Source organism: Rutidosis leptorrhynchoides, chromosome 10 (genome assembly GCF_046630445.1).
Source record: "Rutidosis leptorrhynchoides isolate AG116_Rl617_1_P2 chromosome 10, CSIRO_AGI_Rlap_v1, whole genome shotgun sequence".
Taxonomy (NCBI): Eukaryota; Viridiplantae; Streptophyta; class Magnoliopsida; order Asterales; family Asteraceae; genus Rutidosis; species Rutidosis leptorrhynchoides.
Window position 1 is genome coordinate 331713462 of NC_092342.1, and position 72089 is coordinate 331785550.

The 72089-nt window shown below is 34.4% G+C and overlaps 2 protein-coding genes and 1 non-coding gene across 4 annotated transcripts; all 3 read left to right on the forward strand.

Moving 5' to 3' along the window:
* Window positions 1-2512: 2512 nt before the first annotated feature.
* Window positions 2513-2619, forward strand: LOC139874031 (small nucleolar RNA R71). Its single transcript, XR_011767735.1, has one exon. It is a non-coding gene; the product is annotated as a small nucleolar RNA R71 (small nucleolar RNA).
* Window positions 2620-29413: 26794 nt separating this feature from the next.
* On the forward strand, window positions 29414-33222 carry LOC139872390 (putative glucose-6-phosphate 1-epimerase). The gene is made up of 9 exons (XM_071860253.1): window positions 29414-29656; window positions 30563-30637; window positions 30923-30979; window positions 31058-31218; window positions 31306-31446; window positions 31547-31649; window positions 31733-31832; window positions 31944-32177; window positions 32923-33222. The coding sequence occupies exons 1-8, from the start codon at window positions 29561-29563 to the stop codon at window positions 32120-32122; spliced, it is 912 nt and encodes a 303-aa protein (XP_071716354.1). The 5' UTR covers window positions 29414-29560; the 3' UTR covers window positions 32123-32177; window positions 32923-33222.
* Window positions 33223-33228: 6 nt separating this feature from the next.
* Window positions 33229-40531, forward strand: LOC139872389 (peroxidase 45-like). 2 transcript variants are annotated; one of them, XM_071860252.1, is made up of 5 exons: window positions 33229-33289; window positions 38686-38843; window positions 38944-39141; window positions 39650-39815; window positions 39971-40531. In XM_071860252.1, exons 1-5 carry the CDS (start codon window positions 33229-33231, stop codon window positions 40366-40368), a joined length of 981 nt encoding a protein of 326 aa, XP_071716353.1. In that variant the 3' UTR covers window positions 40369-40531. The 2 variants fall into 2 exon arrangements, with proteins under 2 accessions (XP_071716353.1, XP_071716352.1); XM_071860251.1 differs by lacking the exon at window positions 33229-33289 and having other exon boundaries at window positions 38640-38843.
* Window positions 40532-72089: the final 31558 nt, after the last annotated feature.

Below are 72089 nucleotides of genomic sequence, written 5' to 3' on the forward strand. Positions count from 1 at the left end.
AGCAGGAGCATTGCATAAGCCAAAGGGCATACGTCGATAAGAGAAAGTACCATAAGGGCATGTAAAGGTAGTTTACTCTTGGTCCTCGGGTGCTATAGGGATTTGGAAATATCCCGAGAAACCGTCAAGAAAACAATAAAAGTTCTTTCCTGCTAACCTTTCCAACATTTGATCAATGTAAGGAAGGAGAAAATGGTCTTTTCGGATAGCATCATTTAATTTTCTATAATCAATACATACCCTCCAACCCATAATAGTCCTAGTGGAAATTAATTGGTCGTTTTCGTTGGTGATAACGGTCATGCCACCCTTTTTGGGTACACGTTGGACCGGACTCGCCCAAGGACTATCCGAAATTAGGTAGATAAGACCCGCATCAAGGAGTTTGACAATCTCCTTTTTAACAACTTCTTGCATATTAGGGTTCAGTCGCCTTTGTCTTTGTACACATGTCTTATAGTTATCTTCCATTAATATCTTATGTGTACAATAAGAGGGACTTATACCCTTGATGTCATGAATTTTCCATGCTAGAGCCGGTTTATGGGCTTTTAACATGGAAACAAGTTTAGACTTCTCACTTACAGAGAGTTCGGATGAAATGATAACAGGGAGAGTAGAATTCTCTTGAAGGTAAGCATATTCCAAGTGACTTGGAAGTGGCTTGAGTTCCAAAACGGGAGGTTCTTCAATCGATGTTTTACATCGGTACTCATTTTCTAAATCTAACTTTCTGTATTCTTCATCATTTGGCTCATAACCGTTAGCCATCAAGGTGGTCAACATCTCCACTTCTTTCACCATGTTCTTTTCATCACCTTCTGTAAAAATGCATTCTCCCGAACCTTGCAATTCTATAAATTCCTGCAACAACTCTGAATATGTGTCTACGGTTTGCAAACAATAACATTTATCATCAGTAGACTCGGGGTATTGAAAGGCATGGTCAACGGAAAAGGTAACCTTAATATCCTCAATGCTAAGGGTCAATTTCTGCCCATGAACATCTATCATAGTTCTAGCGGTATTGAGGAAAGGTCGACCCAATATAAGAGGCACACGTGTGTCCTCTTCCATGTCCAAAATTAAAAAATCGGCCGGAAATACTAGGGTACCCACTTTTACTAACATATTCTCTAAAATTGCACGAGGGAATTTAACAGAGCAGTCTGCTAGTTGAATTGCCATTCAGGTTGGTTTTAGTACCCCGGGGTCTAGCTTAACATATAATGAATAAGGCATTAAATTTATGCTAGCCCCTAAATCCGCTAATGCTTTAATGCATTCCAAATCTCCTAGGAGACATGGTATGGTAAAACTCCCAGGATCTGCTAACTTCTTTGGTATTTTGTTCATCAAAATTGCGGAACAATTAGCATTCATGGTGACGGATGAAAGTTCCTCCATTTTCTTCCGATTAGTAAGTAAGTCTTTTAAGAACTTAGCATACTTCGGCATACCTGAAATCACATCAATGAAAGGCATATTTATGTTAATTTGTTTAAACATATCTAGAAATTTTGATCTTTCGGCTTCGAGCCTTTCTTGTTGTTGTTTCCTTGGGTATGGGAGCGGTGGTTGATATGGCTTCACTACGGGTTTCTCACGTTCTTCCTTCTCAACCACTTATTCCGGCTCCTTAACCGGTTCATCATTTTTGTTCAACGGAACACTGAAATCAGAATCTTCAGGCATTCTTGGAGCTTCGTATGCTAGACCACTCCATGTGGTGATAACATTGACGTGCTCATTTCGGGGGTTTTTATTAGTATCGCCCCGTAAACTTCCTGGTTTTCTTTCACTAAGTAAACTAGCTAAACCATTCATTTGCTTCTCCAAATTCTGAATTGAGGCTTGTTGGTTTCTAAACTGATGTTCGTTTTTCTCGTTCGTTTGGTTTCTGTTTGCAACAAGCTGAGTTTGTGATGCAATCAACTTTTCCAACATACTCTCCAAATTTGACTTTTTCTCTTCCTGTTGGGGTTTTTGATAAAAACCCGGAGTTTGTTGTTGGAACCCACTACTTGACCCTTGTTGGTAATTGAAATTTTGACCTTGAGGGTTGTAGGGGTTGTTGAAGTTTCGGTTAAATTGGGCTCTTCCTTGAAATTGATTATTATTTCTTTGGCTTATGAAAGCCACTTCTTCTTTTTGAGCCATTGTTAAACCGGCATCACAATCTTTTCCTAAATGGAGACCACCACAGTATTCACAACCTACCTTCATACTATGAATTTCCTTGGTGATTTTGTCCATGTTTTGAGCAACACCGTCTTTTTTCACACTTAGGGAACTAAGGTCATCATAAGTACCGGCGCTTTGGACTTGAGCATTACAAGTAATTGGTCGTTCTTGATGCCACTCATGAGAATAATTCGCTTGCTTCTCGATTATCTCATAAGCCTCTTGCTCGGTTTTGTCCATGAGTGAACCTCCGGCCGCTTGATCAATGGAAATTCGGGTTGCAACATCACAACCCTTGTTAAAGATTTGGACTTTTTGGAAGGTATCCAAACCATGGTTTGGACAACCTCTTAGCATTTTGGAAAATCAATTCCATGCTTCATACAAGGTTTCCATCAGCTTTTGACAAAATTGTGTAATTTCTTGTTGGAGTCTCGCAGACTTAGAAGCTGGAAAATATTTCTTAAGAAATTTTTCCAACATACCATCCCAAGTTTCTATCGTAGCCTCGGGCAATGAATCTAACCAACTCTGTGCTTCCCCATAGAGTGTCCATGGAAAAAATCTTAAAAATATGGCTTGATCAGTGTCCGGTTGAAGTTTGAATAGAAGACATATCTCTTGAAAAAGACGAATATGTTCGTTTGCATCTTCATTCGGACCACCACCAAATTGACATCTGTTGTTAATCATTTGGAGAATAGGTCCTTTTATTTCAAATTTTGCTTCTCCTGTGGGCGGAATAATTGCACTTCCTTGTCCGGTTCGGGTTGCCTTTATCTTGGCCGCCATTGATTGTCTTGGTACCACTTGTCTTGCCTCTACTTCCATTTCAAAATTTGGAGGATGAACTGGTTCAAATTCAGAATATCTTGGCTTAGTTATACTTGATTCTGAATCAAAAGTTTCTTGCTTTGATGAAGATTCAAAAAGTTCAAGTACTTCTTTTGGGATTCTACCAAGCTTTCTATCAGGTTCTGTAAGCGGTGTAAGTAATGGAGAATCTGAACTTCGGGTATGTGGCATATGCAGCCTAAAATCTGTCAATCACACAACTAACAAAACTATTAAACACACCGATTCTATAAGTTTAAAAATCAAAGACTATTAATAATTTAAAAAGAATTAAGAAACTACTTAATCACAAATTAGTTAATAATTCTATTTTGACACAAAACTGTCCCCGGCAGCGGCGCCAAAAACTTGATGTGCAAAACGTGGTATATGAATTATCGTATGAAATAGTATGGAAAAATACCGATTAAAGAGTGTTACACACTAACGAGCAGTGTACCCGATCATGTAGTAGAATAGTAAATGGTAAAATCTGTGTATCGTTCCAAAGACAATATTTAAATCAAATTAGGATTATAGACTAAATTGTGATTAACTAAGAAAATTACAAGTACAAGATATATTTTGGTTTGCCCTTTTACGATGGGCGAATCAAATGATGAATAAGATTAAAAAGACAATATTTTTGGTATTTTAAGTTTATGAAAATAAAAGATAGTTTTGATATCAAATTAAGGAAATATGCTCATCTAGACTTTTTACCCTTAATGTTGAATGTTATTTAGGATTAATATCGGATTGATTGGTTATGCACGAGAACTAATTAATTGGTTCACCAAGAGTAGTCTTGCGCAAACACTCAAACGGGATTACACGACGCAAGTGATGTTCTTGTCATCTAAGACCTCCTATTTGTAATCAACTAATTCAACTAGTTTGAAGACTTGAAGAATGATCAAGTCAATGGTGTGTTGTACATGATCCACTCCTATATCAACTAAAGGTTTAATTTAGTTCATTCCCTTGGTTCGGTTAAATGCTCAATTCACCCAACCCAAATAATTAACTAAGTGTTATAATAAGATCCCTATAAACGTCACTAGACAAGGCAAATCACTAACACATGTTATTTAATGGAACTAGGTAGTTGAAAGTGTGTATAACATATTCTAAGGAATTGGTCATTCTCCTTGACAATTACACATACTAATTAAGCTATTCCAAAGTATCTACAAGAGTCGTTCTTACATTCTTATGTAAATTAACCATTTGAACTCAACTTATCCCTTTTGGTAAAAGACGGATAAACACATGTCACTAGGTGTAAATCAATACATTAACTTAACAAGATGATGTTTCTTAATCAAATGATCATATCAAATAGTTGAATCGAAAGGATTAAACTTAACAAGAATGGTTCTTGTATTCAAACATCAAACTATCGTTCATAATAACAATCAATCAATAGTAAACATTCAACATTTCGGTTATTTATTTAGATGAACATAAAATGGACTAGCCAAAAATCATGCTTGAAAACTTAAACAAAATAGTAACAAAGATAGAATTCATTGTAAATACAAGATTGACCTTTTAGGAATAATATTGGATGAAGCTCTTGAATGATCCTTGATTCTTCAATGATTTGAGTGCTTAGATGCACTTTTTATAAGCCCAAGAACTGCTTTGAATCGTATGTTTTCGTCTCAGAACAGAAAGGAAACTGGTGCCTTTTGAAATGAAGCTGGAAATGGAATTAAATAAGCTGAACAGTTGGTGAAAAGCACTGTGCGCGGCTCGCACAGTAAGGGTGCGCTGAGCGCACTCTTCACCTACTCCACTTTTTCTTTACATCTCGACATCGCACGTTCAAATCTGCTTTTCTGGTAAAAGTGCGCGGAGGGGTGCGCTGAGCACACTACTGTGCGCTGCGCGCACATAGCTTGGCGCACTTTGGTTTTGGCCAAGAAATCTTCTGATCAAATTTATGCATTGTGTGCTGAGCGCACCCTTAGTGGTGCGCTGAGCGCACCCTTCTGTCTTTGGATTTCTGGTCTTGGTTTCGATCTCTGAGCTGTATCATACATAATCTTCCATATTTCTTCAAGTTTACAATGATTCTAGACTATATTACAATAATATGAAATACAAATGGAATTACTAGGTTTACATACGAAATAAACAACAATAGGACGTGATATTACGACTAAAGATATGACTAATTTGAGTAATATCGGTACTTTAATTCAAGATAAAATGGCAATGAATGAGATGAATGGCATGAATATCAATGGTCGATTCATGTTTATTGGGTTTGCTAAAAAATACCTTATCCCAAAGGGTTTGTAAACCCGATCCCTAAAAATTCCCACCTGTCAGCAGATCTGAATATTCCCAAACCAACGTTGCCTGTTATCAACCTTTCTGTCAATCAAGAAACCACTGATTGGCTTAATTTGAAAGCTTTAATCGTTGACACGGTTCCAATTAAAGCCTTAAAACTTTTTGGATGGTTAAAGAGCAGGTCCATAGCCATTGTATTAGTTTCAAATTAGGGCTCTTACGGGTACATGGTATGTTGTGCCGATAATGACAGTTTTAAGAGAATGACTAGAGGTCCCCTTCCAAACGATTCGGAATTTATTGAGGTGATTCCCATGTTCAATTATAAAAATAATTTTATCTAGAATTGTTAAATTGACTATTAAGGGGATTCCTTTTAACTGTTGTTCTTCCAATTGTGCTATTGAAACGGCGAGTGTTTTTGGAAGAATTATTCACATTGATTCGATGTCCCATAATCTTCAACGAGCAGATACTCTGCATGCTCTGGTAGAATCAAATGACCCGGAACCTATTAACCAATTAGTTCAAGCTAAGATTGATAATGTTGATTTTAGTAAATTATGGGTTGATGAAGTCTTTGAAGATGAAGAAAACGATGAAGGTAAAATTCATAATTTCAGCTGCCAAGATGTTCCTCTGGAACCGGTTTCAAAGCCGTTAGTGGTTGATAGCCGGTTGGAGGAAGGAGAGATAGACGTTACCGGTGTAAATTTGAATTTCCTCACTCCTCAAAAGTCAAGTGTACCTCATTTGGTAGACATGCCAAAGGTAATCCATAATTCAATGGACAAGGTATCAAAGTTAGTTAAAAACCATATGGCAAATGTAAAGGAGAAGTCAAAAGCTTCAGAAGTGATTAAAGCCACCTTGTTCAAATCCAATTATGTCCTTTTTGTTCCTGATGTAGTGGATGTTGATAAGTCACTTTCTTCACCCTCTCTTCCCTTGAAACATGTCCCTTTTAATTTAGACCTAAATGACTACCCTGTCCTTTCTAGTATTTCTCCCAATAAGACCTTTCAAGCCAATATACCTGCTTCTACCCCTCACTTCACTAATGAAACTTCTTTTGTTTCATTATTGAAATCGTCAAGTCCTATAAAAAAACATCCAAGATAAAAAGTGCATCGACCAAGGTTGTAAAGATTCATGTGAGAAGATCAAAGCTAGATGTATTTCTGTTACACCTTGCACGGTTCCTGTTATCCTCAATAATGACAGCAAAATCAAAAATAAAGGTAAAATTACAAGCGCCGATTGGGTTGATCGCATACCAAACCTCGCCGATTTTTTTGATACTTCAAGCGAAATTAATCATGTCGTTGGAGATGATAAAGTTTTAAAGGATCAATTTCAATTTGGAGGCAAAAAGCTCACTTTTAAGGAGGAGATGGCCAACTTTGGGGTAATGATGCAAAACATGACCGATTACGACACTCTAATCAACAAACCTAAACCTTGAGGCTCGGTTCTGTCTTCTGGTCACTTCTATTTTTCGTTTTGCATCTTCAATGTACCTTGTACATACGGTTCGTCCCTTTTTCTGAAAGTAGTGTTAAGGTTTTAATTCAATTCAAGTGGAGAATGCTTCTTAATTTTATTCAATTGGATATTCCTTGAATTGGATGTGACTGGTTATTCGATATTACCTTTTCTTATCTTCAAATCTTTGTTCGTTCTGCCTCTCTGCCTGGGTTTGATTTCCTTCTGTTTTCTTTCTTTCCAATCGATGTTTGTTCGTCTCTGTTATGGCAGTGGCTCTTCTTCTTTGTTCATTTCATTCGTTAATGTTGTGTTACTCGATTCAACGTGCTTCCAATGGTGTTCGCTTTCTCTCAATCCGTCATCTGTTCTCTTCTTTTTCTTGGGTTTTTCGATGGTCTTTTGGGGATGTATCCTTTTTCACGTCTCCTTTCATTTGGTTTAATTGGGCTTTAGTGTTGGGCTCCTGAGCCCTGTTTTATTCTGGTTTTCCTTGTCTTTTTTTCGTCTGTCTTTTGGGCTTTTAAGCTTGGTTAGTGGGCCGGGCCCCTTTATGGGAGTTTGGTTGGTCTTGGCTCAAGTGGGCTTCTATTCTCATTTCAATCGGTTTTAGCGTTTCTTCTTGCGTTTCAATTAGATAATTTCCCGATGTATTTTCAGTTTTATGGGCTTTCATGCCTCTTACAATGTAACATGTTGTATATTCTTCATCGTTTCGATGAAGGTTTTTTTTATTAATATATTGCTTTTTCGCATTAAAAACAAAAAAAAAGTAGTGTACACGCTCTCACCAAATATTCAATAAGATGGTTAAAGTAGTACTCTGTCTATATAGTATATTTTCTAACAACTTTTTATATATCATATACTCCCCCCTCTCAAATTCATAATCTACTAATGTTTCAAATTAATAGTTCACTCTCATAAATTGTAAAAAAATAAAAAGTTTAAGTTCTATAATGTCATATGATTAAAGGATAAAAAAAAGGTAAGTGTAAAACTGAAAGATAAACAGAAAGTACATTATTTTTATGATATTTGCTTAAACTATGTATTTTTTGTCTGTGAACTATTAACATAGAACGGAAAGAGTATTAAGTTTAAAATTAAACTTTGAATTGAATTAAATATAAAACATATATTATGATGATTTTGTGAAAGAATTGAAATAGTTACTGCTATTTACAAAAGTAATCACATATTTTTAAACAAAGTATTTCACTTTTTCATTTCATTATTTCTTAAACGTCCAATTAACCAACATTTTAATCGACCAACATCACCGGCCGTTAACCGAACGACACAATCTCTCGACCTTCTCTATTACTTTATTTTTTAAATGTAAAATTAACCGACCATTAACCTTATTTTTTAACTTTAAATTAACCTACAATTAACTGACAAAACAACTCCACAACGAAGTTATTGTTTTTACAACTTTTTTTTTCAACTTCTTTTTTCATTCCTATATTTTTTTTTAAACGTTTTATTAAAGCACTGATTACCTTTTTTTAAACGTTCAATTAATCAACCATTAATTGAACAAAATCATCCCGAGGCAAAGCGCGAATTTTCTATCCTCGTTTATAACCAACTCCATGTATTCTGATGCACCAACATGATGATCACGATACTCAACACCTATACCATTTTTTGTAGGCTTAAACCAATTATCCTTTTTGTTTCGCTCTACGTCTGAACAAACGCCATCTGGAAAGACGACCTGACCACACCTGCCACCACCACATGAACCTCCGACCACCACCACCATATTCCACCTCCACCTCCGTGACCACCAACCACTGAAAAACAACCTCCATCAAAATGTGGCTAACTCTGTCGTCAAACTCAGGCAACCACCACCACCGTCAATCTGTGACCTTTTCGAACCACCACAAACAACGTCCGTCTACCAACGATAAACGTGAACGTCAAACTCCCAGTGCCACCAACGTCATTTTCCGGCCACCACCAACAACTCTCATCAACCATCATCCACTATCCACTCTATCTGAAATAAAGATCCTTCCACCATCACCATCAAACTCTTTCGACTACCATCTTCAACCTTCGCCAGTCGGAACGACCTCCGTCCAACACCACTATCATCAACATCCTGCCATCACTAGGACTCCTTCCATTACCACCACTAATCTCCTGAATCAAGCATCAACACCCACCAACAACACAGATTTGAGTAAAAATGTACAACAAAAGAAGGATGGGTGGTGTACGGTGGTTGGTTGGAAAAGAATAAGGTAGCGGCGTTGTGCGAAAGAGAACACTATCCGAGAGGCTTCGAAAAGACTGCGGCAATGGGCAGCGGCGTCGGAATGCCCAATAGTGGCTAAAAGAAGGAACAATTAGGATGTGTTATTTAAATTTAGGGTTATAGTAGTAGGAAAAATGAAAGATGAAAATGAGATTAAAGAGATGAGATGTAGTGACCCGAACTTTTCCATATTTTTATATATTAAATAAAATTGATATTTACATGATTAAGTATTTTCAAAATGTTAATCAATCAAACTTGTTAAGACTTGATTAATTGAAATAGATTTCATATAGACAATTGATCACCCAAATTGACCGGCGATTCACGAACATTACAAATTCGTAAAAACTACATGATGTTATATATATAGACATATATATGGTTAACATGAGATTATGATAAGTAAACATATCATTAAGTGTATTAACAATGAACTACATACGTAAAAACAAGACTACTAACTTAAGGGTTCGAAACGAGACATATATGTAACGATTATCGTTGTAACGACATTAAATGTATATATATCATATTAAGATATATTAATACATCATATTATCATGATAATGTAATAATTTAACATCTCATTAGATATAATAAACAATGGGTTAACAATATTTAACAAGATCGTTAACTTATAGGTTTCAAAACAACACTTACATGTAACGACTAACGATGACTTAACGACTCAGTTAAAATGTATATACATGTAGTGTTTTAATATGTATTCATACACTTTTGAAAGACTTCAAGACTTTTATCAAAGTACTTCTACTTAACAAAAATGCTTACAATTACATACTCGTTCATTTTCATCAACAATTCTACTCGTATGCACCCGTATTCGTACTCGTACAATACCCAGCTCCTAGACGTATATACTATTGGTATATACACATAATAATTCAGCTCTTAGAAACCCTTGTGAGTCACCTAACACATGTGTGAACCATTATTTGGCAACTAGCATGAAATATCTAACAAATCAACAAAGTAATGGAGCCTATATTTGACTCCATTTTCACGCCTCATTCACCAACCACAAACACACTTTGATTTCCATTTTTATGCATCAAATTACTCTCTCTCAATTACTCTTTTAGTGTTCTAAGTGTTCTTCATCATTTCCTTCATAATCTAGCTCAATCTAGGTAACCTAGATCAACATACAAAATAACTACACAAGAACACACCAACAACACTTCCAAGTTTGCTAGCTTACTTTCAATCTTGCAAATCCATTTCAAGTGATCATCCAATCTCAAGAAATCTTTCTTTTCTACAGTAAGATATTTTTCTAATTCAAGGTAATACTCATACTCAAACTTTGATTCAATTTCCATAACTATAACAATCTTATTTCGAGTGGAAATCTTACTTGAACTTGTTTTCATGTCATGATTTTGCTTCAAGAACTCTCAAGCCATTCAAGGATCCTTTGAATCTAGATCTATTTTTCTCATTTCCAGTAGGTTTATCCGCAAAACTTGAGGTAGTAATGATGTTCATAACATCATTCGAATCATATATATAAAACTATCTTATTTGAAGGTTTTAACTTGTAATCACTAGAACATAGTTTAGTTAATTCTAAACTTGTTCACAAATAAAAGTTAATCCTTCTAACTTGACTTTTAAAATCAACTAGACACATTTTCTATATCTATATGATATGCTAACTTAATGATTTAAAACCTAAAAACACGAAAAACACTGTAAAATCGGATATACGCCGTCGTAGTAACACCGCGGGCTGTTTTGGGTTAGTTAATTAAAAACTATGATAAACTTTGATTTAAAAGTTGTTCTTCTGGGAAAATGATTTTTCTTATGAACATGAAACTATATCCAAAAATCATGGTTAAACTCAAAGTGGAAGTATGTTTTTCAAAATGGTCATCAAGACGTCGTTCTTTCGACTGAAATGACTACCTCTTATAATATTGAATTGTAACCTATATTTCTGACTATAAACTTATACTTTTTCTATTTAGATTCATAAACTTAAGTTCAATATGAAACCATAGCAACTTTAATCACTCAAAACGGATTTAAAACGAAGAAGTTATGGGTAAAACAAGATTGGATAATTTTGCTTGTTGTAGCTACGTGAAAATTGGTAACAAATCTATATTAATCATATCCTAGATAACTTATATTGTATAATACATGTATTCTAATATATTATGTAATCTTGGGATACCATAGACACGTATACAAATGTTTTGACATATCATATCGACCTATGTATATATATTATTTGGAACAACCATAGACACTCTATATGCAGTAATGTTTGAGTTAGCTATACAGGGTTGAGGTTGATTCCAAAAATATATATACTTTGAGTTGTGATCTAGCCTGGGACATGTATACACTGGGTCGTGGATTGATTCAAGATAATTTATATCAATTTATTTCTGTACATCTAACTGTGGACAACTAGTTGTAGGTTACTAACGAGGACAGCTGACTTAATAAACTCAAATCATTAAAACATAATAAAAATGTGGTAAATATATTTTGAGCATACTTTGATATATTTGTTATAGGTTCTTGAATCGACCAGTGGCCAAGTCTTACTTCCCGACGAAGTAAAAATCTGTAAATGTGAGTTATAGTCCCACTTTTAAAATCTAATATTTTTGGGATGAGAATACATGCAGTGTTATAAATGTTTTACGAAATAGACACAAGTAATTGAAACTACATTATATGGTTGAATGATCGAAGCCGAATATACCCCTTTTGCTTGGTAGCCTAAGAATTAGTAAACCGATCTACTAATTGACGCGAATCCTAAAGATAGATCTATTGGGCCTAACGAACCCCATCCAAAGTACCGGATGCTTTAGTACTTCGAATTCGTTTTTTATCATGTCCGATGGATTCCCCGGAATGATAGGGGATATTCTTATATGCATCTTGTTAATGTCGGTTACCAGGTGTTCACCATATGAATGATTTTTATCTCTATGTATGGGATGTATATTGAAATATGAAAATTTGTGGTCTATTATTACGATTTGATAAATATGTTGGTTAAAACTACAACTCACCAACATTTTTGTTGACGTTTAAAGCATGTTTATTCTCATGTGATTATTAAGAGCTTCCGCTGTTGCATGCTAAAATATGGACAAGATTCGGTGTCAGCATGATTGTATAATATTGTTTAAAACTGCATTCGAGATTTACTTTGTTGTAACATATTAATATTGTAAACCAATATGTATTGGTAGTGTGTAAGTGTGATATTTTTAGATTATCAATTCTTGATAATCTAGGTGGTGTCTTTTTAACCTTGTCGATAAAATAAAGGCTATGGTTTGTTTTAAAAATGAATGCAGTCTTTGAAAAACGTCTCATGTAGAGGTCAAAACCTCACAAAGAAATCAATTAATATGAAACGTTTATAATCGATATGAACGGGACATTTCAGTTGGTATCAGAGCGTTGGTCTTAGAGAACCAGAAAATTTGTATTAGTGTGTCTTATCGAGTTTGTTAGGATGCATTAGTGAGTCTGGACTTCGACCGTGTTTCTTTAAAAATGATTGCTTAATATTTTTTGTTGGAAACTATAAATTGTAACATGTAAATATTATATGATATATTAATCTCTTAACGTGTTTGATATTTTGTGATTGATGTCTACCTCTAGTACAAATTTCATCGACTCACCTAATAATAATGAAGAGTCGAATATATTTTGGGAAGATTCACAAATTCCCGAAGAGGAACCGGAAGAGGAGGAACCGGAAGAAGAGGAACCGGAAGAAGAAGAGGTTCCGGAGGAAGAAATATTGATACCTACAGTAAATCGATTAAATAAAAGAAAATCCTCAACCAACGGACCAAAGTTAATAATGGTCAATGGTGTTTCCGCCGAGGAAGCAAAATATTAGGAAGATTACCAGTTTTTCGATGAATCGGATCCCGATGAGGAATCCGATGATGTTATAGAAATTACCTCGACCCAATTTAATAAAGCAAAAGAAAATAATAAGGGAAATGGTATAAAAATAGAGAAACTTGATTCCAATCCCGATGAACTTTATATGTATCCGCAACATCCGTATTTCCTAAATTATAACAATAACCCGGGAACCTCTAAACCACCAGGTTTTTCTAAACCATTGTGGAAAACGACAGCTCGTATTAGGGGAGCACCATATATCCGTAAGAAATTAGCAAAACGAACCAAGTCCGAAGAAGAAGAAATGTGTGAGTCGGATTAAAGAGTTGTAATCATGTTGTGTAATATATGTAATATAGTGTGCTTGTGCTTTTATGATAAATGTAAAAATTGTTTGTATTGTTTGTTAATTATCTTTTATGAATTTAACCCTCGTCTATTTTTTACAGTATAAAAACACAAAATGGACGTTAAGGATAGACGACCAAATATTTTAGAAGACCTACCAGGGGATATGATTGATGAAATCTTATCTAGAGTCGGTCAGAATTCATCGGCACAATTAGTTATGGCGAAATTAACTTGTCAAACATTTGAAAGACTTTCCAGAAATGCCTTAGTTTATAAAAGGCTTTCCTTTGATAGGTGGGGTATATCACATTGGGGAGACCGTAAGTTACGTCGTGTTTTCTTTAAAACATTAAATGCGGGGAACCCAAATGTAATTTTACGTTACGGGTTAAGAACCTATTTTGACTCAACATATCCCAACATAGGATTTCGTGAATTAGAAAGAGCTTCTAACATGCAACATAAAGAAGCATGTTATGCTTACGGGTTAGTGATGTTCGCTTCTCACTAAAGTGAGAAAAAGAACATCGGATTACAACTATTAAATGAAACATTCCCACAAGTGACGGAGTCAGTAGTTGGCGTGAGAAACAAGGTTTTTAGATTGTTACGAGGCTGTTGGGCATTACGTAACCCTCATCCTTTTGACGACATTGCAACATGTTGTCTAGCCAACGGTCATAACGGTTACTTCCCACAAGACCAAGGATGGGAAGTCGTCTTAGTAAAACCAGAATGCATAACTTGTTTCTGGACTTATGAATTGCGTGTTTTTATTGCCCTTGCTGAACGACTTGCTTATTAACAAGAATTGCCTTTATAGCTGCCGTGTAGCAAAGTTATTATGTGCTATATTTCATCCTATATGTATAATAGCGGTATTGTAAGTTTGTAAAATATTGTATAAAATTTGAAAGCGAAATATTATTATAATCAGTTTTTTCATATAGAATTGTAGTAGTTGAATTGTATATTAGCTACTAAGTATGAACTTAACAGGTAGGTACTACCCGAATTAAAAACTATAAAATGCTAATATGAAGAAAAAGCTTTTATAAATGAGTTCATACTATGCTACAAAATACTATTGACTACTCTTAAAATTCTATATGATTAACTTAATTCTTTTGGGCTATTTTTGAAGGAAATGGCACCGACGACTCGTCAGAATTTGAACATGAGCGAGGAAGACTTCCGTGTTTTCCTTGCAGCAAACATAGCCGCAGTACAGGCTGCGATGCAAAATAACAATAACTCTGGATCTAGCAGTGGAACTAATTCCACAAGAAACGTGTAGGATGCTCCTACAAAGAATTCACTGCCTGCAAACCTTTGGAATTTGATGGAACCGAAGGACCAATTGGATTGAAACGGTGGACCGAGAAGGTCGAATCAGTGTTTGCCATAAGTAAGTGTACTTAATAGGACAAAGTTAAGTACGCTACGCATACCTTCACAGGTACTGCGTTAACGTGGTGGAACACCTATCTGGAACAGGTAGGACAAAATGCTGCTTACGCACTACCGTGGTCGGCATTCAAGCAATTGATGAACGAGCAATACCGTCCTAGAAATGAGGTCAATAAGCTCAAGGTAGAGCTTAGAGAGTTACGAACACAAGGGTTCGACATTACCACGTATGAACGACGATTCACAGAGTTGTGCCTATTGTGTCCGAGAGCGTTCGAAGATGAAGAAAAGAAGATCGACGTGTTTGTAAAAGGGTTACCAGTAAGGATTCAAGAAGATGTGAGTTCACACGAGTCCGCTTCCATACAAAAGGCAAGTCGAATGGCTCATAAACTCATAAATCAGATTGAGGGAAGAATTAAAGAGCAGGCGGCCGAAGAAGCCAACACGAAACAACTCAAGAGGAAGTGGGAGGAAAAAGGTGACAAGAGTCACCAGTACAACAACAATAACAATTATAACCACAATCGCAACAACTATCCCAACAACTGCAACAATAATCGCAACAATAACCGCAATCCTAACAAATATTACAACAAACGTCCCAATAACAACAACAACTACAACAACCATTTCAACAACAATAACGATCCCAACAACAACCTCAATAACAACAACGGCAATAAAAACCAAAATCAGCCATGTCATAGGTGTGAAAAAAATCACCCGGGGTTTTGCACGACATTTTGCAACAGGTGTAAAAGAAATGGTCATAGCGCGACAAAGTGTGAGGTCTACGGACGAAAGTTTAACAGAACTAAAGGAATAAATAGTGTCGGAACAAGTAATGCCGGAACGAATAGTGTCGGAGCAAATAATACCAACACTGTTTGTTATAAATGTGGAAAACCATGCCACATTATTAGAAATTGCCCGAATCAGGAGAATACTAATGGGTAGGGCCACGGAAGAGTTTTCAATATTAATGCGGCAGAAGCACAGGAAGACCCGAAGCTTGTTACGGGTACGTTTCTTATTGACGATAAATCTGCTTATGTTTTATTTGATTCGGGTGCGGATAGAAGCTATATGAGTAGAGATTTATGTGCTAAATTAAGTTGCCCATTGACGCCTTTGGATAGTAAATTTTTACTCGAATTAGCAAACGGTAAATTAATTTCAGCAGATAATATATGTCGGGATAGAGAAATTAAACTGGGGGATGAAACGTTTAAAATTGATTTAATACCAGTCGAGTTAGGGAGTTTTGATGTAATAATTGGCATGGACTAGTTGAAAAAGGTGAGAGCAGAGGTCGTTTGTTACAAAAATACGATTCGCATAATGCGTGAAAAAAGAAAACCTTTAATGGTGTACGGAGAAAAGAACAACGCGAAATTAAATCTTATTAGTAGTTTGAAGGCGCAAAAACTAATAAGAAAAGGTTGTTACGTCATTCTAGCACACATCGAGGAAGTTAAACCTGAAGAAAAGAACATCAGTGATGTTTCCGTCGCAAAAGAATTTCCCTATGTATTTCCGAAAGAATTACCGGGATTACTCCCACATCCATCCGTTGAATTTCAAATAGATCTTGTACCAGGAGCTGCACCAATAGCTCGTGCTCCATACAGACTCGCACCTAGCGAAATGAAAGAATAACAAAGTCAGTTACAGGAACTTTTAGAGCGTGGTTTCATTCGACCAAGCACATCACTGTGGGGAGCTCCGGTTTTGTTTGTCAAGAAGAAGGATGGTACATTTAGGTTGTGTATCGACTACCGAGAGTTGAACAAACTTACCATCAAGAACCGCTACCCACTACCAAGAATCGATGACTTATTTGATCAACTACAAGGCTCGTCGATTTATTCGAAGATTGATTTACGTTCTGGGTATCATCAAATGCGGGTGAAGGAGGATGATATTTCAAAGACTGCTTTTAGGATGCGTTACGGTCATTACGAGTTTATGGTTATGCCGTTTGGGTTGACTAATGCACCAGCTGTGTTCATGGACCTCATGAACCGAGTGTGTGGACCATACCTTGACAAGTTTGTCATTGTTTTCATCGATGACATACTTATTTACTCAAAGAATGACCAAGAGCACGAAGAATATTTGAGAAAAGTGCTAGAGTTATTAAGGAAAGAAAAAATGTACGCTAAGTTTTCAAAGTGTGCATTTTGGTTGGAAGAAGTTCAATTCCTCAGACACATAGTGAACAAAGAAGGTATTCAGGTGGATCCAGCAAAGATTGAAACCGTTGAAAAGTGGGAAAGCCCGAAAACTCCGAAGCATATACGCCAATTTTTAGGACTAGCTGGTTACTACAGAAGGTTCATCCAAGATTTTTCTAAAATAGCAAAACCCTTGACTGCATTAACGCATAAAGAGAAGAAATTTGAATGGAAGGATGAACAAGAGAAAGCGTTTCAATTGTTAAAGAAAAAGTTAACTACGGCACCTATATTGTCATTTCCTGAAGGAAATGATGATTTTGTGATATATTGTGACGCCTCAAAGTAAGGTCTCGGTTGTGTATTAATGCAACGAATGAAGGTAATTGCTTATGCGTCTAGACAATTGAAGATTCACGAGCAGAATTATACGACGCATGATTTAGAATTAGGCGCGGTTGTTTTTGCATTAAAGACTTGGAGGCACTACTTATATGGGGTCAAAAGTATTATATATACCGACCACAAAAGTCTTCAACACACATTTAATCAGAAACAACTGAACATGAGGCAGCGCAGGTGGATTGAATTGTTGAATGATTACGACTTTGAGATTCGTTACCACCCGGGGAAGGAAAATGTGGTAGCCGACGCCTTGAGCAGAAAAGACAGAGAACCCATTCGAGTAAAAGCTATGAATATAATGATTCACATTAACCTTACTACTCAAATAAAGGAGGCGCAACAAGGAGTTTTAAAAGAGGGAAATTTAAAGGATGAAATACCCAAAGGATCGGAGAAGCATCTTAATATTCCAGAAGATGGAACCCGGTATAGGGCTGAAAGAATTTGGGTACCAAAATTTGGAGATATGAGAGAAATGGTACTTAGAGAAGCTCATAAAACCAGATACTCAATACATCCTGGAGTGGGAAAGATGTACAAGGATCTCAAGAAACATTTTTGGTGGCCGGGTACGAAAGCCGATGTTGCTAAATACGTAGGAGAATGTTTGACGTGTTCTAAGGTCAAAGCTGAGCATCAGAAACCATCAGGTCTACTTCAACAACCCGAAATCCCGGAATGGAAATGGGAAAACATTACCATGGATTTCATCACTAAATTGCCAAGGACTGAAAGTGGTTTTGATACTATTTGGGTAATAGTTGATCGTCTCACCAAATCAGCACATTTCCTGCCAATAAGAGAAGATGATAAGATGGAGAAGTTAGCACGACTGTATTTGAAGGAAGTCGTCTCCAGACATGGAATATAAATCTCTATTATCTCTGATAGGGATGGCAGATTTATTTCAAGATTCTGGAAGACATTACAACAAGCATTAGGAACTCGTCTAGACATGAGTACTGCCTATCATCCACAAACTGATGGGCAGATTAAAAGGAAGATACAAATGCTTGAAGACATGCTACGAGCATGTGTTATTGATTTCGGAAACAGTTGGGATCGACACCTACCGTTAGCAGAAATTTCCTACAACAACAGCTACCATTCAAGCATTGAGATGGCGCCGTTTGAAGCAGTTTATGGTAGAAAGTGCAGGTCTCCGATTTGTTGGAGTGAAGTGGGGGATAGACAGATTACGGGTTCGGAGATAATACAGGAAACTACCGAGAAGATCATCCAAATTCAACAACGGTTGAAAACCGCCCAAAGTCGACAAAAGAGCTACGCTGACATTAAAAGAAAAGATATAGAATTTGAAATTGGAGAGATGGTCATGCTTAAAGTTGCACCTTGGAAAGGCGTTGTTTGATTTGGTAAACGAGGGAAATTAAATCCAAGGTATATTGGACCATTCAAGATTATTGATCGTGTCGGACCAGTAGCTTACCGACTTGAGTTACCTCAAAAACTCGCGGCTGTACATAACACTTTCCACGTCTCGAATTTGAAGAAATATTTTGCTAAAGAAGATCTCACTATTCCATTAGATGAAATCCAAATCAACGAAAAACTTCAATTCATCGAAGAACACGTCGAAATAATGGATTGTGAGGTTAAAAGACTTAAGCAAAACAAAATACCAATTGTTAAGATTCGATGGAATGCTCGTAGAGGACCCAAGTTCACCTGAGAACGAGAAGATCAGATGAAGAAGAAATACCCGCACTTATTTCCAGAAGATACGTCAACACCTCCAACTGCTTAAAATTTCGGGACGAAATTTATTTAACGGGTAGGTACTGTAGTGACCCGAACTTTTCCATGTTTTTATATATTAAATGAAATTGATATTTACATGATTAAGTATTTCCAGCATGTTAAGCAACCAAACTTGTTAAGACTTGATTAATTGAAATAGATTTCATATAGACAATTGATCACCCAAATTGACCGGCGATTCACGAACATTACAAATTCGTAAAAACTACATGATGTTATATATATAGACATATATATGGTTAACATGAGATTATGATAAGTAAACATATCATTAAGTGTATTAACAATGAACTACATACGTAAAAACAAGACTACTAACTTAAGGGTTCTACTTAACAAAAATGCTTACAATTACATCCTCGTTCATTTTCATCAATAATTATACTCGTATGCACCCGTATTCGTACTCGTACAATACCCAGCTCCTAGACGTATATACTATTAGTATATACACATAATAATTCAGCTCTTAGCAGCCCTTGTGAGTCAACTAACACATGTGAGAACCATTATTTGGCAACTAGCATGAAATATCTAACAAAACAACAAAGTAATGGAGCCTATATTTGACTCCATTTTCACGCCTCATTCACCAACCACAAACACACTTTGATTTCCATTTTTATGCATCAAATTACTCTCTCTCAATTACTCTCTTAGTGTTCTAAGTGTTCTTCATCATTTTCTTCATAATATAGCTCAATCTAGGTAGCCTAGATCAACATACAAAACAACTACTCAAGAACACACCAACAACACTTCCAAGTTTGCTAGCTTACTTTCAATCTTGCAAATCCATTTCAAATGATCATCCAATCTCAAGAAATCTTTCTTATTTATAGTAAGTCAGTAAGATATCTTTATAATTCAAGTTAATACTCATACTCAAACTTTGATTCAATTTCTATAACTATAACAATCTTATTTCGAGTGAAAATCTTACTTGAACTTGTTTTCGTGTCATGATTTTGCTTCAAGAACTCTCACACCATCCAAGGATCCTTTGAAGCTAGATCTATATTTCTCATTTCCAGTAGGTTTATCCACAAAACTTGAGGTAGTAATTATGTTCATAACATCATTCGAATCATATATATAAAACTATCTTATTCGAAGGTCTAAACTTGTAATCACTAGAACATAGTTTAGTTAATTCTAAACTTGTTCGCAAACAAAAGTTAATCCTTCTAAATTGACTTTTAAAATCAACTATACACATGTTCTATATCTATATGATATGCTAACTTAATGATTTAAAACCTGAAAACACGAAAAACACCGTAAAACCGAATATACGCCGTCGTAGTAACACCGCGGGCTGTTTTGGGTTAGTTAATTAAAAACTATGATAAACTTTGATTTAAAAGTTGTTCTTCTGGGAAAATGATTTTTCTTATGAACATGAAACTATATCCAAAAATCATGGTTAAAATCAAAGTGGAAGTATGTTTTTCAAAATAGTCATCAAGACGTCGTTCTTTCGACTGAAATGACTACCTCTTATAATATTGAATTGTAACCTGTATTTTCGACTATAAACTTATACTTTTTTTGTTTATATTCATAAACTTAAGTTCAATATGAAACCATAGCAACTTGAATCACTCAAAACGGATTTAAAACGAAGAAGTTATGGGTAAAACAAGATTGGATAACTTTGCTTGTTGTAGCTACGTGAAAATTGGTAACAAATCTATATTAATCATATCCTAGCTAACTTATATTGTATAATGCATGTATTCTAATATATTATATAATCTTAGGATACCATAGACACGTATACAAATGTTTTGACATATCATAGCGACCCATGTATATATATTATTTGAAACAACCATAGACACTCTATATGCAGTAATGTTTGAGTTAGCTATACAGGGTTGAGGTTGATTTCAAATATATATATACTTTGAGTTGTGATCTAGCCTGAGACGTGTATAAACTGGGTCGTGGATTGATTCAAGATAATTTATATCAATTTATTTCTGTACATCTAACTGTGGACAACTAGTTGTAGGTTACTAACGAGAACAGCTGACTTAATAAACTCAAATCATTAAAACATAATAAAAATGTTGTAAATATATTTTGAGCATACTTTGATATATATGTACATATTTGTTATAGGTTCGTGAATCGACCAGTGGCCAAGTCTTACTTCCCAACGAAGTAAAAATCTGTGAATGTGAGTTATAGTCCAAAATCTAATATTTTTGGGATGAGAATACATGCAGTTTTATAAATGTTTTACGAAATAGACACAAGTAATTGAAACTACATTATATGGTTGAATGATCGAATCCGAATATGCCCCTTTTGCTTGGTAGCCTAAGAATTAGTAAACCGATCTACTAATTGACGTGAATCCTAAAGATAGATCTATTGGGCCTAACGAACCACATCCAAAGTACCGGATGCTTTAGTACTTCGAATTCGTTTTTTATCATGTCCGAAGGATTTCCCGGAATGATAGGGGATATTCTTATATGCATCTTGTTAATATCGGTTACCAGGTGTTCACCATATGAATGATTTTTATCTTTATGTATGGGATGTATATTGAAATATGAAATCTCGTGGTCTATTATTACGATTTGATAAATATGTAGGTTAAACCTATAACTCACCAACATTTTTGTTGACGTTTAAAGAATGTTTATTCTCAGATGATTATTAAGAGCTTCCGCTGTTGCATGCTAAAATATGGACAAGATTCGGTGTCAGCATGATTGTATAATATTGTTTAAAACTGCATTCGAGATTTACTTTGTTGTAACATATTAATATTGTAAACCAATATGTATTGGTAGCGTGTAAGTGTGATATTTTTAGATTATCAATTCTTGATAATCTAGGTGGTGTCTTTTTAACCTTGTCGATAAAATAAAGGTTATGGTTTGTTTTAAAAACGAATGCAGTCTTTGAAAAACGTCTCATGTAGAGGTAAAAACCTCGCAAAGAGATCAATTAATATGAAAAGTTTATAATCGATATGAACGGGACATTTCATGAGAGACACCGTGCATCATAAATTGATGTAGTTGAAAGCTGTAAATAATATACTGAGTAGTGATTGATACAAAATAAAATATTTTGTATTTGAAAGCTGTAAATAATAGTACTAGCCAACTATGCAAGTACAAACTAATATATTTGTAACGACCCCAAATCCATTTACCAAAAACGAAGCACATTTTTTTTATAAGTTAGGTCCCATTAAACATCCACATTACATAAACCATTTCAAATAGTTTTAACCGAATACACATTATCATAATGACACATTTAACATTTTAATATGACTCTTGGTACACAAATGACATATTACAAAAGCATTTGCAATAACGACCTAATCACACGAAATACGGGTTAATACACGATAACCCAACCCGATACCAAGAGCATAATCCCGGGACTACCAAATCCCCAATCCGCGTCCAATATCCAAAAGCTACCCCATCGAGCCCAAGTGCCCCCACGCATCTAGACTAACAACTAGCTAGCTTCACATTCACAACACCTGTAAAAAGGTAAACAACGAGAAGGGTAAGCAAAACGCTTAGTGAATGCAATAATTATATATATACATATACAATTTACCTACTTGCACCCACTTACACAACCACGCATAAATTTCGCATATCAATGCATACAAGCTAGCATTTTCAAACGTACAAACTAGTATCATCATTAGCACATAAACTCAACAATATAAATGCTAAATAATAAGCAACACACAAAATATCGATGTTCAAAACATCCGTTGGTATTCAAGGCTAGCCCCGCGAATGGTATCGTCAACATCGAACTTAAACCCCATCCGCCCCATTTAATGTAGTATCGTCAACATCGAACTTAAAACCCACATATGAGGTATCGTCAACATCGAACTTTAACCCCTCATCAAATCACTACAATAGTGGTTGAAACAACCCAACCCGTATTCAACCGGATATTTTTTTTTATTAATATATACCATTATCGCGCCATTTAATAAATCGGAAGAGGTAAACTATTCCATTTAAACTTACAACGAGTTTAATGTTTACAAAAAGGCACGAAAGCCATTAGTCAGATGTAACACAAGTTCGAACCATTAAAATGATAGTTTTAATCCAAACTACACCCGAGTATAGTTTGGGGCCAAACTACCCAAAACACTATGTTGACTTTCAAAAGCTTCATCCAAAAGCATCCCCTATCAAAATAAAGCGGGAGGCCACTAATCCAATCAAATACCCTTGCCTTTATCCAAGCCAGAGCCTAAAAAGGTAAACAACGAGAGGGTAAGCAATACGCTTAGTGAATGCAATAATTATACACATACATATACAACTTACTTACTTGCAAACACTTATACCAATCCCACATACGTACTAGCAATATAATTAGCATACCATCATAAAGTATAACGCTAAATCTCCGATAACACAAGCTAGTATAACGATAGCATATAACACGAGCAATATAATATGCTATACTACAACACCAAACATTGATGTTCACAACATCCATTAATATTCCAATTTCAAGGCTAACACTACGAATGGTATCGTCAACATCGAACTTAATTCCCATCCGCCTTAAATAATGTGGTATCGTCAACATCGAACTTAAACCCACATATGAGGTATCGTCAACATCGAACTTAAACCCTCATCAAATGTCACTACAATAGTGGTATGGCTTCATCAACATCAAACTTTAAATCCATACACGAGGTATCGTCAACATCGAACTTAAACCCTCATCAAAACAAACGAACAATATACTCTAGGATATGGTATCGTCAACATCGAACTTAAACGCATACCCCATAAGCAAATAAATCATATACATACATATATAATTATTCCACTCACCTCAACGCCTTTGGTGAATTAGGAAATCAAGCTCGCAACCTTCAATGCAACGTACCTATTACATTATGTATATAATTAACATACAACTCGTTAGACTAAACACCAACAACTTACTATTGCGCATTTAATGACCCAATTTCATTAAATGACCCTTTTACGCTAAAACCGCCCATTCGAGGCCAAGACTCATCGTTAATTACTAAAAGCTAGTGATTAAGGTCTAACAACACCAACTAACACAAACTTAGGGCATTTCATACCCATCTTGTCCAACTAAGTCAACAATTACTCTTTTGACCCATATTAACATCAAGACTCATGATTTGGTCAAACCCGAACCTATTAACAAAACTTTCACTAACACATAAATGTGTTAGTGATCTAACAACACAATTTTCACTTTAAACACCACATTACAAGGCTAAACCCTAGATTACCACACCTTAGGGCTTTCTTACAACAATTTGACCCAAATTCGCCCATTCAACCCCAAAATGGGTTTTACAAGTCTTAAATGACAAAAGCCTAGCCATAAATCAATTAAAACTCAAAACACGGAGTTAAGGCTTACCAATACTATCACGACGTAGCTAGAGATGTAGGGAGCGACTTTAAAACTCGGGCTTGGGCGAGATTTGGTCTCCTTCTTCTCCAAGTGAGCTCTCTCTCACTAGAACTCTAAACCTCTCTCTAAAATTGAATGTGATGTAGTTGAAAGTGTGTTAAATGAGTTATGGTAACCCTTGTATCAATTTTCTAGATCCAAAACCGTCCACAAGTGAAAAGACCAATACACCCCCAAAGATGCCATTTAATTTGGGTCAAAAATGTCAAACAGTGACATCTGTCAGGTTTCGCGACACACTGTCGCGTTACGCGACACCCAAACGTGACACACTCTAATAAAACGTGATAAAGTGGACAGGTCGGGGGTCCTGAAGCTGTCGTGTTCCAGACAGCTTTGTCGCGTATCGCGACCGACCAAAACGCGATGGAACCACCCAAAACGCGACATAAGGCCTGATCGAATCATTTTCTACATTTTCAAGATTTAAACTATATGCAAGCGGCTATAGATACCATATTAAACGTACACAAAGTTAAACATGCACCTTAAGTCATATATATAGAAAACGGGATGTTACAGTGGTATGGCATCGTCAACATCGAACTTTAACTCCATACATGAGGTATCGTCAACACCGAACTTTAAACCCTCATCCAACAAATAATAGTGGTATGACATCGTCAACATCGAACTTTAAATCCATACATGAGGTATCGTCAACACCGAACTTTAAACCCTCATCGAACAATAACACACACAAGGATATGGTATCGTCACATCGAACTTTAAACCCATACCACGCAAATAAATAAACCGTACACATACATATATAATTATTCCACTCACCTTGGAATGCCCGCACAAGTCATGTATGTAAATCACCTCCAAACGTAACCGAGCAAATCTTTACCTATAATACACATATAGGTACGATACACATAAACACACATTCTTTAAAAGAGAATTTACACCAACACCCTTAACCAAGGGTTTTCGTCTAGCTCACAACCACCCGCCCATTTAGACTCCTAAAATGGACTTTACCAATTACCACTGAGGGTGGTAATTTCGACCCATTCAAGCAAGTATGACTTAACCCAAATTATACTTGACACCAATTAGACCAACTTAGGTCTTAACACTAAATCACTACTTATGTAGTAATTATTTCAAACGCCACTTACACCAAAAACCCCCAACACGTGTAATATTGACCCATTTTGCGTTTGACCACGTTTGACTTATGTTAAAATACCATTTTAACCCAAACTCACTTCCCATGATTACATTCATTCATAAATGTCATTTAACACTTAACAAAAACGTTTAACATCTATTTAATTCAAAATTAGTGTCATTACCAAATTTGACCTAATTCAATTCACCCATTTTGACATAAGTCCTCAAAACGCTCAAAATCACTAACGGCTAGTGATTATATTTTCAAAACATCAATTAACTCCTAAACCAAGTATTTACATACTAGATTCACCAAAACTTGACTCAAATCTTAGTTTGACTAAATCAAAGTCAACACCCATTTTGACTAGCAAACTTGTTCTTAAGAACATCAAAACACTAACACATTTACAATATAGTGATTTAACATCCAAATCCATGACAATTACTTCCAAATTCGTCATCAAACCCTAAACCCACAATAATCGGGTTTACTTACACAATACATACAACAAAACCCCCAATTTCATGAGAAATGGGGTTTATAACCCTAACTAGCTCAAACCTCAAACATGAACAAGAACCTTAAACAATTAAATTTGGAGTTAGATCTTACCAACACTACCAAAACGTAGCCAAGAACGAGATGAACAACTTTAACACTTGAGCTTTGGTGAGAATCCAACTCCTTCTTCTCCAAATCAAGCTCTCTCTCACTAGAAATGGGTTTATCTCTCTAAAAATGGTTGGGAGTGTTTGTGTGGGTGAAAATGAGATAGAGATAAGATTGGATCTGCATTTGCGATCTACAAACCGTTCCCTAAGTGAAAAGACCATTTAGCCCCTTAAAAACTCCAAATTTAAGGTTAAATTTGTAACCTGCCAGCACCAATATTGCGGCCGTAATCCACAAAATTTCGGCCGTAATCCACAAAATTGCGGCCGTAATCCCCAATATTGTGGCAGTAACTTTGGCTGTTTTCAGAAACATGTCTCCCTGTTCAAAATTTGCGGCCGTAAGGCCACAAATTGCGACCGTAATTTTTGGTTTTCAGGCCCTTTTCGTTTTATGACTAGATTAAACAAACGTGGCTAAAGTCAAACACAATAAAGATCGAATACGCACCTTTGGACTTCGTACGTCGACTAAAGCAACATGCCAAAGAAAAAACGGGGTATTACAATATTAAAATAATAGTGATTGATACTTAGGTTCTCAAAAGCTGTGAAGGTTTTTTTTTTTTAAGGTTTATACGAATTACATATATTCTTACAAACTAGTTAAATGACTCCTAAATTTACGAGTTTATTTAAAATATGTAATAAATTTTCTATATAAAAAAATTGACATTAGTACCTCAATTTATACAATAACATATGAAATTGTGTTAATATCATAACTTGCTAACTTATTACTATAAATAAAAACTCCTAAGAAAAAAATCAAATATCACCTTCAATTGTTTGAAGGGTTTTCTTGATTTTGTGTTTGCAATCAGGATATTGAAACCCATATCTTAAGTTGTACATTTCTTGCTTTGTTATCTCTTACAAATAAAGTAAAAATATTGATCAACACAAACATGCTTAGTTAAAAACTAATGGGTCAAAATTTCCACCTTCAACTAAAACTACTACTCGTACAATGTTAGACTAAAAAGACACTAATTATTCATATATAAGTATTTTTTACCTTTTCGCTTCCATAATTTTACCTGATTTGTCACATTATGATATGCTCCGCTGAATATAGCCACAACAAAATTACACATACATGATCTTGAATCACAATTTGATGACAAATAATAAATAATAAAATAAAAAATCTAGCCATATGAAAGACAACCCTTTCTACATATGTGTGCAAGTGCCAAGTCCATCAGCACCATTTCCGTCATTTGCTTTTCCTTTTGCAACACAACCATCACTAATTCACTACTCATCAGATTTATTCCAAGCACTTTTGTTGTCTAACAAAATCAAACAATGAAAATAAAACTTCTAAAAAAAATCAACACCTAACAATTCCTAGTTGAAATATATTTAAAAGGTGAAACCTATAAACCCAAAAATGATGCGAAGAAGCTAACTATTAAAGAGTATTCCCTACTATTTACAATTAAATAAAAAAAGATGCATACCTTCGTGAGAGCATGCATCCAAAAACAATAAATCGATCTAGGACTTAAGAAAAGTGACTGTATGCAAAAGAAAGTAAGAAATTGAAAAGTAAGAAATTGAAAAGTAAGAAATTGAAGGCTCGAGGACACCTGAAGGGCCATATGTTTCAACTGGTTTGAATACTGTAACTAGCGAAGAGGCGCAACGCTTGCTGAAAGCCTGAAAGGAATGGGTTACACACTACCGTCGTGGAACACCGGTGGTACGACTCTTAACACCGGTGCCTCAATTGCACCACAAAAGGATTCCACCGTCATCACTCATGAAACTACTAGGCGTACGCCGTCAAGAAAAAGTAGTTCCGAAGCGCGAGAAAATCTGATCGAAATGCTGATTTTGCGGACGGTATGTTGAATAACTAGTACGCAATGATGGGATGGGACAAGGCAAAGAATCCCTTCGAACTTTCAACAACGCCAGAGAAGTTTACTAAGCCAATTTATGATCACCCGTTTCAAACGATTCTGACTACTTCGCTGACATAGGGAAAAATATGACGGAATGTCGGATCCCGACGATTTTATGCAACACTCCGAGCATGCACCAAAAACCAAACACAAATAGTTATGAACATGAAAATGATCAATAGCCAATATCATATACTATATATAGATATAGATATCGATAGATATTGATATTAAAAATAATGATGAGACTAAAATGACTACCGCCATAGCAACACACGACATACCATCTTCTACTGATTAAAAGAACATTAGAAAGCATAAAAGAATCATTTTATTTCTCTCAAATCTAAAAGCACAACAAATATAAACAACGTTCTAATTAATAGAAATAGACTTAAGACCACTATTAATGGGCGTCGGATGAGATGGCGTCAGATACGGTGGAAAAAACTAACGCATGTTAACGTCATTAACGTAGCATCAGTTAGTACGGAAATTTTCGAGGCATTTGTTTATTTTACAACCAATCAGAATTTAGCACCGCTTTATATATTATTAGTTTATTTTTCTCTCATCAAATTTCAATCATATTTTACCATATCATCCAAAAGTATTTTTAATCACTCAAATAAAACTCACCATTATTTACTTTCACCTCATGACATTGACACACCACAATCATAACTCATTTGTTTTCTCTTGAAAACTACATTATTCGTTTTCATGTTACAATCAGAGTTAAAAGTGATCTATGAGAGTTAATATAGAGTTGTTTACTTTTTTTTTTTCCTTCTGAATTTGCTCTGTTTCCATTTGTCTTCCAATGGGAAGGGCTATCTGATTCTATGTCTTCTAAAATCAGACCAATTCAGATTAAGTGACAGATTAAATGATAAAAAACAACAATTTTATTTACTGAATTAAGAGTTGTATATAAAAAGATCGTTAAGTGTCATGTAAACTGTATCCTCTTTTTAGGGACGGAAACTGTATATTTAAAATAGTTAAGGGACAATATATGCATATCTCGAAATTGTTTCTGTCCAGACAGCAGACATGGCTGATGATATTATCAACGCAGAAAGCAAGCAAACCACATAGTCAGTTTCTAGTCCAAATATTAATGGCGGTACATACGTATATTTATTACACTCAGTAACGGTTTCAGTGAGCGTGAATTATATACGATTTGGATTGTAAAATAGGTTATGGAATTTGGCGATTAATTGAGTGAGATGTCGACATCAGAACGAAAACCGATTGAGGTGATTAAAGGCATTAATGGCCTCGAAAAAGTTGTTTTACGTGGAATTAGTGGCAGTAGCGTTGAGGTATCTAACGTAATCTCATATTTTATTCGAATTTAGGTTTTACTATTGTATAATTTTGAATTTGAATCGGAAAACTGTAAGTTATGTTGAATTAGGTCACAGTATTGACTAACTTAGATGTAATCAAAAGTGAAATTTTTAACAGAGGTATATGCTTATGACATGCGTTCAAACTTTGATTGGATTGCGCCTATTTTTAGAAGTCTGTACGTCCAATGATTATAATCAAGCATCATGTTTTGTATATATTTATTATTATTATACTCCGTATAAATCAGACGGTTATTTGTTCTTCTTTGTATTTAAAAAATAAAAAGCTTCTTCTTTGATGTAGTATTATTATTAGTACACCTGTTGTGGCGTCAATGTAGTTGTAGTCTTTGTTGGTGATTTTAGTGTCATCTAACAAAGATTTTGGTTAATTGGGATTTAGTTGAAAGCATGAGCCACTTATACTTGACAACGGGTTTGGAGAGTATGAAGTGCACTATAGCGGGGGTCTAGGGACTACGCCCCCTTGCAGGGTCCAAGGGGCGGTGCCCCTGGCGGTTTTCCCGCCAAAAGACGTGACTGTTAGTTAACAGTTTTTCCCGCCAAATTGAAGGGTTGCATCCTTTCATTTTAATTGCCAAATTAATGTATCCGTTCTTGGCATATTTGCTTTCATTAACAAATTAACGGAAACACAGAATTCTCCAATACACTTAGATTTGAATCTTCTTGCCTGGAATCAAATCTCGTTCTTGTCTTATCCCGATTAGGATTTCGTGATACCCGAGGCTTGTAGGGTCGAAATACTTAATCGAGAAAGTGATCACACGATTCAAGAATCAAGCAGATTATCATTTACAACCTTGTTTTCTAACAGTCTTTTCATAATTACATATTTCATGTTGTGTTGTGCAGGTATATTTGTATGGGGCTCATGTGACATCTTGGAAAAATGAGGATGGAGAAGAGTTGCTATTTATCAGTAGTAAGGTGTTCAACTGGTAGATACAGACTATACAGTTATACTCTTAATTACTTATGAAAATTGAGTTACTGATTACTACTTGTTACTTAATCTTAAAGTTGTTTGATTTGGTAACATATCGTTTGTTACATGTTCGTATGCTTTTTTCTTCTTCTGTTTCATTTGCATCTTTATTTCGTCTGCAGGTGTTATCTTCTTTCTTTCACGTCATTCATACTTCTGATTTTGTTTGAGCACATGTAATTGAATATTCTTTTTCGTATATAAATGCGAGTAAATTTATTTTGCAGGCGGTCTTTAAGCCTCCAAAGCCGATCCGTGGGGGCATTCCTATATGTTTCCCTCAAGTACGCAACTTTTTGGTATTTTTTTGATTAATCTTTATATTGTGAGATTTATAATTTTACTTGCTTTGCTCGATGCAGTTCTCAACTTATGGTTCTCTCGAACCACATGGCTTTGCTAGAAACCGATTTTGGATATTCGATGATGACCCTCCTCCTTTACCGCCTGATGCCGCCAATAAAGTATTCATTGATTTGATTCTTCGGCCCACTAAAGAGGATTTGAAAATATGGCCTCATAGGTCTATCTTATACTATAACTTATTCGAATCCTTGTTGTGTTGCTTCAACTCAAGTTAATAACTAGATTTTGTTGTTTGTTTGTTTAGCTTTGAGTATCGGCTGCGGATTACTTTGGGACCCACAGGAGACTTGATGTTGACTTCTCGGATCAGAAACACTGGCACCGATGGAAAGCCTTTTACATTTATGTTTGCATATCATAACTATTTCTCAGTTTCGGATATCAGGTAAAACAAATGCTTAGTTTCTCCTATTATATAAGTATTAACTTGATCTGTTAGGTTTTATAATCTTTTTGTATGCATAATGCACATTTTGTTCTTATAGTGAAGTTCGGGTGGAAGGATTGGAAACATTGGATTATCTTGATAATTGTCAAAATATGGAGCGATATACAGAACAAGGAGATTCCATAACATTTGAATCAGAAGTAATCTTGGTTAACTCTTCCTTAACCTAAATTTTAAGTACTCGAAGCGTGGTTAAGGCTTAAAAAAGTGTAATTTTAACCAGGTTGACAAGATTTATGTTAGCACACCAACCAAAATTGCAATAATGGATCATGAAAAGAAACGAACTTTTGTCATCCGTAAAGATGGACTTCCAGATGCTGGTGAGACATCAACTTTCCTTGATTCCTTATCCTCTTATTTTGTTTTGTTTTTTTTTTTTTTTTTGTTTTTTTTTTTTTTTTTTAAGTTGAGTATTTTTTTGGGTCTTGTAGTGGTGTGGAATCCATGGGATAAGAAGGCAAAGGCGATTGCTGATTTAGGAGACGATGATTACAAACATATGCTATGTGTGGAGGCTGCAGCAATCGAAAAACCGATATTGTTAAAGCCTGGTGAAGAGTGGAGAGGAAGGCAAGAACTTTCAACGGTCAACAAGGAGATTGACTCTTAAGATTTGTCTCTTATTGGCTGGAGAAAATTAGGTTTATGGTGTATGACATGTAAAGGTATGTTTCAAAAACCATCTACACATCATGTCACTTTTATTAGTAATGGCTTTATTCTTGTTAGTTACATGTTTAATCTTATCAAATCAAAATGAGTCATTATGAATTCTAACATATCTTCTTGATAGCTGAACATTGTCTTAAATGATGTTTAATTACACTTGACATTAGATCTAATATTGCACCTTTATTGGCAGTTTTTGTATGATAAAAACCAGCCCACCATTGTTGTTCTCCTAAGTTCCACTAACATACGTGTGCCAATCAGCCAATGTATATTGTTTGGAAATTTGAGGGTGAAGTGATTTTCTGAATTTGGCCTGAATGCCTTTTTCTTCCTTAGAAACTGAAAATTTGGTTAATAGTTTACTAGTTAGACCTGGTCCAAAATGCTCGTCACAAAAATATATAGTTTGTTGAATCTGTGGAGTTTATAAGTTGAGGCCAAAGCCTAGTTATGCTTCTTTAAGCCATTACAACTTGCAGAACGTGCCGTCCTTCACATACAATTATGCACATGTTGAGGCCACAATTTGGTAGTGATTCATGTTGTATTTTTAAACATGAACTTGCATGTTGCCATATGATTATAGGCAAGATTACTTCTATTTTGTTTTGGAAACAAACTTCAGAATTGCTTATCTTTATATTATGTGTATGCTAAATACTACTGGATTTTGAGGATGTTCAATTTTAAAAAGCAGTGTAGTATTGCTTTCCAAATTTTAATTTAAATATAGTGCAGGTTTTCTGTTGCTTCATGTGATTTGGGATGAAAGAAAGGGTTTCCTTCTTGGTGTAAGTTTATCACTTTTTCATTGGTGACTGGCACAATCAAAATGGACAATAAGAAGCATATAAATAGAGTTGTTGATCAGATGTACATTTCATGTGAGAAAAAAAAAAGATTTGCTTTTATATGGGCGTGTTTAAAGCCATTGTATGCGCCAGAATTTATAATTAGACTGCGACAATGGTGCAAGTCTACTATGTTAATCTTAAACAGGAGGCGATAGGCTATTCAATATATATTGGATGTGTGAAACTGTGAATGATAATGAACAGTTACCACTTATTACTAGTTATTAGCACTCTATGTAGTTTAACTACATGCAATGTCAACTAATTTTGGTCCAAAGTCCAAACATATCAACCCATGAAGTATATGGATTCAGGGTAATATAAAATGGTTAGAGAAATTGAGAATGTGATAGATCTACTTTTGTTTTAATGATCAAAACAAGTTTAGTAACCGTTTTGAGAGCAAGTCAAAGTTGCTTTATTTTTTTTTTTATTTTTTTTTTTGTCGAAAAAACGAATACTCATATAGAAACGAGGTCGTTTTCCAAAGAAAAACACCCTCAACGTGATATACAAAAGGATACAAAAGGACATGGGAAAACGGGAAAGCTCGCACCTAGAAAGCATCCTCTAAACAAAACATAAACGAGTCTCCCTAACGTCCCGAAAAAATCATGCAAACGAATTAATCCAAGCTAAAATCGAATAATACATGAAGAAACAAGGAAGAAGAGCAACCGAAGAAAACAAGATGGAACACAAACATCAACCTCGAGGACCCGCCCTCTTTAATTTACCATTGACCGTCTCTTTATCGATTTTCAAAGTTGCTTTATCGACTGTACATTTATGGCATTGATAAGATTGAAAGCCACCCGATAACTAATCAAGTACGTGAAGTGATCATACTAGTGAAAAAGTAGATGAGTCATTAGCTTAGCTGTATTCAGAACCAGATAAACCTTCTAGCCAGAAAGTTGTGGCTTAAGTCAAGAGGTGGACATTTGTATATGTTCGTGAAGATTTTTGTGTAATGTGTGTTGAGTTTGACTAATAATGAAAAAAGTGGATGAAGAATAAGGTTGATGATAAGACTCGATTCGTAGAAACTGAGCTTTGAATTTTTCGTGTAATGTATGTGAGTTCGACTTCGAATGACGAAGTGGGCAAAGAAGTAGAATGACAAGACTCGAATGCGGATATACTTCGTAGAAATTGAGATTTGAACGATACATATCAATTGTTATTTGAATAAATGATACGAGCATATCTTAATATTTTCACAATTGTTTTTTTAAATCATAAAAAAATATATATATGTATGACATAATAAAAAGTATGTTATTATTAAAGTGAGATTCGGTTATGAGGAAGCACCGAGTCGACTGCACATATTTGATTCCATTCTGCCTTTATAATTACGGAGTATAATTAATCTATATTCACCAAAGGGCCATTGGCCTAGCGGTATCGAGGTGACCCCTTCAACCTATAGGTTGGGGGTTCGAGTTCCGTAGTGGCCATGTATATAATTGTGTTTAAATTCGTGTATGGGTGTCTGTGTTTGTCTTTCAAAAAAAATAATTAATCCGTATTCATTTTTGACGAAGTATTGACTTTATTTTTGAGTCAACAACAAACGTCGATTTATTGGCGTTTTGACTGTCGTTTAGAACCTAAATTAAATTCCAGGCATGATTTAAAACCAATGGATATTTGATTCTACCATTTTCATGGCGTCTCAATTTTATTATAATTATATTTTACAATTTTTTTAAAAAATTCCTACTTATAGGATGAGGTCCACTCGGAAGTAATCTCTCTATCTGTCGAATAGAGAGAGAGATGACTTTCTCAACTTTTGAGAGTGTTTCACTCTGGGTGAAAAAATAACTTGTTTTTATTCTCGGATATGAGAATGATTGTCATATCTTACATCCCCATACACTACTAATGTGGTATTGAATTTTGTTGTTGGTGGTGTGAATAACTCAAGAGAGTCGTAGTATTGATTTTGTTTTTGGTAGTGCTACTTTACCTTTTCACTACTACTTTTTATTCATTCACCGTAAGATACATGTAAAAGTTTTTTGTTGTATTCGGGAGAGCAGGTAATCCGATCTTATACTTAGATGTACGCGGCTGAGCAAAATTAGTTCATGGCTGTTTTCAACTTGCCACCACTAAATATTTATTTTAGAGAGGATTCAAACCTGAGACTTCTTCCAGATACATCTATGCATATAGTATGACCAAGGTTGTAAAAGACGTGAGTTAGGGACGCGTCGATCGGGATCTTGGAGGGACGAGTCGGTCGAGACGGGGACACAACGGAGACGCGTCGGGTGTTGACCAACGTTGACTTTTTAAAGCAGTTTTATTAAATATATATTTATATACAATATTATATACAAATCGAATCTTAAAATATAAACTATAGTTACAATAAACACGAACAATTAACAATTATTAACAATATTAAAAAATGAAAATATAATATATTTTTACCTTGATCGACTTTTGTGACGATCGCTCCAAATCCATATGGACGAATACGTAATTCATCAATTTCATAGCGAGGTATTTGACCTCTATATAATACGTTTTATAAACATTGCATTCTTTTAAAAAGGTATACCATAAATGAATACTTAAATCCAAGGTTTTCGACATCTGATGATTTCTACATATAGACAATCACCATAAATAATGGTTTACAATAATAATTCTGTTGACAATGCAGTCAAAATAGATACATGGTGATGATTTTGTGAATGCAACGTTTCCTTGAAAAATATGTCATGTAAGACTCCATGCACATAGCTTGTCTAACATATAAGCAAACAGCGGAAGACTTCTAGGAAACCTGAGAATAAACATGCTAACAAGTGTCAACACAAAAGTTGGTGAGTTCATAGTTTTAATGTATCGCATAATCTGTATATAAAGGTGAATCACAAGTTTTCAGTTGTTTCATCCAGAAACGTTTATCAAAATATTCTACGAAATTGAGCACCCTAGTAACTAAACTTAACGTATATATAATTTGTACCCTTTGTATAATCATCTTAATAATACACGCAAATCAACGTGTACGCTTCTCAAATAGCATACGTCCGTTAAAAGGCTAGCGTTCTAGCTCGGACGGGGATATCAAGCCCTATGGATCCATATATAACTACTCGCGCCCACCGGTTCTTATAACCGGCAGTTACTAGTTTTACCAAAGCTAAGGGATTTTCGGTTCAAACTCAGTGCAGAATTTAGTATGTACTTGTGTTCATTACGTTTAAAATAAAGTGCATGTATTCTCAACCCAAAAATATAGATTGCAAAAGCAATTAAAAAGGGAGCAAATGAAACTCACCTTAGCAGCATATAAAGTCGTTCACCAAAATGTGAACGAAACTCGGATTACCAAATAATCGTAGATCTCAACCTAGAGAACATATGTTGGTCAATAAATGTCTATCAAGCTAGGTCAGGTCATAGTGTATCACAATCCTAATGCTCGAGATCGACATACAAAAGTTATCCAAAGTCGTTTCAAAAAGTCAATTTTGACAATAGTTCAACAAAACGAGATGTGCCTTATATAAGGATTCATTTACTCGGCTGGTAATATTCAAAAATCCAATTTATCAATCTTACAAACAAGTTGTTTAAGTATTAATTGTAGATTCAAAAGCAATTCCAATTAACGTCAATCATAATTCAGTTGACCATGTCTTTTAATTCGTTCATCGAAATTACGCGATTTCTAAATGAAAAGTTATTGATTTTTCGCAAGCTTTCCAAAAACATGCATATCATATAGCTTTTATCAGTAATATATGTATTTAATTCGTGATTCATCATAACTATCTAACGACGAATTTTAGCATACAAGCATACATAAACATATAAACTCGAGCACTAGACATGTATACACTATTAATATATAAAAGATAAGATATGAATGTTCACGTATCAATATTGTGATTCAATATTGCAGGAAAGTACGTAGACGCAACAGAGATGATAAACACTAGGTTTGACTTGCAAACAATACCCACGAATATTACCCATAACCTCCATAGCTATAACCCATAATTTCCTTAGCTCTATCCCGCTCGAAAACTCGTTTTGAAAGTGATATGCTCATGACCTCGTCGTAGTATTTTATGTATATATACTAATAATAATAATAATAATAATAATAATAATAATAATAATAATAATATAAATATAATAAATAATAATACGGAGGAATGAAGAATGAATCAGAAATCAGAAAAACGTTCGATTTATAGATGTTGGCCACCAAACACCACCATGCGATCGCATGGTTAATGTGAGGGGATGTCATGCGATCGCATGGATCCCTTTTCCAGCTCACACATGTTTTTAACTCTTCCTCGTCGACATATTTATTTATTAATATATAATATATATAATTTAAATTAATTAATTATATATTATATTATATTCTCGTGTATAGGTGACTTGTAACTTTTGTTCCGAGAAGTCGTACGTCGTCACTCGACTTATGTCCCGGTTCCGGTTTCTCGAACGCATTTTCGTACGCTTAGAAAACTAGTACTTTTCGTTACGCGACGTGTACCTTTATCAAAAATTAAACTTAATCATTGATAAACTATGTCACTCGAAGTGTAGCTTTAATCAATTAAGTATTTTGGTTATTTGCTTCTATAAATCATCGTCTCGTAGTATATACATATATATACATTTTCATTTTGAAATAGTGTTTTACTGTAGCAAAGTTACTGTAGTAAATAATGATTTTCGAAAACACTGTAGCTTTTCGGGTACTGTAGCAATTCGAAAATACTGTAGCAAATTAGTGTTTTACTGGTTCATCTTAAACGTTTTAGTTAACTTATCTAAATATCAATCGAATCAATAATCGAATGTTACTATCGTTTACTAAATAACTTGAAATCATATATATATATATATATAATATATATATATATATGTATATATATATATATATATATATATATATATATATATATATATGTGTATATATATATATATATATGCACATTAAGTTATATATATATTGTTCGTGAATCTTCGAGAACAGTCAAAGAATAATTGATTACATGAATATAGTTCCAAAACTTTGAGACTCAACATTACAGACTTTGTTTACCGTGTCGAAAACATTAAATCATTTAAAGATAAAGTTTAAATTTGGTCAGAAATTTCCGGGTCATCACAACTTTGACCACCATTGACCGACTTTGATCGACTTTTTCGAACTTTTACTGACTTTTTACTTTTGACCGACATATATTGTATATATGTATATATGTATATGTATATTTATTGATGAATATATTAAAATTAATGATGAATGTATCTTTTGGCCATTTTCTTAATCTTCTTTGGAGAAACCTCACAAAGGAGTTTCACAAAAATAAAGAATAAATAAAAATAATTACATGTATACAAAGTCGGCATAACGTTTGCAAATCATTTGTACAATTGTACTTCGTAAACTTTTAGTTAATGTAACCTATCTCTTCGTATGTTACAGTTACATATAAATCAAGTTGTCTACAGACCAATGATGAATGAATGACCCATATCTATCTATTATTATATAAATATATACGTTTCATTACCGGTAGTCTTAAAACAAATCAGTTAACCAAAATGAACAACCAAATCCTCTGTTCCTTATTCCTCTGTTTCTTAGTTGTTTCATCTTATGCTGAACTTAGACAAAATTTCTATAAATCTAGTTGCCCGAATGTCGAATCTATAGTTCGATCCGCAGTCAACAAGAAATTTCAGCAAACATTCGTTACCGCTCCAGGCACTCTTCGCCTCTTCTTCCACGACTGTTTTGTTCGGGTTTGTCTTGTTTTCTAATTCACATTTTATATTAAGATTAAGAATTGATCAGTAACATAAAATTAATTATCAATTATTGATTTACTTAATGAATGTATAGGGATGTGATGCTTCAGTGTTTCTGTCCAATGGAAGCGATAACGCCGAGAAGAACCATCATGACGATATCTCGCTTGCTGGAGATGGATTCGATACCGTAGTACAAGCGAAGGCCGCCCTTGACAGTAATCCTAGTTGCCGGAATAAAGTTTCTTGTGCGGATATTTTAGCTCTTGCCACTAGGGATGTTGTTGCATTGGTAAATACTTAAATTTATAATCATTTTTCATAAGTTGTATGTTGTACTACTTTTTATCATTGTAAAGTAGATAAATTTTTTAAAATTTATTGAAAAAGTACTTTTCGAAATATAAGCCTTTGTAGTAGTTTTCAATTTTTATTTTCAAATAATCACTTAAAGTAGCTTTTAAATTATTTACAAGTAAAATTACATAATTACCCTTTATATCTTTAAGTATCATTTACTTTTTGTCTAAAGTCATTTTACAATTTTAAGATTTAGTTAATTTATCAAACGCTTATAAAATATAAACTCAAACTTTTAAATTGAAATATAAATCCTAGCTCTTAGCTCTAACTATTAACTCAAGCTATAAACTTCTAACTTAGTTACGAACTAATTTTGTCAAACATTTTAATTTAATTATGTTAGCTCTTCACAGTAGAGGTGATGCATTGGTTTTACTTTTTAAAAAGTTTTCAAACCTATTATTTTGAAATTTGAACTATACACTTAATATATATAGGCAGGTGGACCATCTTACAAGGTGGAATTGGGAAGGAGAGATGGGAAAATATCTACAAGAAAAAGTGTACAACACAAACTTCCACATCCAGAGTTTAACCTCAACCAACTTAACTCCATGTTTGCCTCTCATGGTCTGTCTCAAACTGATATGATTGCACTTTCAGGTAACTACCTCGTATTAATTAAATAAATTTACTAATATATACAAAACAAATTCACCGTTTATTAAACGTTATTACAACCGATATATGGTTGTTATTTAAAAGTCGGTTATAAATAATCATATTTATATTTAATTTACTTAAATGTACTTCACTAGGTGCACATACACTTGGATTCTCTCATTGTGGACAATTCTCGAAACGCATACATTCGAAGGCCGGGATTGACAAAACCCTTGATCGAAAATATGCGCTCACGCTAAAACAGATGTGTCCAGTCAATGTTGACCCTAGGATCGCGATTAACATGGACCCCACGACACCACAGATTTTTGACAATGCGTACTATAAAAATCTCCAACAGGGGAAGGGTTTGTTTAGCTCGGACCAAGTTTTGTTCACGGATACTCGATCAAGGCCAACGGTTAACCTATTTGCGTCTAATAGCAAGGCTTTTAATCAGGCTTTTGTAAAGGCTATTACCAAGCTTGGACGTGTTGGGGTTTTGACAGGTAACCAAGGTGAAATTAGGCGTGATTGTAACAGAGTTAATTAATTAGAGAAACGGTATCTTGTATTTATTGATTATTATTATTAATTCAAATTATAATTGTATATTTTGTTCATGAATAAGTAGCTACCTACAGTTGTTATGTAAGTAGCTTAGCTTTTGAAGAACAATCATGTTTGGTGATCGTGTTTTGAATAATACGGAGTGATAGAAAATACAAATGCTTTCATGTGGTATCTTTTGAGCTGTTAGTTATAATTTCTAGTATTAAACTTTTTGGACCAATGACTTAAGTCTTGCTGCCGCTGCCGCCGCAGCTGCTACTGCAACTGCTACTACTACTACTACTACTACGTCCTTAGGTTATACACGAAATTGCAATCTGAGTCCCTCAAGTTTTTAATTGGAGTCCTTTTAATTACTGTACATAATTTGGTAATCTGCGTCTCTCTGTCTACCAGCCGTCTAAATTGGCCGTTAAGTGCCTTTACGTGATTAACATGTGATGGGTATTTTCGTCTTATTACTTCATTTCAGCCTTTTTTTGCTTTGTTTGTCCCTCGTTTTTAGAATGTTTAGCTACGTCGATCCCTCAAGTCCATTAAAAACGAGGGACTACTAGCGCAAAAAAATTCTTTTAATTTTTTTTTTAATTTATAAATTTCTAATATAATTATAATTATATTTACTTTAAAAATTCTTAAAATATAATTATTTTTACTTTTCTTTAATTTAATATACTCCGTATTTTTTAATATTATTTATCTACTTTATAAATATATAAATATAAATTTGAAAAACAAGATGAAATTACAATTAGAATGATACATTACTGGACCAAATTGGGGTTCATAAAACTTGAAACTTGATGTAAAAAGATTGATATTTTGCGAATTTGGTATTTTGGGTTGATCTCAAGCTTTCATGATTTTATTTATGATTTAATTACATCGTTTAAGGTTGATAATTATTGTTTGAGTTTGTTTTTTGACTTGGTTTACACATGAGGTTTAAATGTTAAAGATGACTATACGAGTATGAACAAATGGGTTTCTGATCCAATTTCTTGGATCTGATCATCGAATTGAACAAATGGGTTTCTGATCCAATTTATTGGTTATGATTTTTTTTCTGTTTCAATAAATGCGTTTTTGTTTTAACACTTATTTAAAATTTAAATTGATGCAATTGCTTAGATTTGATCATCTGAAATGAGAGATATTTGGATGTTAAATATAATTATGTGAATGATATATGGATTCATTTTTTTTTAAAGGCAAGATAGAAATTTTATTAATATAACAAAGAATATACAAAGTACAGAAGCTTGTCGACATCTCAATATACAAAAACTATAGCCTGCACAAAACACTCAATAAGCATCAAGATAAGAGAACTGACTTGCAACCAAGCTAAGAGAGCTTGGACCAAAGTGCATAAAACTCAGCAACAAAGCAGCCAAGAACCCGCCCATTTAGCCCCTAATCCAAGATGCCCATTAAGAGAAACGAGCAGCAGAAAAACAACTCATAGATAACACAAAGTATCAAACCACGCCCACGCAAAAGGTCACGATATAAACATATAAATCCCATATGAGGGATAGAAACATATGCTCAAGTAGGAAAAAAGCTGCAGCGGGCCAAAACAATCAGAACACAGCACGAAAACGATATGAATCACAAGTAATGTATTATGCGAGTGCAGCATAAGTGATCAACCAACGCATGCCCTAGCGAAGATGCTAAGATCAAAGGCACATGGTATAGATATCCATTGATGCCAATCAAGAATTAACTTTATATTTCGATTAGAAATCCACTCGAAACTTTTGATTTGGATTTCATTAAAGAGCATGGAGTTGGATAACTTCGTTTTAGAGAAAGTAGCGGCATTCCTGTTCTTCCAAATCAAATAACATGTGATATATTGGGTTGCTTGCCAAAGTAGTACACCGTAGGGTGAGGAGGACGAGTATCCTTTACCTAGAAAAGCCTCGACAACATTCAGAATCGAGTTCGAAGGGGCACATAGACCCCACTAATTAAACACCTTTGCCCAAATGTCAAGATCAAGTTTACAATTGAACAAAGAGTGCTCGACGGTTTCTATACCATTCTCATAGACCGGGCAATAAACAGTTCCTAAATTGACACCTCATTTATCCAATTCGACTCTTGTTGGAATTCTACTAAAACTTGCCCTCTAAATAAAAAGTTCTACCTTAAGAGGTACAAGATTATTACGAAGGGTAACCATGTACTGTTCAAAGTGCCTGAATCTGCATGTGATAAAAGAGAAGTAAGTATGTTCACCGAGAAAGCACCATTAGGAGAGAGTGTCCAAATCCAATCTTCCCGACAAGAGCTGCAAAGAACAAAACTAGAGACAAGGTTATTAAGATTGGTGACATCCCCTAGTAATCTCCCGAGATACTACGGGACGAACACCAATAGGTTTGGGTGGAATTATTTTCCCAGCAAACCCGGTCAAAAATAGTGGAATTTTGATCAAGGTCAAGTCTGTGTAACTTGTTAAATTTATCTTTTAGTAAAGAGTCCCCTAGCCACATCTCATCCCAAAATTTGGTGAGTTTACCGTCAACAATACTTGATAGTGCTCTAAATGAACATATATTTAGGCGCAATATCCTTCCAATATGTAAAGCTTTTAGTTGTAATTGTTCTATTTTTATGTAATATTCGTTTAAATAAATAAGTGCGAAGACAAAAGAAGAAAACTACGATTTGAAGACGCAAATGACCAAAAAGCTCAAATGTACAAGATATAATTCAAGTGGTTCAATTTATTGATGAGAAACGTCCAAAAATGATAAGAGTACAAGCCGCAAAACGCAAAGTACAAGATATTAAATAGTACGCAAGGACGTTCGAAAATCCGGAACCGGGACCTGAACCAACTATCAACGCGCGATGCAACGGAGCTAAAATTACAAATCAACTATGCACATGAATATAATATAATATATATATAATTATATAAAATTGTATATATATTATATATATTAATAAATATGTCGACAAGCTAGGAGCCAAAAAGTATATGATCAGGAAATGACGGCCATGCGATCGCATGGCCAGAAGGCACAAAACTCATGCGACCGCATGAGTTACTGTAGCAGGCCAAGTTCTATAAAAAGTCAGTTTTTCGGACGAGTTATGTACAAGAGAATTCAATCTCTTACTCTCTTCAATATATATATATATATATATATATATATATATATATATATATATATATATATATATATATATATATTTATAATTTTAATTTTAATTTTAAGTTAATAATAATAAGATTATTTTAAGAATGTTTTACGAGTTTTAAGTCAAAATTCTGTCCGTGCAACGCTACGCGATTAATCACCACTGTAAGCTATGTTCTTCCTTTTTAAATTAATGTCTCGTAACTAAGTTATTATTATGCTTATTTGAGCCAAAGTAATCGTGATGTTAGACTAAATATTAAGACGGGGTTATTAGATTTTGTACCATAATTAAGGTTTGGACAAAAGACCGACACTTGTGGACATTGGACTATGACTATTAATAGATAGGGGGTATTGTCTAATTGAGCGACAACTCATTGGAACCTGTCGAACCTATCTTCAAATTATTTAATCTAATAATTATTAAAATGATTATGTATGTCCTATTTAGTGACGTTTATACGACATCTTTTACGATTATTTAATTAATTATTCGGGTTGGGTAATTGATTATTCATTCTGATCAAGTGGGTAAATTAATATTCATATCTCATTAAAATAGGGGTGGATTACATACAAGGATAATTGGTGTAATTGTTAACAAAGTATTAAAACCTTGGATTACGCGCAGTCGATAACCTGGTGTAATTATTAACAAAGTATTAAAACCTTGTTACAGTTCGAATCCCTAATTAGTTGGAATATTTGACTTCAGAAATAAGGTTAATTTGACGAGCATTTTATAATTATGTGTAACATCCCGCCTTTTTCTGTTTACTTTTCCGTTTAACTATTTAAAGTCCGTTATATGATTATGACATCCCTCGTTAATACGCGTTTTAAAATATCTCGTTTAGGTAATTCACGCACCCGCAACCGAACTAGAGGGACCATTGTTTCCAAGAGAGCAAAGAGGTGACTAGGTCAACTAGTCAACCCTTCACTCTCATCCATTCATTATTTCTTTTCTTTTCCATTTTTCTCTAATACTTTCACAAATTCTCTCAAACACCATTTCAAAGATTCATCATCTAATCAAAATCTAGCAAGCTTCAATCTAAACTAATTACATATTTGGAATCCTTGCAACTTCCCCTTCGATTCCATACCGATTACATCTCGTTTGGGTAACTTTTTAAAATCACTAGATTTTGTGTTCTTGATGTTTTTAACTTATAAAGTTGTTAATTAGTGTCTATGGCTCAAGTCTAACATGATTATATGATTTATATGCTCGATTTCGTTATTTGAAGTAACTAGCTTGAATATGAACTTTGGTGTGTTTGATTTGGTAATTTGGTTGCTTAAATGTTGTTTTTATAGTAAAGTGCAAGTATTAAATGTGTTACTAGTAACACTAGCTTCAATTTGATGTGTAGGTTGTTTTAGAAAACTTCATAAACTTGATTATTGGTTTTGGTGGATTTAGGTTAGGGTTTGATGAACTTGAAATGAACTTTTGATGCTTTGAATGACATGAAATGTTATTTGTAAGTGTTAGGTTGTATTGTATGCTTGATCACCTTCGAAACGGCATATCATTCATATAAATTGGTTGCCGAATCATCAAATTTCATTTATGAACTTGAGTGCATTTAATGAGGAACTTTGAATGTGATTTTGGTTGTTGTAAAAGTAAATGTGATGGATGAAATGTGCTTAGTTGTTTTCCTTGTCAAAATACCTTTCCGATGATATAAGATACATGCTTTGGTTGTTTGCGAGTCATAAATGGTGATTGGTTGAAGTTAGGTTCGTGCATAAAACTTAAAAACTGCCAGAATTCTCTACACAGGTAATGGCGCGGCGCGCCATATACCCGCGCGGCGCGCCAAAGTGGTCTGTCCAACTTTGTCGATTTTTGAATAATGTTTTCTATGCTACGCACCTCTGATTCACACGTAACTTGTTCTAACATGCTCATACATGATTAAAAACCTCAGAAAAATAGTTCGGGACCCGACCCGAACGTGTTGACTTTTTCGTTGACTTTGACCGACCAAAGTTTGACTTTTTGTCAAACTTAACCAAATGATTATGCAACCTTCCTAACTTGTTTCTATACTTGTATCTTGCATGAAACTTGACAATTTGATTTCACATGCTACATAATCGAGTCGTAACGAGCCGTAGGACTAATTGAACATCTTTGACCTATCGTGTTTACCGTTATTGATACGACCTATTTGTTTAGGTCAAGACTAGCACTATCCTTCGCACACGTTACTTTGTGAAGTACTTTTCATACGTGCACTCAAGGTGAGATCATAGTCCCATCTTTCAAACAACTTTTATGCTTTAAACTATGGGATGAGAAACATATACGTATCATACTTTTATACATTGAACACAAGTACGAAAACGAACATTCCACGTACGGGTTTGAACAAAAATCCTCAATTCAATTATCATTAGTTACACTTGCAGGGTGTAAACGTGAACTTATATTATGTGATCACATGGGCTTGACGAGCCTCATTCGGACGGTTCGCTACCGTTAGCGGATGAAATATATTTTCGGGTCTAGTGTATGTTCTAACACTACGCAAAGGGTGCAAAACAGTTAAGTTTGATAATTGGGTGCCCGCGAAACAAATAACAACTTTGGAATGCAAATGATTTTGATAATCATATTATATTAAATCTTGTGGTTCAAATGCAACGTTTACTAAAACACCTATGATTTCACCAACGTTTTCGTTGACAGTTTTCTATATGTTTTCTCAGGTCCTTGAAAGCTACTTGATACTTGCTTCCGCACTCTTTTTGATACTTGCTTGGATGTCGAGTATGCATGCATAGTTGGAGCGTCTTTTGACTACTTTAAATTGTGTCGCATAGGTTTCATTCGTACATTAAACTTTGTATTGTAACTAATCTTTTGAACTACATTTGTAAACTTGAAACATCCTTTTACTTATAAAATAAATGCGACATATTTTGGTCAAACGTCATGATAAAGACTTATGACCACGTAACGGGACCTAAGTAGTCGGCGCCGTCAAACATGATTTGGTCGGGTCGCTACATTATGACCGATGGACTATTATGGACAAAAACCAAATAGGTATCAAATAATCTAGGACAAAGGACAATTAACCCGGGTAATAAATTAAAATCAACACGTCGAACATCATGATTACGGAAGTTTAAATAAGCATAATACTTTTATTTCATATTTCATCGTACCTTTATTTACTGTCATTTTAATTACTGCAATTTACTTTATCGCAATTTAAATTCTGTCATTTATATTATCGTCATTTATCTTTACGCTTAAAATATAAAATCGACAAACCGGTCATTAAACGGTAAAACCCCCTTTTATAATATTACTACCTATATATAATTATATATATTTGTATAAATATAGTTGTTAAAAATATAGTACGTTATCACTAGCTCCATGTGGAACGAACCGGACTTACTAAAAACTACACTACTCTACGATTAGGTACACTGCCTATAGTGTTGTAGCAAGGTTTAGGTATATCCCATAAATAAATAAATAAAACTTGTGTAATTTTCATCGTATTTCGTAATAAACAATAATAGTATTTCGTATACACCGCTGAACACATCAAGTTTTTGGTGTCGCTGCCGGGGACTCGGCGAAACGCTATATTTTTACGCTATATTTTAGTAAAATTATATTTTTGTAAAAATATATTATTTCTTATTTCATAAAAATATTTTGTATTTATAATAAGTGTTAAAAATAATAAAAAGAAAAAAAAATATAAATATTTTTAAGATTTCATTTAAAATATATAAAATTAAAAAGTATTTTTATTTTATTTTTAGTTTTTTTAAATATAAGTTTGTTTTATTATTTTGTAAAAATTAAAATCTGAAAAAAATATATATATAATTAAAACGAACTAGGCCGAACACTGTAGCAGCCCAATTTATGGCCTGGATCCACAGTCCATGCGACCGCATGCCCTCATAACAGAAGACTCATGCAATCGCATGAGCCTGTCTGACAGGTCTGATCCCAGAGCTGGTACGGTTTAGGGTTTAAATTATTTATTATTATTATTATTAACCTAATTAGGGTTAATTATTTTATTAATTAGTTTTAGTTTTATTTAATTTGTATTTTTAAGTTATAATTAGTTTTATTAAATATATAAACTTAACTTTTATAAAATAATAATATAAAAATAACATTTTTATAAAAATAAGTAATATTATCATTTTTATTTCTTTTTATAAATTATATATTTTAATCGTTTAATTCGTAATTTGTATATTTTTCATTCGTAATTAGTTTTAAGATTAGTATTTTTCCGTAGTTAATTTTTATTTCTAGATTTTAAGACTTTGGCGTAAAATCCCTTAAGCGTTTTTTCTTTAGACTAAGATTTAAGTGCTTTAGAATTTTGCGACGCCGTCTTAAAATTTTAGTGCCTATTAAGTTATTGCCGTTTTTGATATAGAATTCCTTTTAAGTTTTAATACCTTTAGACGTAACTTTTAATATTTAGTTTTTAGACTTTTAAGTTTCGACATTTTTCTTTCTTATTTTTATTTTTCGACTTTTATTTTTCGACGCTTATTTTTCGACGTTTTTCGACGCGTTCTTTTTCTTTCTTATTTCTTGACGCTCTAGTTTTTAGGACATAGAATTTTCTTTATTTCTTCTCTAAAAATTCAAAACGAAAAATTATTTTAAGCGGTTAAATTGATAGAAATCCAAAATTTTCTGGTTCGTAGTAATAGTTGGATTTGTTAGTGGCGAGTTGTGGGCTTCCGATTTAAAGGGTCCTGGCTACCTGCTGCATCTATTGGCTATTCGAAACGTGGGCAAAATCAGAAAAGTCTATTAATTTGATAACTTATATAATTTTTATCTTTTATAACTAATAGGATATTCAGTGAATGCACCGAGCAAAACGTTCACCACCTTTCATACGTTCACCACCTGTAACCAGATCAAGACATCTAGCCAATATTGTCGCCGTTGATTTTTCTTTAGAATCATCATCTAGTCGACCAAGTATTCCAATTCAAATTTCTGATAATCCATTTTTTTGAACCCCACCTCACAATTGAGAATCCGGAGAATATTCAAGGACAATTCAGAGATCCTGAACCACTAATCATTCCTCCTGAACCACAAATCACTCATCCAGAGATTGTCGAGGAAGAAACCATTAAATCAGAATCCTCTAGTGATTCAGATTCAACAAATTCAATTATGGAAGTAACATAACCTCTAAGTATGGAAGACCGAATGAGAGCCACACGCACGGGCCAAGGTCACGCCATTATTAAGCCAGACATTAATTTGCCAGATTATAAAATCATGGGACAAATCCTACACATAGTAACTAATGTCATACCCCGTCCTAATCCATCTGGACGAAGTCACCAACATCTGGTCCCATTGCGATGATCGACTCCAAATGATGTCTTTTAAAATGAGCAAATGCACAGCGGAAGATTTCTTTCATACCTGAGAATAAACATGCTTTCAAGTGTCAACCAAAAGGTTGGTGAGTTCATAAGTTTATCGTAAACAATAAAATTCATCATTTTGATAGACCACAAGATTTAAATTGTGACAACCCGGAAATTTTTGACCAAATTTAAACTTTATCTTTAAATGATTTAACGTTTCCGACACGATAAGCAAAGTCTATGAAGTTGAATCTCAAAATTTTAGAACAGTCTCATTACATTTGACTGCTCTCGACGATTCATGAACAATTATATGTATGTATATATATATATATATATATATATATATGTACAAGTAAAAATGACTTTCCTACAGTAAAACACTATTTGCTACAGTAAAATGACTTTGCTAAAGTAAAACACTATTTGCTACAGTAAAACACTATTTGCTACAGTGAAAACACTATTTGCTACAGTAAACACTATTTGTTACAGTGATTTGTTACAGTAAACACTATTGCTACAGTAACACTATTTGCTACAGTACACTATTTGCTACAGTAACACTATTTGATGTCGACGAACTAGCAAACAAAAACGGATAAGGCGGCCATGCGATCGCATGGCAAAAACACTGAAAACTCATGCGATCGCATGAGGTACTGTAGCAGGCCACATTGTAACGACCCGGATTTTTCCGATCGTTTTATACTTATGAGATTAATATTTACATAAAATAAACCTTACCAACATGATAAGCAATCCAAACTGTTGAGACTTATGTTTTTGAAAAGAGTTTCACACAACGTTTGACCGTCCAATTTGACCGATGATATCACGAACTATATAACACACGATAATTATACGATTATGTATATGTAGATATCTATACATATTTAACATGATTTAAGGATGGTTTAACATTTCATTTTGAACTAACAACAATGAGTTATAAGTATACTTTGAGACCACTAACTTAAGTTTTCAAAACGATAACTATATGTAACGTTCTTTGACATATATACTTACGATTATGTGGAGTGCACACTTGTTTGAACTTATCTTGATTATGACGGGGGTTCGGGGGCAGCGCCCCCGATAAGCGGGGTCCAAGGGGTGGCAACCCCTGGCGGGGTCCAGTTTTGAGCCTCTTTCACAGTTATAAACCCATCCATATTTGAATTCTCGTTCCGATTCCTCAAAATTTCTACAAGTATATCTAGGGTATATGTAACCGTATCATACCCAGCTTCTATACGTATTTACTATTGGTATATGCCAACAATAAACTTCAATGATCAGCCACTAGACATGATGTTACACGTGGGAACCAGCCATTTAACCTCATGTGTGACTTTTGTGCAAGAAAACATACTAAATCTCCTATATATCCATCCCATAATCATGCTATTTTGCACACACACACACATACAATTTCATTTCCAATTTTCTTTCAAGTTAATTCACTCCCTAATCTCTCTTCATTTACCTACTCAAGAACGTATCAATATAGTCATCCGATTTCAAGGAGATTACTTCCAATCTTTCAATCCCACTCCACCACTCTTTTGATTCCAAGATTTTTCTTACCTTTTCCAGTAGCTTTGTCCAAGTAACTTGAGGTAGTAACCTTATTCATAACCTTATTCGATTCATATTTATATAGCTATCTTATTTTGTGTTGTAAAATTTTAACAACAAGAACATAGTTTGAGTGATTTCAAACTTGTTCGCAAACTAAATAGATCCTTCTAATTTGATTTTTAAAAACACTTCAAGACCTGTAATACATCATATTATGACAAAATCGGATTAATCATATCTTGGCTAATTAACATAATATTTAATATATATTTACTTATGATTTGATTTTATATATTTCAGGACCACCCGTAAACAACACGAGAAGATTAATCATAAGACCTCATGATTGTACGCAACACGTCATTTGACAACACGGTACTTTATGTACGCAACACGTCATTTGACAACATGGTACCATGGGTCAAGATTAATTCTGATCAATACGAATACGATGGGGTCTTTATTTATTTTATTTAAGCAACTAATTGTGGACCACTAACATCGGACTGCTAACTACGGACTAAGAAAATATTAAAAGTATTAAAAGTATATATATATGTAACGATTACTTGAAAAGAAAATATGTTGATATATTATATATATGGTTAGGTTTGTGATATCAATCGGAGACCAAGTCGTGATAAATACCTTCAAGGCAAAAGTGAGTATATAGTCCCACTTTTAAACTCTAAATATTTCGGGATGAGAATACATGCATTTTATGATTTACGTTATGGACACAAGTGATTAAAAATATATATTCTACGTTGAGTTGTACCACTAGCATACTTCCATGTAACTTGGTAACTATTATTTACATGAGGTATTGTAAACGCGAATCCTGTTGATAGATCTATCGAGCCTGACAACCCCAACCGGACTGGACGACCAGTATTCAACGGTTGCACAGTACTTCGTTTCGGTGACTACACTTGGTACGGTGTAGTAAGATTTCATAATAAAGGGAATATGCGACGTTGATTAAATGTTAAGTATGGTTATCAAGTGCTCAACAACTTAGAATATTTTTATTAAAACGTTTATATATGAAATCTTGTGGTCTATATTTATAACGCTGCTGGCATTAAACCTATATCTCACCAACTTTATGTTGACGTTTTAAGCATGTTTATTCTCAGGTGATAACTAAAAGCTTCCGCTGCAACATGTTGAATTTAAGCAAGATCTTGAGTATGCATATTTGTGTCAAAAATAAAACTGCATATCGGAGGATTTGTAATGTAAAATATGTTGGAGGTCGTATTGTTATTATCACATGTAAAGTTTGTAAGTCTAAGATTATCGCTAAACGATAATCATTATTAAGTTGTTTAAACCTTGTATTTGTAATAAAAGCTATGGTTTGTAATGTAAAAACGAATGCAATTTTTGAAAAATGTCGCATATAGAGGTCAATACCTCGCGATGAAATCATATGTTATTGTATTCGTCCTTATGGTTAAGGTCGGGTTATGACATGTGGTATCAGAGCGTTGGTCTTAGAGAACCAGAAAATTTGCATTAGTGTGTCTTATCGAGTTTGTCAGGATGCATTAGTGAGTCTGGACTTTGACCGTGTTTGATTTCGAAAACTATTGCTTATCCTTGTTGGTTAAAAATTAATATGTAAATATTATGTGGTATTAACGTGCTAGTTGTTATGTGATAGATGTCTGGCTTAGAACTTATTATCACATTCAGTGACTCCGAACCAGAATCTTCAGATGGTGTTCCAGTCATTAACCTATCTGATGATGAAAACGACACCTTTGGGGAAGACTCACAAGTTCCGAATGAATCAATTGAAGAGGAACCAGAAAGTGATCCTGAGGAGGAAGAAATACAGGAAATTACGAAAGACAAGTTCGAACGAGGAAAGAAACGAAAGGCTACTGAAATGGAAAATCCAAATCCCGAGTCTAGAGAGAATGTTGTCGCACCAACTCCACCAGATACTTCTACACCTATTCCCGCTATTCCTATTAGTTCTATCCCGACATCCAGTTCTTCGGTTCCTCAGCCAAAACGCAGGGAGACAACCAGGATAACCTTTAAGCGATTTCTTTGAACACAAATGCTTTGGGTTAAATGATGCGCTGTTGTTTTAAACCATGGGATCATATAATGTTTTGTATAATATTACTAGTGTGATTTGCTTAATGTTTGATGTAAGATAAGCATATGTAAAATAGTGAAGTGTGAAATGAAATAATTTTCCATGGTTAAGTATTATTTGGGTGGTAGTAACTGATTTTCGTACTAAGCTATTAAGTATGAACTTTAACGGGTAGGTACTACCCTAGATATAATTATAAAACGCTAATAAGAAGAAAAGGCTTTTATAATAATAACTGGTTCATATTATTAATAAGCTACGATGTACTGTAAATACATACTACATCTATAATATTCCATTTGAATAATTATTTTTTTCATTCTTGTTGAAGATTATGGCGCGATTGAACCGAATAACGGAACAAGAAATCCAGGAACTCATCAATCAGCGAGTGAACGACAGAATGTTATGGGTCGAGGCTGCAAGAGGTGCTGTAGTTAACCCAAATCCTCGTGTGGGGTGCACTTACAAAACTTTTCAAGGTTGCAAGCCCTAATCATTCAGTGGAACAGAAGGACCGGTTGGTTTAACCCGGTGGATCGAAAAGATTGAGTCTGTGTTTAAAATCAGTGGTTGTATTGAGAAGGACATGACCAAGTATGCATCGTGCACCCTACAATATAGTGCACTCACATGGTGGAAAAACTATGTGAAGGCCGTAGGAGGAGATGTAGCTTATGATACTCCTTGGGAAGAATTCAAAACAATGCTAATCAACGAATATTGTCCAAGGAACGAGGTTAGGAAGTTGGAAGCTGAATTACGAAGCCTGAAAGTTATTGGTACCGAACTCACCAACTACAATAAGCGATTCATGGAATTAGCTTTGCTATGTCCCGAATTGGCACCAACCGAAGAACGGAAGATTGAACTGTACAAAGACGGGTTGCCTAAAAAGGTCAAGGCAAATGTTACAGCATCCAAACCCAAGACTATTCATGAAGCTATCACCATGGCGAACGAGTTGATGGACCAGATTATTCTGGATAAGAACACCGATGTCAAGACATCGGGAAACAAAAGAAAGTGGGAAGGTAATCATCAACAATCCAACAAGAAACAAGAAACCACGCAAGGTGCGGGTAGCGGTTCGAACTCAGGTTACAAGGGACGAAATCCTTTATGTAACAGATGCCACAAACATCACTCTGGTTATTGTAGTGTGGTGTGAAACAATTGTAATCGAAAAGGTCATCTTGCTGAAGATTGTAGGGTTCCCGCTACAAATACAAACGGTACCAAGACTCCTGCCACCAATGCAAATAGAACTGTCTTGGCCACTGTTACTTGTTATGGGTGTGGGAAACAGGGTCATTATAAGAGTCAGTGCCCGAATCCAGAGAAGAATAACGGATCTGCACGTGGAAGAGCATTTGTTATTAATGCTAGAGAGGCGTATGAAGACCCGGAGCTTGTTACGGGTACGTTTACCATTAATAACTTATCCGCATCTATTATATTTGATACTGGTGCCGATAGAAGTTACGTGTGTAGAGACTTTCATGCTAAATTGAATTGTTCATTATTACCTCTAGATGCTAAGTACATGATTGAGTTAGCTAATGGTAAACTAATTAAAGCCGATAAATTTGCCGTGATTGTAAAATAAATTTAGCCGGAGAAACATTTAAGATTGATTTGATACCCGTAGAATTAGGAAGTTTTGATGTAATAGTCGGCATGGACTGGATGTCCAAAATAGGAGCTGAAGTTGTGTGCGCCAAGAAGGCAATTCGCATTCCTCGTAAGGATAGAACGCCATTAATGATTTATGGAGAGAAGGGTAACTTAAAGCTAAAACTCATTAGTTGTTTGAAAGCTCAAAAGTGCTTGAAGAAAGGGTGCTATGCTATCCTAGTACATGTTAATAAAGTCGAAACGAAGGAAAAAGTGAAGAGCATCAACGACGTGCCTGTGGCAAGAGATTTTCCTGAAGTATTTCCGGAAGAGTTGCCGGGATTACCTCCATTTAGATCTGTAGAATTTCAAATAGATCTAGTACCAGGAGCTGCACCAGTGGCTCGTGCTCCATATAGACTTGCACCATCTGAGATGAAAGAGTTACAAAGCCAGTTACAAGAATTACTGGACCGTGGTTTCATTCGACCGAGAACTTCACCGTGGGGAGCTCCGATTTTATTCGTCAAGAAGAAAGATGGATCTTTTCGAATGTGTATAGATTATCGTTAATTAAATAAGTTAACTATCAAGAATCGGTATCCACTACCGAGAATTGATGACTTATTTGATCAATTGCAAGGATTGTGTGTACTCGAAAATCGACTTAAGATCGGGCTATCATCAATTACGTGTCAAAGAAGAAGATATTTCGAAAACTGCTTTTCGGACACGCTACGGTCATTATGAATTTTTGGTCATGCCGTTTGGGTTGACTAATGCGCCAGCTGTATTCATGGACCTCATGAATCGAGTTTGTAGTCCGTATTTAGATAAGTTTGTTATCGTTTTCATTGACGATATTCTTATCTATTCCAAGAGTGAGCAAGAGCATGAGCAGCATTTAAGGTTAGTATTAGAATTGTTAAGAAAAGAACAGTTATACGCCAAATTTTCTAAGTGTGCATTTTGGTTGAAAGAAGTGCAATTTCTTGGCCACGTTGTTAGTAGCAAAGGAATTCAGGTTGATCCAGCTAAAATTGAGATCATTGAAAAATGGGAGACTCCTAAGACACCAATGCAGATACGCCAATTTTTGGGTTTAGCAGGTTATTATAGAAGGTTTATTCAAGATTTTTCCCGAATAGCTAAACCATTAACAGCGTTAACGCAAAAAGGGAAGAAGTACGAATGGACTTCTGAGCAAGAGAGTGCATTTCAATTACTGAAGAAGAAGTTGACTACAACACCTATTTTATCATTACCTGAAGGGAACGATGATTTCGAGATATATTGTGACGCTTCGCGACAAGGTTTTGGTTGCGTCCTTATGCAACGGAAGAAAGTTATAGCATACGCATCCCGACAATTGAAGATTCACGAGCGGAATTATACGACGCATGATTTAGAATTGGGAGCCGTAGTGTTTGCATTGAAGATATGGAGACACTATTTATATGGGGTTAAATGCACTGTGTTTACTGATCATAAAAGCCTTCAATATATTTTTGATCAGAAACAGCTGAACATGAGGCAACGTAGGTGGGTCAAGCTGATAAACGACTATGATTGTGAGATTCGCTATCATCCCTGGAAAGCGAATGTAGTGGCCGACGCTCTAAGCAGAAAGGAACGGGAACCAATTCGAGTACGAGCAATGAACATAAAAATTTGCATGAATCTCAACTCACAAATCAAAGAGGCTCAACGAGAAGCTCTTACTAAAGAAAACATAGGAAATGAAATAATGAAGAAGTATGCGAAGCAACTCGTTATGCGGGAAGACGAAATTCGATATTTTGCAAACCGTATATGGGTACCGAAGTTGGGTGGATTAAGGAAGTTGATATTGAATGAGGCACATAAGACAAGATACTCGATACATCCTGGAGTTGGAAAGATGTATCAAGATCTTAAGACGCATTATTGGTGGCCTAATTTAAAGACAGATGTTGCAACATATGTTGGGGAATGTTTAACTTGTTCCAAAGTCAAAGCAGAACACCAGAAGCCGTCAGGGTTACTTCAACAACCAGAAATCCCAGAATGGAAATGGGATGGTATTACCATGGATTTCATCACAAAGTTACCTAAGACTGCCTGGGGTTATGACACCATTTGGGTAATAGTTGATCGTCTCACCAAATCTGCACATTTCTTGCCTATAAAGGAAACGGATAGAATGGAGAAACTATTACGATTATACATAAAGGAAATTGTTTCAATGCATGGAATACCTATTTCCATTATATCCGATCGTGATAGTAGATTTACATCAAAGTTTTGGCAATCACTACAGGAGGCCCTGGGAACCCGTTTGGATATGAGCACCGCATACCATCCGCAAACTTACGGGCAGAGTGAAAGAACAATTCAGACTCTTGAAGACATGCTCAGGGCATGTGTGATCGATTTTGGAAATGGATGGGATAAATATCTACCATTAGCAGAATTCTCGTATAATAATAGTTATCATGCGAGCATTAAAGCTGCACCATTCGAAGCACTGTATGGAAGGAAGTGTAGATCCCCTATCTGTTGGAATGAAGTAGGAGATCGACAATTAACTGGTCCCGAGATCATCCATGAAACTACTGAGAAGATAGTGCAAATCAAGGAGAGATTGAAAACAGCCCGTAGTCGCCAAAAGAGCTACGCGGATGTTCGAAGGAAACCATTAGAGTTTCAGATCGGTGACATGATTATGCTAAAGGTGTCACCTTGGAAAGGTGTAATACGTTTTGGAAAAAGGGGTAAACTGAACCCAAGGTATGTAGGCCCGTTCAAGATCATCGAACGCATCGGACCGGTAGCTTATCGACTCGAGTTACCACAACAACTCGCCGGAGTACATAATTCATTTCACGTATCAAACCTCAAGAAATGTCTTGCAAAGGAAGATCTCACCATTCCTCTTGAAGAAATCTAAGTCGATGAGAAACTACAATTCATAGAAGAACCAGTCGAAATCATGGATCATGAAGTTAAACGGCTCAAGCAGAGCAACATACCAATCGTTAAGGTTCGTTGGAATGCTCGAAGAGGTCCCGAGTTTACTTGGGAACGAGAGGATCAGATGAAACAAAAGTACCCACATTTGTTTCCCGACAACGCAAAATAGGTATAACTTTAAAATTTCGGGACGAAATTTATTTAACGGGTAGGTACTGTAACGACCCGGATTTTTCCGATCGTTTTATACTTATGAGATTAATATTTACATAAAATAAACCTTACCAACATGATAAGCAATCCAAACTGTTGAGACTTATGTTTTTGAAAAGAGTTTCACACAACGTTTGACCGTCCAATTTGACCGATGATATCACGAACTATATAACACACGATAATTATACGATTATGTATATGTAGATATCTATACATATTTAACATGATTTAAGGATGGTTTAACATTTCATTGTGAACTAACAACAATGAGTTATAAGTATACTTTGAGACCACTAACTTAAGTTTTCAAAACGATAACTATATGTAACGTTCTTTGACATATATACTTACGATTATGTGGAGTACACACTTGTTTGAACTTATCTTGATTATGACGGGGGTTCGGGGGCAACGCCCCCGATAAGCGGGGTCCAAGGGGTGACAACCCCTGGCGGGGTCCAGTTTTGAGCCTCTTTTACAGTTATAAACCCATCCATATTTGAATTCTCGTTCCGATTCCTCAAAATTTCTACAAGTATATCTAGGGTATATGTAACCGTATCATACCCAGCTTCTATACGTATTTACTATTGGTATATACCAACAATAAACTTCAATGATCAGCCACTAGACATGATGTTACACGTGGGAACCAGCCATTTAACCTCATGTGTGACTTTTGTGCAAGAAAACATACTAAATCTCCTATATATCCATCCCATAATCATGCTATTTTGCACACACACACACACACACACATACAATTTCATTTCCAATTTTCTTTCAAGTTAATTCACTCCCTAATCTCTCTTCATTTACCTACTCAAGAACGTATCAATATAGTCATCCGATTTCAAGGAGATTACTTCCAATCTTTCAATCCCACTCCACCACTCTTTTGATTCCAAGATTTTTCTTACCTTTTCCAGTAGCTTTGTCCAAGTAACTTGAGGTAGTAACCTTATTCATAACCTTATTCGATTCATATTTATATAGCTATCTTATTTTGTGTTGTAAAATTTTAACAACAAGAACATAGTTTGAGTGATTTCAAACTTGTTCGCAAACTAAATAGATCCTTCTAATTTGATTTTTAAAAACACTTCAAGACCTGTAATATATCATATTATGACAAAATCGGATTAATCATATCTTGGCTAATTAACATAATATTTAATATATATTTACTTATGATTTGATTTTATATATTTCAGGACCACCCGTAAACAACACGAGAAGATTAATCATAAGACCTCATGATTGTACGCAACACGTCATTTGACAACACGGTACTTTATGTACGCAACACGTCATTTGACAACATGGTACCATGGGTCAAGATTAATTCTGATCAATACGAATACGATGGGGTCTTTATTTATTTTATTTAAGCAACTAATTGTGGACCACTAACATCGGACTGCTAACTACGGACTAAGAAAATATATTAAAAGTATTAAAAGTATATATATATATATATATATATATATATATATATATATATATATATATATATATATATATATATGTAACGATTACTTGAAAAGAAAATATGTTGATATATTATATATATGGTTAGGTTTGTGATATCAATCGGAGACCAAGTCGTGATAAATACCTTCAAGGCAAAAGTGAGTATATAGTCCCACTTTTAAACTCTAAATATTTCGGGATGAGAATACATGCATTTTATGATTTACGTTATGGACACAAGTGATTAAAAATATATATTCTACGTTGAGTTGTACCACTGGTATACTTCCCTGTAACTTGGTAACTATTATTTACATGAGGTATTGTAAACGCGAATCCTGTTGATAGATCTATCAGGCCTGACAACCCCAACCGGACTGGACGACCAGTATTCAACGGTTGCACAGTACTTCGTTTCGGTGACTACACTTGGTACGGTGTAGTAAGATTTCATAATAAAGGGAATATGCGACGTTGATTAAATGTTAAGTATGGTTATCAAGTGCTCAACAACTTAGAATATTTTTATTAAAACGTTTATATATGAAATCTTGTGGTCTATATTTATAACGCTGCTGGCATTAAACCTATATCTCACCAACTTTATGTTGACGTTTTAAGCATGTTTATTCTCAGGTGATAACTAAAAGCTTCCGCTGCAACATGTTGAATTTAAGCAAGATCTTGAGTATGCATATTTGTGTCAAAAATAAAACTGCATATCGGAGGATTTGTAATGTAAAATATGTTGGAGGTCGTATTGTTATTATCACATGTAAAGTTTGTAAGTCTAAGATTATCGCTAAACGATAATCATTATTAAGTTGTTTAAACCTTGTATTTGTAATAAAAGCTATGGTTTGTAATGTAAAAACGAATGCAGTTTTTGAAAAATGTCGCATATAGAGGTCAATACCTCGCGATGAAATCATATGTTATTGTATTCGTCCTTATGGTTAAGGTCGGGTTATGACACACATACTATAAAAGCTCGGTTCATTCCTCCGAATTATTATTTTTTATATTATTATTATTATTATTATTATTATTATTACGATTAATATTATTATTATTAATCTTATTATAATATTATTATTAGTAGTATATATACCTAAAATACTACGACGAGGTTATGAGCGTGTCACCTTCAAAATGGGTTTTTGAGCGGAATAGAGCTAAGGAAATTATGGGTTATTGCCAAGGAGGTTATGGGTAATGTTCGGGGGTATATTTGTGAATCAAATCTAGTGTTTATCATCTCTGTTACGTCTACGTACTTTCCTACAATATTGAATCTCAATATTTATACGTAAGCACTCATATTTTATCTTTTATATATTAATTGTGTATCCATGTCTAGTGCTCGAGTATATATATATTTATATATGCTTGTATGCTAAATTTCGTCGTTAAACAGTTAAATGAATCACGAATTAAATACATATATTACTGGTAAAAAGTATATGATATACATGTTTTTGGAAAGCTGGCGAAAAATCAATAACTTTTCATTTAGATATCGAATAATTTCGATGAACGGATTAAAAGATATGATCAACTGAATTATGATTGACGTTAATTGAAATTGCTTTTGAATCTACAATTAAGATTTAAACAACTCGTTTACGAGATTGATAATTTGGATATTTGAATATTACCAACCGAGTAAATGAATCCTTATATAAGGTACGTCTCGTTTTGTTAAACAACTGTCAAAATTGACTTTTTGAAACGACATTGGATAACTTTTTTATGTCGATCTCGAGCATTAGGATTGTGATACACTATGACCTGACCTAGCTTGATAGACGTTTACTGACCAACATATGTTCTCTAGGTTGAGATCTACGATTATTTGGTAATCCGAGTTTCGATCACATTTTGGTGAACGACTTTATATGCTGCTAAGGTGAGTTTCATTTGCTCCCTTTTTAATTGCTTTTGCAATCTATATTTTTGGGCTGAGAATACATGCACTTTATTTAAACACAATGGACACAAGTACATACTAAATTCTATACTGAGTTTGAAATGAAAATCCCTTAGCTTTGGTAACTAGTAACTGCCGGTTATAAGAACTGGTGGGCGCGAGTAGTAGTATATGGATCCATAGGGCTTGATATCCCCGTCCGAGCTAGAGCGCTAGCCTTTTAACTGATGTATGCTATTTGAGAAGCGTACACGTTGGTTTGCGTGTATTATTAAGATGATTATACAAAGGGTACAAATTATATATACGTTAAAGTTTAGTTACCAGGGTGCTCAATTTCGTAGAATATTTTGATAAACGTTTCTGGATGAAACAACTGAAATCTTGTGATCCACCTTTATATACAGATTATACGAAACATTAAAACTATGAACTCACCAATCTTTGTTTTGACACTTGTTAGCATGTTTATTCTCAGGTTCCCTAGAAGTCTTCTGCTGTTTGATTATATGTTACACAAGCTATGTGCATGGAGTCTTACATGGCATATTTTTCAAGGAAACGTTGCATTCACCAAATCATCACCATGTATCATATTTTGACTGCATTGTCAACGGAAGTACTATTGTAAACTATTATTTATGGTGATTGTCTATATGTAGAAATCATCAGATGTCGAAAACCTTTGATTTAAATATTCATTTATGGTGTGCCTTTTCAAAAGAATGCAATGTTTACAAAACGTATCATATAGAGGTCAAATACCTCGTAATGAAATCGATGAATGACGTGTTTGTCCATATGGATTTGGAGCGATCGTCACATAAATGCTGCATGGTACAAATGGGCCCGAATCCTATACCCACCTGTAATGTACATGCGATATCTTTTAAATACAGTACACCTTACTCGTGTACGAAATCATCTTTCATAAATCTTAGTAACCGTACACATATCTCGTGCACAAAAATAACATACACATAACCTGTGTATAAAATTATTCTCTCGATACATAACATTCACTTTTCATTTCTTTCATAGCTTGGCTTGGTAACCGACCTTAACATATAATGCGCATAATAATATCCCCAAAACAGAACATCTCGTCTGTATAATAATCATATAAACTTCGAAGTACTAAACACCACGCCCACTAGCTCTTCCGTCTAGTGAACATTCTGGGTGGGGGTGTTAAACCCGGTAGCTACCTTTAGGATTCACGTCAATTAGGCGTGCACTAATTCTCAAAATTAGTAATGTTCCCTAATTCTTAGGTTACCAAGCAATAATAATCAGGGAAAAAATATTCATATCAATTGTGGCAATTATCACGTCCACAAAATTCAATGGTGGCAATTATCACGTCCACATAATTCATTCGAGGAATGTTTTGCTTGTGTCTATCTCGTCAAACATTTATAAAAGCATTTCATGTATTCGCAGTTCAAAATGTATTTCAAAAGCATTTAATAAAGCAGTTGTAAAAACAGCGCATGTATTCTCAGCCCCAAAAATGTAAAGAGTAAAAGGGAATCAAATGAACTCACCTAATGTATTTTGTAGTAAAAATACATATGACTATATTGAATAATGTAGGGTTGGCCTCGGATTCACGAACCTATATCAAGTATATATATATTAACACATTGTAATATTAAATAACTAAGTTTATATCGTATTAAGACTAATATCCTTATACATATTCATATTAATACTTATAATCTCTTATAATATGTATATGATATAATTTAATTTTTGTTATATTACTATGAATGATATTAGTTAAAAAAATGAAATTATGTAATATTAGTATATTTATGATATAGGTAATAAACATATTTTAGATAAATAATATAATAATAATATTAATAGTGATATTAATAATAATAATGTTAATGAAAATAAAATGATAATTTTTGTAAGTATGATAATTTTACTTATAATGATATTAGTAGTAATAATAATAATTATAATAATAATAATAATAATAATAATAATAATAATAATAATAAAATAAATAACAAAAGACTACCTCATAAGAATTAATTCCAAAAATAACAGCCCACGCCGAGGCTCGAACCTGCGACCTCTCGCTAAACAACCACACCCTCTAACCTTTGAACCATTAGTTCAATTCTGTTATGATTCACTCGTATATATATTTAACACATACGAAACTGTTACCATCTCCCTCAACATTTATCATTTTCATCTTCATCGTTCATCATCATCATGATTAATCTTTTCAGCCCAATCAATAGCCCAGCACTGTCTCGGCCCAAACATGAAGCCCATAACACCATATAAAACAATAATGGCCTAATAATTATTTAAGCCCAAGAAAGAAAAATGGCTTTACGATTCCAGTTACTAAATTGGGGTTTTGGATTTCGGTTCAATCAACAAAAAGGAAACGTCCCCATCATACTTTATCTTTCCCATTGTTAATACTTCACTTGTCTTCGTTTAATTCTCACAGAAACAGTAAAAGTGTAAGCAAGAATTTCTAATATTATTTGTCTGGTTCCATGGTTTGTCGAAAGAGAGAAGGGAAAAAAAATTAAAATATAAAATAAACATAAAAATACAAAGTGGGTTTGTTCGATAGAAAACGAAGGTAACGGGAGTATTAACCAACGATGGGTATTTGAAGATCATGGTGTTGTGGTGTTAAGATGGTGGTGAATTGGCGATGGATTAAGATTGGAAACAGAAACCATAACTTCATCATCTTTATTATAATCAAACACGAGTATCATCATCATCTTCAATTTAGCCATTATCATCACTGTACATCTTAAACGTCCATCATCATCTTTGCGTTTACATATCAACATAATTCTTTATCAATGTTATCTCTTCACTGTTTTCCCCGTATCAAACTTAATTCCCCAGCTCTCGGTCTACCAGGAACACTCGGCCCAACATAAAAAATAAGGCAGCCCAAGTATTGACTATTAACTTGGTTCTTATAATTCGGCCCACTAGCTAAACGTGTATAAGGCCCAAGGGATTTTTCGGTTGTAGATAACAATAGAATATGAAACAAAAGTTGGTGGAGAGAATTATCATCGCCCGTATTATTATTAAATTGCAAGTTGCCCCAAGTGATATAAACAAATTGGAATTTGTCAGCCATGGAACTTTATTAATATCTCACATGTACCTTTGTGTATCTTGATTAAATAGGCGAGAAAAAAAATATACAGCATGAAGATAAATGCCAAAAATTGATGTAGTATGTGTTTGGATAACTGTAATTCATATGTTTGAGGGTTGATAGTTTGTGATGGCTGTGATGATGTTTGAAGATGATGATCGGCTCAATTATACCAAAGGTGATGTGAAGAAGAAAGAGGTTGTAGGGTGGTCATCATGGTGACGGTTTGGGATTGGGGTGGTGTTGATTTGGGTTCACGTTCAAGAAGAGAGGAAGGGTCGATAGGTGGTGGTGATTCAAGGTGATGGTGGTGTGTGATTGCAGTAAGGGTTTGCAAGGTGAAGATGGTTCAATGGTTTGAAATGGGTGGTGGTCTAGGGTGATAACCGGTGGTGGTGGCTGTGATGTTTACAGTCAAGGGAGAGAAAGAGAGGGACAAGAGAAGAGAGATAGATATGTTCAATAGTTATGGGTTTGTTGGTGGGTTAATGGTGATATGTTTAGTTTGCGTGTGGCCTTTCTTAATAGCAAGTAACACTGCATCATTATCTATATTACGGCGGTTATGACAGGAACGGACATAGCAAAAAAAATTTAGTTGTTGTTCAAACCATAACAGGTAACAGTTTAACAGGTATCCAAGTGATGGTTCGATGATTTTGAATGATAGTGACGATGGTAGTTTGAGTTTGAAGTTTTTAGTGATCGAAGATTAATTCAATGATAGCAGTAATGGTGGGTTATGGTGGTGAGCCGTTAATGGATGATTGCAGTGGTGGTAGCAGGCGGACATGGACGATGTCATGGAGATTACAGGAGTTTAAAGTGTGACGAGTACTTGATCAAAATAGAAATAGACAAGATTGATGGGTGTAATATTTTTTTTTATCAATGTCTATGATTCATATATAATTACAAATCGAATGATGATGTAAAAAGCAAAACAGTGGGTCTAGTTAAATTCACGGGTGTACAATTATTTAATAGACTGCCGACAGTTTCAATTGGCTACAATATCGTGCTCCGTTGATAATTAGTGAGGGATAAAAGTCTTCAGAAAAATTCCTAAATTTTAAATTAAGTATCTTTATTTATTTAGGTCATTATGGTATAAAATTTGATCATTAATTATTAAATAAAAATTACCTGCATTATTCACTCACAACCCCAAGTAAGATATAAAAAGTTTTACAATTCAACAAATAGTTCCTAAATACATTTTTAATAAGCCAAAAATTTATATTACTCAACTTCGGATCACTGTTTATTTTATAATCATAAAAGTTTGAATTTTACTTAATATCAATCGGAACATCAAACGAGTATTACAATCATTTAATATTTAATTTTAATATACTCTATTTATATATATAGAGATATATTTTAAATAATAATTATTATAGTATCTTATTTTTATTTTATTGATTTTTAATAACAACAACATATAATACTTCAAATTATATTTCGAATTATTATTTATATATACATTCACACATATCTATTTACAATTAATTGTTCGTGAATCATCGAGAACAGTCTAAGGGTAAATGCATATATGAACACAGTTCAAAGTTTTTGAGATTTCAATATTACAGACTTTGCTTATCGTGTCGAATTCATATAAAGATTAAGTTTAAATTTGTTCGGAAATTTCCGGGTCGTCACAACTAATCAATGCCAATATAGTGGTACGCCAAAAGAAGATCCAAATGAACATCTTCAAACCTTTAATAGGATCTGTACTCTATTCAAAATCAGAGAAGTTGAGGATGAACCGATCTATCTCATGTTGTTTCCCTGAACTTTAAAGGGAGAAGCCAAAGATTGGTTAGAATCGTTACCTGAAGGGGCGATTGACATATGGGATGTTTTAGTTGAAAATTTTCTTAAACAATTCTTTCCGGCATCTAAAGCCGTGAGACTTCAAGGAGAAATTGTTACGTTCACACAAAAGCCAAATGAAACTCTATATGAAGCGTGGACAAGATTTGGAAAGTTGTTGAGAGGATGTCCTCAGCACGGTTTAGATACTTATCAAATAGTACAAATATTCTACCAAGGATGCGACATTGCTACACGAAAAGACATCGAAATAACAGCTGGTGGTTCCATTATGAAGAAAACAGCAACCGAAGCTCACAAAATCATTGATAACACAGCATCCCACTCACATGAGTGGCATCAAGAAAAAGATATTTTTCGATCATCTAAAGCGGCTAGAGCCGATTCTAGCCATGACTTTGATTCCGTTTTCGCAAAAATAGATGCTTTTGAGAGACGAATGGAAAAGATGAATAAAGATATTCACGCAATACTAATCAGTTGTGAGCAATGCGGTGGACCACACTTAATGAAAGATTGTCACATTGAGCAAACGATGGAGCAACGTGAGAATGTTTCCTACATGAACCAAAGGCCGGGAAATAATTATCAAAATAATTATCAACCACTAAGGCCAAACTTTAATAGAAATCAAAACATTCTTTACAATCCAAATGGACCTAACAATAACTCGTACAACCAACAAGGTCCGAATAACCAACCAACTCAAAACAACACTTTCAATCAACAAAGACCTAGCTTGTATAAACCACCACAACAAACCGAAGAGAAAAATCCAAATCTGGAAGAAATGATGGCAAAGCTAATGAAATCTCAAACAAAATTTATTACATCTCAAACCCAAACAAATGAGAGGTTTGATCAGTCATTAAGAACTCAACAAGCTTCCATTTTGAATCTTGAAAAACACGTAGGTACTCTTGCTAGCTTGATGAGTAAGAGGGAACAAAGAAAGCTACCGAGTGATACTGAAGTAAATCCTCGGAATGAGAATGTTAATATGGTTTCAACGAATTCTGAAAAATCAACATTAGATGATGGGAAGGTTTTAGATATGAGTAACAATGAAGAAGTTACAACACCACCACCACCCGAGTATGTAAAGCCAGTGGTGGCACCATACAGACCACCCATCCCGTTTCCAAGAAAAGGAGTTGACTATGAGCAAGTAATAGGTAATAAAGTTTGTGATACCTCTGGAAAGAAGAAGAAGAATAAGAAAGTGCAAGAAACAAAAACCGTAAAAATAAATCCGGTGAAGACAGTTCCACCAAAACCTCCACCAAGGTTGGGTGATCCGGGTAAATTTATTGTTCCTTGTCTACTTAGTGATTGTGTAATGTATGATGCACTAGCAGATTTAGGTGCGAGTGTGAGTGTTATGCCTCTTTCATTATATAAGAGATTAGGTGTAGGTGAGTTAAGTCCAACGAAAATGAGTGTTCGACTCTTTGATCAAACCATTAAGCACCCAGTTGGAATTACTGACGACCTACCCGTTCAAGTGGGTAATTTAACCTTTCTAGTCGAATTCATCGTCATTGACATAGAAGAGGACCCAAACATTCCTCTAATTTTTGGTCGACCATTCTTAGCGTCCACCAGGGCTTTATTTGATGTAAGAGAGGGTAGAATGACACTTAGTAATGGTGACAAATCGATCACCTTTGTGAGTCGAAAGGCTAAATCTCCACCAACCAAAACCGTTGAACCAACAAAAACGATTGGTAAGAACCATATTATTTTACCAACTCCAACGGTAGTGCTTAACGATAATAAAATGCCTAAGTGTGGGGAAGATGAAGCAACACCTAATGATGACCTGATAACAAAGGACCCCGTTGTTGATACGAAATTAAATGACTCCATTATTAACAGTTCAATGAAGAAACTTATTAAACGGATTCACGATGCTAGAACCAAGGGGAACTTTAAGTTATGTAACTGGTTAGTATCCAATCTATCGCTTAAAGAAAAGGCGAAACTAGTTGAATTTGTGGAAATTACACAGGAATCCGACCAATGGCTTAAAGCAAAAGTCACAGATATGCAAGTTGATTATGGTCCAAGAGAAATTGACAATGAAGTTAATCACAAATTCGACACCACGGTTACCTAAGTGTGGGGAGATTCAAATGTTCTAAAAAGAAAATGCTGTCTAGATTAAGTTGTTCTGTTCTCGTTTAGTTCCGAGAATGGAATCCGATTGGTCTTTTCCACTAGCAGACACTAAAGAACTAGTTTTCTCCCCCCATTCTGAATTTTTGTTTTGTAAGTTTTGTATGAAATTAATTTGCATTTTTAAATTTAATTATTGTGTGAAATTAAAAAAATAAAACTCACTTTATTTCATTAAGTTTAAAAAATGATTTCTAAAATTCATCGTAAGTTGAACACTAGGTCATGGAACCGAAATTGCTTTACCCGAGGGCGGGACGACAAATCTTGTTATCATTATTTTTAATATTATTGATCTAAAGTATATCAAAAAAATTAAAAAACCCAAAAATCTTTGCTTTTAAAACAATCGCTTTAAAAACGACAAAATTTAAATTTTATCGATGGACGGACTAGGTAAACATACCGAAACTACCTAAAGTAAAAGGAAACAAAATTTTAAAAAATTATTCATTTAAATTGTTTTATAAAGAATATATATATAGATATATATATATATGTATGTATGTATATATATGTTTGTATTTTATGTTATGTACAAAACAAGGTAAAACAGCGCACTTTTAAAGATTAAGTTCAGCAAAAGCTACTAATTTTGACGATAAGACGCAAAACATATGTGAAATTACAACAAAAGGAATGAACGATGAGGTGCGCCATCTATCATTCGACGACCTTAGTAATTACAAACTGGGTATTTTTAATCACTTTTCTACACTAATCACCCTCATGAATTTATAATTATAGTCTGATTTCATGCAAATGAGGGCATTGCATGATCTCAAGTGTGGGGAAGGGTTATAAATTCTCTCTGGTTTACACTTAGTTTATTTGCCAAATTTTGTGAAAATTTGAAAAATTTTCAATAAAATGAATTCAAAATCATGTTTATACATATTTATGAACGATAAAACTAGGTGTTAATGCCGAAATTATTGTTACCTCGGAGAGAACATAAATGGAGAAAAAAAACCCAAAATGTTAGAATTCATTTAAAATGGAATAGAGGAGAATAAAAAGGCAAAGAAAAGAATAAATAAAAGCTAAGTGTGGGAAGAATTTACCAATTTTTTAAAACACATATCACATATTTGGTACAGATTATTGCAGGTACTTTTGCTTTGGACTAAACTAATCAGTTTTACCCGATTTACTGTAATATATTTGAAAGAAAGATGGATCTACACGATGAATCAATTCCATCATTAAAAGGAAGTAAAGTCTTCCAAAAAAGACACGCGCTTCTTGATTTAGGTCAGGAAGTTGTCGTCCAGACCAGCTGTAGGTTGACGAAAAATCTAGAAAAGTCATCTCTAAAATCAGCAGGAAATCCACGGACCTCAGCATCAAACAGGGTCGCCAAGTGGTCAGACTTATCCTAACCATGAGAGGATCTGTCTCGTAAAATGGGGAGGGCGCCGTGCAAATTAGCTTGATAAGACTAATGAATCAGACCCCCAGAAAGGATAATCTCCTTAAAGATTAAAAATCAGCTTTTAAGCCTGATATTACTCAATCCTTGAGATTGACCTTAAATATTGAGAATTACAAACTCATGGAATTCGATGATATCTAAACTCGAGCTTGAACGAGAAAATATTTTGATCAAATTAAAACCGATTTGTTTTCTGAAAACCCATTTTCAATGCGTTCATTACCATTGAACGTAAAATCCTAGGAATTCACCTGGAATTCATTAGGTCACCTGAACCAAATCGGGTGTCAACCGTAAGAACGGTGGTTGCATAGCATGGTCAAAGACAGGACCTTGTGCCAGACCGAAAAACTATAGGGTGATCTTTACTATTGCTCCTACAAAGGATAGTAATTGCATCCGACACGATATAGACCATAATCAAAAGCATGTCATGGGATATTGCCTTAACAGTTGCTTGTTCAACGCTTTCCTTTACAACCGGACGGTAGTTTACTGAAAGGTACTATACGGAGCAAGTATACTGGACGTGTTGCTTTCCCAATACACGGTTAGCAAGTGGGTGACACAAAACCATAAGTTTTGAGCTAAAATTTTCAAATCTGAAATCCACCAAACCCACAAAAACAATTTGCAAACATCGGTGAAGGGTTATTTCGGAAAACTTATCTAGGGTAAAAGCTAGAATGAATTTTCAAAAGATCAAATGTTTTCATAAAGATCCAATTTCCTTAAGGATCTAAATTTTTATAGTCATGTGGGACTGTAAACCACATCGTTACTATCATTGTTCATACCGCCGTATCAAAATCACTGATGTATAAAGTGTGAGAATAAAAAAAAGTGATTCGAGTGAAGTGTGATTTTATTTTAAGTTCTGTATTGCTTGAGGACAAGCAACGCTCAAGAGTGGGGATATTTGATAGCAGGGGCGGATCTATAGTATGTTGAGTGGTGGCACAGGACACCAGTGAAATATGGAAATATAGTGCAATTTTTTTAGTTTTTTAATTAGGGACACCAGTGAAAATTAGGGGTGGAGGCACATGAACGACCGCACGGGGAACCAGATGAAATAATAAGCTTGAGGTTTTTTTTAAGAAAAAAAATGGTAACCTGCAAGTATTAGAAATACAGGAAACAAGAAGGGGATAGAGGGAGTGAAAGTGGGAAGAAAGGAGTACATGTAAGAAGAAAGAGAAAAAGTGTACTACTTGAATGTAAAAGTCAAATGTTGCTTACTTTTTACGGAGTAATACTAGTAGTATATATTTAATGATTTAATACTATTTAATTTATTTTTTATATTCACTCCGTAATGTATGGGTAGTTGTGAATTGATGTTCACATTTTTAACTTTCATGATACTTAGTAAAATACTTCTCTTTAAGTTGTTCTTTTCCTTTTACTTTAATTAATCCGTATAGCTTAAGTGAAAACTAAGAAAAACAAAATTATAGTTGTTTTTACTTTACATGATGGAGTCAATTAGAATTTTTTTTTCCCGAATATATATGCTTAAAACTTAATTAAACTATGACTATACAAAAGTATGGTTACTATTATTCCCGATGCTAAAGTTAATCGGGGCATAATTTATTTCTCTCGTCCAGGGTAACACAACATATAAGCCCGACCCTGTTAGTGAATAGTGCAACTTTATTTTTAAAAGCACTATTGAAATAAGTCAATTAGTAAAAAAAAAATTGAATTTTTAACGGGTGACACCACTGACTATCATTTCTAGATCCGCCACTGTTTGATAGTGCTCTAAATGAACATATATTTAGGCGCAATATCCTTCCAATATGTAAAGCTTTTAGTTGTAATTGTTCTATTTTTATGTAATATTCGTTTAAATAAATAAGTGCGAAGACAAAAGAAGAAAACGACGATTTGAAGACGCAATGACCAAAAAGCTCAAATGTACAAGATATAATTCAAGTGGTTCAATTTATTGATGAGAAACGTCCAAAAATGATAAGAGTACAAGCCGCAAAACGCAAAGTACAAGATATTAAATAGTACGCAAGGACGTTCAAAAATCCGGAACCGGGACCTGAGCCAACTATCAACGCGCGATGCAATGGAGTTAAAATTACAAATCAACTATGCACATGAATATAATATATATATATATATATATATATATATATATATATATATATATATATAATTATATAAAATTATATATATATATATATTATATATATTAATAAATATGTCGACAAGCTAGGAGCCAAAAAGTATATGACCAGGAAATGACGGCCATGCGATCGCATGGCCAGAAGGCACAAAACTCATGCGACCGCATGAGTTACTGTAGCAGGCCAAGTTCTATAAAAAGTCAGTTTTTCGGACGAGTTATGTACAAGAGAATTCAATCTCTTACTCTCTTCAATATATATATATATATATATATATATATATATATATATATATATATATATATATATATATATATATATATATATATATATATATATATTTATATTTTTAATTTTAATTTTAATTTTAAGTTAATAATAATAAGGTTATTTTAAGAATGTTTTACGGGTTTTAAGTCGAAATTCTGTCCGTGCAACGCTACGCGATTAATCACCACTGTAAGCTATGTTCTTCCTTTTT

What these genes read in the sequence shown, in the direction of transcription:
- LOC139872390 (XM_071860253.1), top strand. Translation starts at nt 29,561, where the DNA reads ATGTCGACATCAGAACGAAAACCGATTGAGGTGATTAAAGGCATTAAT. An exon ending in TTGAAAATATGGCCTCATAG is followed by an intron (nt 31,219 to 31,305) that starts GTCTATCTTATA and finishes TTGTTTGTTTAG; the next exon opens with CTTTGAGTATCGGCTGCGGA. An exon ending in TTCTCAGTTTCGGATATCAG is followed by an intron (nt 31,447 to 31,546) that starts GTAAAACAAATG and finishes TTGTTCTTATAG; the next exon opens with TGAAGTTCGGGTGGAAGGAT.
- LOC139872389 (XM_071860252.1), top strand. Translation starts at nt 33,229, where the DNA reads ATGATAATGAACAGTTACCACTTATTACTAGTTATTAGCACTCTATGT. An exon ending in TCCACGACTGTTTTGTTCGG is followed by an intron (nt 38,844 to 38,943) that starts GTTTGTCTTGTT and finishes ATGAATGTATAG; the next exon opens with GGATGTGATGCTTCAGTGTT. An exon ending in TGATATGATTGCACTTTCAG is followed by an intron (nt 39,816 to 39,970) that starts GTAACTACCTCG and finishes GTACTTCACTAG; the next exon opens with GTGCACATACACTTGGATTC.